The 72,089-nt window shown below is 35.8% G+C and overlaps 1 protein-coding gene across 1 annotated transcript; it reads right to left on the bottom strand.

Moving 5' to 3' along the window:
* Positions 1 to 24,407: 24,407 nt before the first annotated feature.
* On the bottom strand, positions 24,408 to 62,017 carry LOC138326565 (spindle assembly abnormal protein 6 homolog). Its single transcript, XM_069272662.1, has 15 exons — positions 61,656 to 62,017; positions 59,504 to 59,564; positions 58,711 to 58,790; positions 56,738 to 56,842; positions 53,803 to 53,977; positions 53,181 to 53,258; positions 52,341 to 52,460; positions 48,421 to 48,537; positions 46,231 to 46,500; positions 36,459 to 36,584; positions 34,865 to 34,946; positions 31,693 to 31,802; positions 30,913 to 31,020; positions 30,561 to 30,697; positions 24,408 to 25,831 (listed from the first exon to the last, which is right to left on the bottom strand). Exons 1-15 carry the CDS (start codon positions 61,718 to 61,720, stop codon positions 25,618 to 25,620), a joined length of 1,848 nt encoding a protein of 615 aa, XP_069128763.1. The 5' UTR covers positions 61,721 to 62,017; the 3' UTR covers positions 24,408 to 25,617.
* Between the last annotated feature and the right edge of the window lie 10,072 nt (positions 62,018 to 72,089).

Below are 72,089 nucleotides of genomic sequence, written 5' to 3'. Positions count from 1 at the left end.
CGTCACGATCAGTACGCCGATACAACGCCAATCAGAATGTTTATAAGGAGTTGCTGTGGTAGCTGTTATCTGTGGGTCCACGTGTTTATGTACGTTTACATTAAAAAAGAATTGTTTCTATTATTTTGTTATCTCTGTATCTGGTTTATGGGAGTCTACGAGTACTCTTACAAAACAAAATACGTAATATGCATTATCTAGAGGGTGCTATTGGGTACCGTTATACGGCTATCCCCTTTCTCTCTCATAAATCAACAGTTTTGCTGGGGACTATCAGTGCAAGACAAGCCCCAGTTAGTGACCTATAGAAATCAAACATGTTGTATAACTGTATATTGAGACAAAACGAATAGTGCACCAACGACAATAACAATATATAAGTTGTATAGTATAGCTTGCGCCCAATTTGTTGGCTCCTAATGGCAATAATACAGGTTTAAATCCAAGTCAACGACGATTGTTTTAACGTACAACACAACCCAGATCCCCATCCCCAAGCATAAGTATACGTTATGGAGATGTATTCATCATGACATGTGTCATACTAGTGTGCAACATTGCTGGGCATAAGTCACGTGAGCGATACATGACCTCCAGTACTTGTCATGCCATCAGCTCTTTATGTTACCCGCAAACATCATTCATTCAATTATGTTTTTCGTTCATTCATTCATTCATTCATTCATTCAATTAATCATTCATTCATTCATTCATTTGAGCAAAGTGAGTTCAAAACCATAAATTGATGAACGGATATACCATTCCGTTTGTAAATGAAATCAGACGAAGAGATTCGACGCCGACAAATATTGTGTATAATAACTACTTAAAAAGCTATGTAAGTTTGGGGCGTCAGAACATCTGAATAATATTACGTTTTGTACACATTGTAAGTCTCCGGTAATAAATTGACAGTTTTAAAACGGAACTTGAACAGACATAAAATGCATTTCTTCCTTATTGCGGACATGACTGGCTTAGTAAAATATGTCTACCGAATAGCGATTGACTGTCGTACAATTATGTGTTATACAATAAATAGGATGGATAGGATGCTTTGAAATAGAAATCCTGGTACAAGATCAGAGTAAAATGAGATTCATTCTTTAGTTACAAAAAAAAATCCGTTGATAGATTTTGTTAACAAATAAAAAGTGTTTTTTGTGTAATTGATATTTTGTTAAAATATGTAAATGTATCCAAGACTTATATCACACAAAAATGAATTTTATAGTCAAATAGAACCACAGGAGAAGGTTTTCCATATCTTATGTCCGACGAGAGATACGACGCCGGGCAGACGATTGAGTATGTGGATCGTCTCTGGCGGTGTTTCACTCTAATCAGTCTCTTTCATCCTTCGTTAAAGAGTGTATGAGAATTCCATTTGAAGGAGATTGTCAAATAAAGATGTGTTAAATTCAGGCTCCTTTTGTTTTCAGATTTTTTATTAACGGATTTGAAAACAAAGACCTTTTCGCGACCATTTTATGTGCTTCAAACGCTTTCACCTCAAAGTTTCCAGCCAGCGCGACACCGTGTTAACATAATGCTATTTCTGCTATAACTGGTGAATGTGATGCTGCAACCTATTGATTTTTCATTTACGTTTTAGCGAAGCTAAATTTTCTGTTACTCTAAAGGAGAAATGCTGAAAAATAACAAATTGGGTCAATAGAATGTGGTGATTTTGAGTAACTGAACTATTTTTTTATTAATGATGACAATTTCCAACGTAATGTTTTAATTTGTCGTAAGCATGGTCAAAACTAAAATTGCAGTTAAGAAGCACATTAAGCCAAATAAATAACTGTCGTTGATCACAGTTCAAAATTGAGCATATCAAAATATATTTCTTTTAATCTCATATATGGCATGAACTCTCTTTGACCTGTTTTGTGATCATTTGAGCGATTCTTCAGTGTGTCCTTCTAATCTAGGCGATAAAACATACGAACATTATTTATTCATATATCCAGTATTTAATTAAAGATGCTTCAACGCCAACAGAGCATAAACGATATCCATCATTTCAATAATAACCAATGTTTAATCATGATATATGTATCTAATTGGCACAAAATACATATACAATCATTTATTTTGCTTTTGGTATATACGCAATCAGTACTTCATTCCATATAGGGCATAATGACATGGGTGGGTTTTTTTCTTGGCACAATCCAATATTTTTATATATTTTTATCTTGAAGTAAAATAAAAATGATGGTAATGGTGTAAAGTAAGTAACTTTGTAACTGTAGAAAAATACTAATCCGTCAGCTACTGTTTTTTTTTAAATACCATAAATACCATTCGTCAGTGGTGGAGCTTCTTTAACTAAGAGCAACACTTAGATTCAATGTGACTATTCCGATTATTCCCCATTTAGTTTTTAAAACGATATAACATTATTGTCAAGTTTTTAACAAAGAAACAAATTTATATCTCTTAAAATGCATATTAGAAAATAAGTGAAACAGGAAGATTTGTCTAGATTGTTTCTACTTTGTTTGGTAGGTTGAGGATAGACACTAATATAATGTTATATTTACTGTACCATACCGGATTGGTTTGGAGATGGCTAAAATATGCTTAATCCATTTGTTTTTGTAATAAAACGTGTTAAAAATGAACTCTTATTTACTAAAAAAAAATATGAAAAAAGTAACGATAGGTCTAATTTGACTTCTCAGTGGAGACGACTCCTAATAAGCAATAGAAGTTTGAAGAATAATACCATCTGTTTTATAGACACCGTAAGTCACCGGTAATAAATTGACAGTTTTAAAACGGAACTTGAAAAGACATGAGATGCATGTCTTCCTTACTGTGTACATGACTGGCTTAGTAAAATATGTCTACCGAATAGCGATTGACTGTGGTAGAATTCTGTATTATACAATATAATTGATAGGATGGATAGGATACTTTGAAATAGAAATCCTGGTACAAGATCACAGGGTAAACTAACGACGATCCACAGTTGTTTATGCAATCCATTACATCAGTGAGATCAACAGGAGGTGTCAATTTCACGTGCTCCTAATATATAATGTTCACGTTTCTGTCAATGATGCAGGTGCCCGTTACTTTAAGGTCCTGTTATCTACCAGAAATGCAGTGTCATCCAACTGTAGCATTATGGTAACCACGTCTACAACTAATCTGAAGCGTTAATTCACATAATGTTCATGTTTTATTGCGGTTTATTGTTCGTTAAAAAATAGAACGCATTAAATAGAACTCTCCATGCGCTATGTACCCATAGCTGTGGTTTACGTGTCACCTGATACTCGCCATAGGTATGTGGTTTATATTTCTCTGTGAACTCTGGGTTTTCTACAGCACAAATTCCGTTAATTACTAAGCGACAGAGATATCATTCAGAAGTTGCACTCGATATAACGGAATGAATGGTGGACCAACACACTCGATAATTTGGTACATTGCAATCATATTTTCCGAGGAATAGTTGGTTTAGTTTGGTACTTTAAAACAAGCTAAAACAACCATTAAGGATATATAATTATGTAACTTTTTTATATTTCAATTGACCGATCGCCAGGTGAAATATAGCCACGCCTCGTGTTCACAAACACACGTGTTTCTAATCAATGTCGGAGCAAACATCGTAGCACAAAATACAAAGTCACGTGCTGTTTGATTGACAGCTGGCGATCCGTCAATGACGAGACTTCGCATTGGAAAAACATTGAATAAATTGTGAATGTTTTACCCAAATCCCTGTAGCTCTCTGAAGGCAATACCATCTTAATTATTAAAACAGAATTAAGATTTCAATTAAAACATTTTAATGAAACAACGCTTTGTATATCGACCCTAACATTTATTAGCATATTTCATTCGTGTGTCGACTAGTATTCGGTATATCGGGACTTCATGGTAAACAAGCTTAGGGGAATAAGACTTTTAACGCGACATGAATATGAATATTAAATATGGCTAACAGGATTAAAACTTGATAATTATATCTAAAGTCAAAAAGTCTGACAATCTCTTTTAACATAAATCGAAAACAGGATGCAAGCTGATTCAACGACAATTTATCTGCGTTTTCATTAATGTGAGCCATAAAATGTTGACAAATTCTTCAAGTATGTAGTCCACGTGTTGTTTTGAAGTAAGCTAGTGCGACTGTATACAACCTGGCGTTATTGGTTAGGGTAGGGTTAGATGTAACGGGTCATTCCGTAATGTTAGGTCGGTAGGCGGTTAGGCCTGTCAATCAAACATACGACGGGTTAATATATGTATAAATACACGCGTCTCACCTGTCCCGTCCATATAGGTAGGTCAGCTTATCGACCGCTGATAATGTTAACTTCACAACCTGAAATTTGATGTTAAATTCACACTGAAATAGAGGAATACTTGTGAGGACGAAAAACTTTGCTACTGACTTGCCATTCACAAAAGAAAAGGAACCTGTCGTTTGCTCATGTGGAACAGTTTGCATATAAAAATGAATTCATGGAAGGACTTGTTGTGTAGACTTACAAAAAACGGGAAGGTAGAGAAGGCTGCAATATTAAGCCACGATGGACATATTATATTAGCGTGTAGTCGAGACTTCAAATTAAACGAAAAGGATGCGAGGTCACTAGCGAACGCAGTCTCAGCCAAATATTATTCGCTCATGACCATGAAATTCTGTGACAATTACTACACGTGCTTCCGTCACAATGACGACAAAGACACTTTGGTAGGAAAAGCTGACGATGAGGTTTTGGTTGTACACAAGATTCACGATATTACCATTGTAGCTATCTCCCACCCAGAAACGCCTGGATCGTCCATATACGAGGTGACAAAATTCGGCAGTAAGCTCCGACATCGTATGCAACGTGAGAAGATAGGCTGATGGACTACCATCTTTTAAGAATTTGGTAAAGTTGCGCTTTCCTTAGCCCAAAACACGAGGATAGACTTAATGTTGACGCAATAACACAGTTAGTGCCCAATGATGAGTAAGCATGTACCAGAACACTACAGCAGCCGCCCCACAGTAGGATGCATCTCCATGACAACTGTTCTCAGAACAAATCATCATACAGTGTAATCGTGTTTTTTTATCCGGAATAATGGACTTTCGCGAAAGAACTGGAACAAACTACTACTGGACGTCAATGTCGTCTTTACAAAACATTTCATCTACGATTTACAGTATGGCTTTTCCATGGCAATTTGTTCTATTAATAACAATTTATAACTGCTGTTATGTAAAGTGCTGTTTTACATTATTACGATAAACATTTTAATTATATACACATTTCTTCTCTTTGATAATGTATATCATAGTGTAATATTGAATATAGAATATGTATCCAAAGTACTTTAAAAACTCTTATCCATGTTGGTCGGTCACGCAGTACACTTTAAACTCTTCTGGTGTCATTTGTTCACCTAAATCCACCTGGATATTCCGGAATTCCTCTATTGATTGGCAGCGTTCGTGTTCCAATTTGATAATTCCGTTGACCTTGATGACGACAACTGATCTCACGTACAAGGCTAGAGGAGTCGGTGACCAGTTATCATATGTAGGTTTCTAGTTCCAAAGACAGAAGTGTTCAAATACTTAAATATTACAACACTAATACAATGGTTATGTAGAGTTAACTTGTTATATCTGTTAATACTGGCAATGTAACGAACACTATCAAACCATACATTATATCTATGTTAAATGTTATGTAGACAGAGTTAACTTGTTATATCTGTTAATACTGGCAATGTAACGAACACTATCAAACCATACATTATATCTATGTTAAATGTTATGTAGACAGAGTTAACTTGTTATATCTGTTAATACTGGCAATGTAACGAACACTATCAAACCATACATTATATCTATGTTAAATGTTATGTAGACAGAGTTAACTTGTTATATCTGTTAATACTGGCAATGTAACGAACACTATCAGACCATACATTATATCTATGTTAAATGTTACGTTATAGTACGTCGTCCTATATACTACAGCTAAGAGATATATGATTGTTTAAACGTAAATGAAGAAAACAATGACATTTCTTTAGAATATTGGCTCAGTCTAAGATTTCGATTTCCCCCGTTTCTTGTAAAGTAAGCGTTCTAAAAATGGTGACAATGTTCAGTTATATATCTTTATAAAAGATCAGGATAAAATTACGCAAATGAAGGCAAGGTAAGAGAGAAAATTATTTGATTTCCCTATATGAAGTATAAGGATATATCTTTCTCCTTTGTTAACAAATGTTACAAGACTTTGGTTTTCACATTTTATAGTCCAAGGTATATTTGATTATAGATTGATAGAATAGTTTATTCTATGTGAATTCACCGCTGAAAAGATTGTGAACAAATCCTATTGCCTGGACTGAATTTTTTGCATACTGTATATCCAATGCAAATGATGCTACGGATAAGCCAATTTATCAGTATGCTGAAATAAGAAAAAAAAACAATTCGTTATATTTATTCGTTGCCAAATTAGGTTTAAGTATGTGACGTCACCAAAGAGAAACATCCTGTTGAATCAGTGAAACACCATGGCCCTTTTCTCTTTTTTACGGAAAAAATCATTGTTAGTTAAAAAATTGCATTTCACTTCCAAAATTGTCAGATTTAGACCAATCAATAAAAGTTTAAAGATGTGTTCCAGCATATCTGTGGTATAAGTTGTGGACTTTATTAGAATTATTTCAAACCGATAATAATAATGAAATAACCAGTCAACGGTAACTTTTACTGCAAGTTAAACGCAAATACGCTGGGATCCACCATTAAATAAATCTCTTGCATGAAATGCAAAATCCCTGATTGAATGTTGGAATACAGTTTTTTATACAGTACATACGTAATGTTCTGTCAGTAGGAATATTTATCTTTCATTACATTGATATACCAATTGTTTTTACACTTTGTTATGAGTTACATGTTATTTGTTACTGAATTAAATATACAATAACAAATGATACTGTTTTATTGTCACTGATCTTTCCTTATTAATCTACTGCTACAGTTAGTAATTAATCGATTTTAATTTTTGGGTTATTTATGTTTTACCCTTCAAGCTGTAGAGCAACTACAGTGAAAGCGTTATCGTGTTTATACGGGAGTTCAAAATATAGGTTCGTCTATACTTTGTCTGGATAACTCCTCAAACTTGTGTATAATTGTGAGGTATATATACAAGCGTTAGGTAGGTATCTCCTAAAGGACAACACGAAAGGCGATAACCACGCCATTCCATTATAACACCGAGGCTAGATCTCTCCACCACTACCATCCTAGCATTATTTAGATGGCATTGGCTTATACTGGGCGCAATGAATTTGAACCAAATCGACAAATGTAAGCGATTTCCACTGGGAACAAACACTCTTTTACAATTCCCTACAATTGTATGAGAGAGGTTATGCTTACATCATCCATAACTCACCATATGTGTGGACTAGTTGTCATTATCTGACCGCCATGCGATGATTTTCTCCAAATATTCTGACTTCTCGCAAAAACAACCAAGCTTTTAAATGGAAATTTTAAAATGCCTGGTTACAAAGCGCTATAAAACAAAAACAAATTCAACAAAGCTATGCAATATAAAACCTAAGTAGATTTTTTTTATTTTGGCAGCAAAATTTAATTTAACAATAGGGTTTTCGGCAATTCTTAGTAGGAATAAATTGTTATTTAAATTAACCATATGTTATCAACATCTACACGAGGGTGAGTTGTCATTATCTGTCATTCGTTGTTTTTCTCGATCACTAAAAACACACTATTTAGTGAGTCTGTTCTGTAATAATAACGAACAAACCAAAACCCTCTCAGTGTATAGAAAGTGCAACTTTGGCTTCACAGAGGCAGCGCTTTTGAACACTCGATAACATTATCAGCGATTTGTTACATAAATAGAACAGACTTATTCTTAGCCTCAAAGTGATTGACTTATCTTTATCCTCTAAAATAAACATACATGTATGTGTTACCCAAACACGAGGTCAAGTACGAGAGTGCTCGTGATCGTTACATAACCCACCTGTTAATTGTTTTATCTTTTGGGACAAACTGACTTTGACCTCGATTCTATAACTCGGATAAAGTGTTGACGATGATGTATTTATAGGTGTTCTATAAATAGAATGTTTCTATTCATTATACTCCTCAGTCTGATTATCTACAAACTTTATCAGTTGTGGGAGAAATGCAGTACAACTTTTTACCAAAAACGAATGTTGTTCAAATATATCAAACGCAAAGAAATGGTATCGCATTTGTCGCCATTTCAAAACGAACTCTTTGACTTTTACAAATTGTCGGCCTGCCATCAGCTTTGAAAACCACCGATATATATGATGACATTAATCCAAGCAACTTTTAACGTTCACCAAAGACGTTTATGAATGGAACTTCGGAAGTGGTTACAGACTCGCTGCCTAAAGGTACGCAGCGTAACCGACGATGGTCACATCCGGTACAAAGTGTGACCCGATTGCTGGAGGGTGTATAGTCGGTCAGAGTAGATGATTTTAATCCACTGATGGTAGGGTATAGATTATGGTCATAGAAGGCTACATCAAGGGTTTTTTGGAGGGGGGCCGATAGCTTCAGTATTGCAATCAAATCGTTAGTTTTGCAGAGAGAAGACGGCTTGAAGACCATGGTGGTTTTGTCAGGAGTGATACCTCTTAGTTATGGTGCTTTCCTATGTTACTGGCTCATGTATCTAGAGAAATTATTAGCGTTATATAACAGTAAGATTAATACCTATTTGGTAATTATTTCAGAATTTCACCAATTTCCAAGAAACCTTATTTGGTCTATACTTTTCGTTTTCAAATTGACGAAATACATAATCGTCACTTTTAAGCAAATACCATATCCTTTTCCTCAATTCGCCAACTAAAAAAGCGTTTGCACGACTTCCAATACGTAGTTCTGATATTTTGTTTGATTTTTTTTCCAATTTGACATCTCAATATCAAATAAATATGAAATATGAAAATCATAATAATCATAAATGAACATCTTTTGCACAACATTCTGCAATTAATAAGCAAGGTGGCAAGGACAAATGATATGGATTCATAAGTTGTAAGAACCCGCAATTCCTTTCTTTAGATACTGTCATACATGCCTGTATGTTTCAATTCAACATACCTGAAAATTTGGACTTACATTTATCAACCAATAAAAGAGAAAAGATTTGTTGCAAATCACCATATTATATTTATTATGTAATAATACATCCTTCACACGATTATCACCAGACAAATTATATATAACTGCTCTCCTATTCATTATGTCGTTACAACTTTTTCCAGTGTTGATTTTTTTTTTTTTTTTTTTTTTTTTAAGGTTTCAAAATTGATTTTATTCCCCAGCAAATTAGAAGGATGCGAGGGTTGGGACCCTTTCATTTCATCCCTCTTACAACATATAGCCTCTCACAGGAGGTCTCTTTCAAGGATGCGAGGGTTGGGACCCTTTCATTTCATCACTTTTGATTTGCTCCATTCATTCTCCAAACTCATTCATACAATTCCAAATATAGATATATAACTTTAAATTAAGTGAAAGGGTTTCTCTTGTATTCATACATGTAATTATTTATATTTTTGATGTTATGTTACATATTTGTTAAGTATGACATCATATTTTTTTTACATTCTTGTGGCATAAATTTGAGCACAAATATAGATCTACAAATTTTAAGTAGGTGAGAGGTTTTATTCATACATGTAATCATTTATATATATGCTATGTCACATATTCCTTGATTTTGATATCACCATTTTTTAAATTTAAGTGATATAGAAATGAGCACTGAAAAAGAAGCAGATAAATTTGTAACATTGGTGGATAGGATCAATTGATATAAAGTATAACTTCTGACATGTGTATACATGTAAGTTGCTTACATGTATGTGTACAAGAGACGCAAGGTACAGTATCAATCATCAATGGAGAACCTCAAAAATAAATATATGTATGGCACACTTACATTACGAACTACAAGACTTTAGACGTTACGTCACTCGACATATGTGCAACTAAAAAAATTGTTCCATTTCTCATTTTCCTATACCAGCACACACATATTACATGTATTTATACATATACTTGTTCGCACTGTTGTGTCATAATACAGACTTAACACATACATGTATACATTTTTCACAATAGCAGTAATACATTATTTATCTTCAGCAGCAACATGACCCATAAAAGTCAATTGTGTTTCCACAAAGGTCAGTTGAAACTGGTTAATAAAAATTAAGAAGTTAACAATTCTGCATATGCAATCTAGGGAAATTAAATTAACTCATATACCTATTTACACATACCATATATACATACATGCATTGTATATGTGTAATTTTAATAAAAGCCAATGAATTAATCCTTATATGATTTCATACATCAGAAGGTTCATATATGTCATAAGCACATTTTCTTAAGATATTTTTTTACAATGTATTGGCTAGTGTAGTGATATTGATCTTCTTGAAGAGCTAATTTTACAATAACTATAATTGGTACATAGATAGTTCCATGTATGTCACATGTATAGGAGACAAACAAAACAACCACATAATAACACAAACATAAACAACACCTTTTTTAGCACAAGAAAAATATCTAGTTGCACATAATATAAAAAAAAACAAATGTTTGTTTTTCAGATATTTTTTTATTTAAAAAACAAATAATAATAAAAAATAAAGTAGTTAAATATTTAAGGGGAACCATTTTTGAATAAATTCATTAACAGTGTTATTTTCAGTAGCCACTATTTTTTCAATTTGTTTTAATTTACAAAAACTGTTTCTTATAGCTCTCAAAATTGGGTTGGGTCCTCCTGAAGCGACAGTTATAAATATGGTATTTGATTATTAATATCAAATGATTAATAACAGGTGGTCCGTTTTCACAAATAAATAGTATATCTCTTATTCCTAAATCTTCACCTGTTTCTTATAGCTCTCAAAATTTGGTTTTTGAATTCTTTCCATATTTTATCTACTTTGCCACAATAAAACAGTAAATGTTCAATAGTCTCTGGAGAGTTCTTACAAAAGGTACATGAATCATCATCAATTACATCAATTTGGTGTAAAAAAGTATTTGTAGTTAGAATTCTATGGAGAATTTCATATTGTAGATTATGAATTCTTGTATCCATAGTCATCTTAAAACTAAGTGTATAAATTTTTCTCCAGTCTAATTCCTCATTTGGGTCTATATAAAGTTTTCCAATCCATTTGTGTTGCTTTTCTATAGGGAAGTGTTGATAACTTCTCAGAAGAGATTTATATACATATTTCAAATTTGTCAATTTTAAAATATTCTGAAATAAGTTTATAATTACATTGTCACCTGTTGCATTTCCACTTCTTACCTTATCTAATTTATCTTTAGGTATCTTACCCACTAATGAGAAATACTGCAAAAAAAAATAGCTGATTATATTTTATTTTAATATCATTAAAAGATAGGAATTCTAAGTTGTTATTTAAAATATCTTTCACTGTTGTAATCACCTTCTCTTTCATATAAAATAAATTGTCTAAAGAGTGGCACAGGAACATAATTAAGAAGATCAGTTTCAAGAATAAGGGATAAATCATTACCTTTGTATTCTGCCCATGCTAGTGTAACATCTTTCCAAAACTTATTTGTAATATTCTTTGCTATTTCTTCAAGTTTCTCTTTCCCTAAGTTCCACATCCTTTCACCTCCAAACTTATTAAAAGTTCTCTTGGCTAGAGATTGCCAATCCCCATCTTCATTATAAATTCTTTTAATCCACTTAATTTTTAAATATTTCATAAAACTTTCAATGTGAATCATCCTTAATCCACCCTTCTCATAATCCAGTATCAGAGTGTTACGATTTATTTTATCAGGTTTATATCCTTATATGAATCTATAGAACACTGCATTGATTTCATTTAACCATTTTCTATCGGGATTCGGCAGAGTATAGAGAAGATGGGTTATAAGAGGTAGTGCAAATGTTTTGATGATGGTGATTTTCTCCAACAGAGTAAGGTTTCTTTTAGACCACTTTCCAAGAAGTCTTTTGATTTTGGAAAGCTTTTCTGTATAGTTAATTTCAATGATATCTTACAGATTGAGTGAAAACTGGACCCTTAACACTTTAAAATTTTCAGAAGACCAATTAAACTGATGCTCAGGACACAGGATCTCATCAGAATATTTTGTATTTCCTATCCATATGAGCTGACATTTATGTATATTTAAATTTAGACTATTTCCAGTTTTGCTAAAAAATGTAATGCTATAAATGTAATGAGGAAAAGTAACTGTGTGGTAAATTAAAATGCGATAGATGTAATATGATGGGTCAATAAGAATATTACAAATTAATAATTTACTCAGTCAATCTGAAATTGTAGGACAAAGATAAAACACCGTTTATTGTTCCTTCTAACAGAGGCAATCGATAGGCATTTCTGAGTAGAATACTTTATACTAAAGAACTATCCTCATGGTAATTACATAACTAAAAATGAATTAGTGATATATCAAATAATTAGTATATATTTAGCCTTGTTTTATGCTGTAATTAGCTTTTCATATGTTATTCATCACCACAATTTACAAATATTTTGAGAATTACAATACATATAGTACATAAGTGTTAATTTAACAGAGACAAATACGAACTAAAAAAAACTGCCAAAAAATAATTTTATTTACTTATACAATGCAGTGAAAAGAGTAAATATGATCAAATCATTAGGATTTTCACAACTTAATTAATGAAACCTTACGGTTTGCAATGGATTACCGAAGAAATAATTACATGTCAAAATATTCGCATAATTAGTTCAAAAAATAGTTTACTCATTGCAAGTGAGTATAATTGCAATACAAGTACACTAGTTTAGTGAAATAGCTTATGCAAAATCATTTCCGAAATGATCGTTTGGTACATTAAGTTACTTTTCGAGGACTGATTGCGATTATTGCGATGCCTTGCACAGTTATGACATATATAACTTAAATCAATATTATGATTTTACGTAATAAAAAGTCAATAATGGCGTATTGTACTGTATGGTGATGGATATCGGCTGAACCAACACAGCCTGATACAGATGATTCATATACTTAAGGATTCTCAGAATTTCATTCATATTAAGCGTAAGAATGATATATCGCCTAAAGCCACATTCAAATAAGGTATCAATTCACGTTTAAAAGTACATCCGGAGTAATGAGAAAAACACCATCGTTGTGCTAGTACAATGTCAGTTTAAAGATGATGTTTAGAGAAACCAAGAAAATTATATATTAATAGTTTTTGAGAAAGCTGATTGATGGGCTATGTAAATGTGAGTATAACGGCAGAGTGTGTAGTAGGTGGGACGTGTCCGCGAGACACATTTATAAGGTAATGACCTCTCTGATCAATCGGACGACGTAATGTAATGGATTCTCACCAGTACTACCGGGATTTATGAATGAAATACTAATACCCTGTACAATCCGGTAGTTCAATTCCTGTACAATCCGGAAGTACAATTCGCGGTAGAGCAAAAGTTAATTGAACTTTCTATCTACCTTTTCAATATCATCCAGTCAAGTCAAGATACAGTTACGTTCGGCCAATAGACACTCCCATGTGTTTTTGGTTATAGCGAAACTCAGATTGATGTTCAATAGAAATCAAGCTCCCAAAATCTATAAATCACTGGTCTTTTGCGCCTATTCATTTATGCAACTGACAGTTTGTTTGATCCAAACGAAGATTCATGTTTTGCCGCCTCCTCTTAACCATACATTTTATCCATTACCGGCAAATCGTATCATGACAAATTAAAGCAGCCTACGCTAAAGTCTCAATTTAACGGTGGTTAAACATCTCGTGTTTGTTAGATATTTTTCCTAATATTATTGCATTAATTGTAATCATTGATTAACATATTTTTATAAATAATTACCTGGCTTGAATGATCTACTGTATTCGTTTAAAGAAATATTCGCTGTTGGCATATAATCGACACAATAAGCAAAAACTGAAGGTATTAATTTGAGAAATAACAAAGTGATATGTATTTGCGGATTTAAAGATTTACAAAAAGAATTATCTTTATATGTAACATTGTGTTTACTGGCAGAGTGGTACATGTGTATTACATGAAGTTTGAAGTGCGAATTAATAGAAGTAATGATATTATGTTTAAAACAATGTGGTTTATCTCACTTTTACAATGTAAATGATGAATTTATTTTTGATATATTGACTGTGTATATAAGGATATGTTCCAAATCAATATAATTGGTTTGAGAGCCTTACTGCGATTTGAGTTTTGTAAAACTCTAGTCCGATACTCTAGACACAAACCGCCCATGAGGTTAAAATCATGATAAACAGATGACTAGAGATGTATGATATAATTTGAATATGTAGCCTGTCACTTCATATCATAATGAACTGCATATAATTTCAGTTTTCTCTCAGAGGTACATTTACACGTGTTTAAATCGTTCTAGCGAGTTTATTACATTACTTTACTCTGTGGCTGTGAAAGTGTCACGTTCCCACAAATCTATGCTGTCAATTAGGATGCTCTTTTCGTTATTATCTATTTATGTCACTATTCTAAAATATTTCTTTTTTATTATTGATATAAATATGTTATTTAGTAATTAGCATATATAGTTACAGTGTAATACATTCTAAGCTGTAAGAGTGTTCGTGAATTCATATACACACAATGTTGAATACAGAACACTTACTACATTGTAGATGATTCACTATGTGTGGCCATTTTAGTGAACATTACGCGCTTGCGTAAAACCATTAACATGTGTTACGTTATTATGGAATATGGGAGAATTACGTGCTCATATGAAATACAAATAGGTCATAGACTTTAATAGCTCCATGATATTTCGGTGTGATGCGCGCATCTCCGTTGTTTACGTTTATCCATTTTATCAATGACTTTATCTTATCACTGGATGTAAATATACATTAGATAGTGTATGCGTCATAATATTATGAACACTGTATCAAAGCAAACGGTATATTTGTGTTATGAAAATGAGATAATTCTGATCCCATCCTCTGGTCCATGTTACACCTGAACACGTATATAGCAATGATCCAGCAGGAACACACACGTTCAAAGCCTTCTTGACCGGATTTTACACCACAATGAGACAGAAGTTTGTCAACACAATAGAACTTTAGAATCCGGGGGAGCGGTTTACTATCAACAATCAATTATTACGCTATCAAGTCCCGCACGACATATAGGATCCACCGACTCCGGTCAAAGTCGGTCCATCATATCCGAGTACTGAATTCAGTTTAGAATTCCGGTTTCGTCGCTAATCTTCGTATTTAACCTATTCTATAAGGGCGTGGACAATAGTTCAATTGACCGATTCCACACAAGTAATACTAGTATCACGTATCAAACCATAGACGTATATATATATATAGTAGATATATTGATATAAAAACATTGATGACATATAACAGAAGCAAAGTTTCACTTAAATGATAGAACAAAGAGCCGCATAATGTGGCATTATCCCCCGCGCCCCACAGATGGAATAAAACCCAAATACATCAAGGTCACAGTAACAATTATTCAAGTACATGTATAACTTTAAATGTGAATATTGTAAAACTATTGTAAAACTGAAAAAAGAGCAGGTAACAAAAAGAAAAATTAACTTGGTATTTTTGACTGAGTTTCCATGGTAACAGAAAAATACCAAGGTCCGCAACAGCAAAAGGCACAACTAGGGCACTTGTCTGATATATACAGAAAGTTTCATAGAGCTGCGTTGAATTGTTTTGGAGTTATAGCCCGGAAACAAAAAGAAACAGAAATTTGGTGTTTTTGAATAAGTGTTTCCATGGTATCGGAAAATATTCCAAAAATGGAAGGTCCACAATAGCAAAAGGCACAACTAGAGCACTTGTCTGATGTATTCTGAAAGTTTCATGGAGCTGCGTGGAACGGTTTTGGAGTTATAATCCGGAAATAAAAAAGGAAACAGTAATTTGTTATTTTGACAAAGTTTCCATGGTAATAAAAAAAAATCCCAAAATGGAAGGTCCGCAAAAGCAAAAGGCACAACTAGGGCACTTGTCTGATGTATATAGAAAGTTTTTCAATGAGCTGCGTTTGTTTTTGAATTATAGCCCGGAAAAGGATCTCGGACGGACGGACGAACGGAGCCCAAAACAATATCCCCGCAAACGCGTTTCGCGGGGGATAAAATAAAACCCTTTTTACATATCAACTTGGGCATGTGCAGTTAATACCGTATTTCGGATATTATTTTGAAAATAAGTTAATAATGTAATACCGAAAAAATATTTTAACGCAATTGAGCGATTTCATTGTTTTCCGCATTCCTACATCTAGGAAACATTGGAAACGGCAGGACTTACCCTATCTGTACTCACTCGCCATATGATTGACGAATATAGAAGGAGTTTCCCATGGTTTGTGTGAGGTTCACCGGTGTCACCTGTCCACTGGTAATATGGTCAATGCATGTACAAAGGGTCACCTAAAGGGGTCACCTGTCCACTGGTAATATGGTCAATGCATGTACAAAGGGTCACCTAAAGGGGTCACCTGTCCACTGGTAATATGGTCAATGCATGTACAAAGGGTCACCTAAAGGGGTCACCTGTCCACTGGTAATATGGTCAATGCATGTACAAAGGGTCACCTGTCCACTGGTAATATGGTCAATGCATGTACAAAGGGTCACCTAAAGGGGTCACCTGTCCACTGGTAATATGGTCAATGCATGTACAAAGGGTCACCTAAAGGGGTCACCTGTCCACTGGTAATATGGTCAATGCATGTACAAAGGGTCACCTAAAGGGGTCATTGGAGATATGTTACCTTGTTGTTGTATCAATTACTACGGAATACAATTAGGTTTGAACTCTATAACAAAAATGAATGTGATAAGTTTGGTTTATGGTGCCATAACGGCATTTAAAATATTGATAAATTCATTATTGTGATATGCAGTTTTGTGTGCTGTCATCTAGGTTGATGACTTGTATAATATCACGTCCATTATTGGTATACTAAGTATATTGAAATAATAATTTCCATATAATTAAAACTGTTAGTACTGATTTTAGCCATTAGTTTATGGTATGTATGCATCAAAATCACTCATGACATCGATATCAATAGGATTTTTAATGAAATAGTGAACGTTCGTTTGACTACAACATATATCGTCAGATGGTGGATATTGTCAGTGCGTGTTGGATGGTGGTAAACATAGATAGTGGAAGCCATGGAGAACACTGGACAGATTAGGTCGACTCTGGACAGATAAGCTTTACGTACTATTGGATCTTCGGTGTTATCTCTTTAAACTGTACAACGATTTTTTTTATTATAGCAACCACTACAATCAAAGATTAGCCCTGTTATTGCTGAAACTTACTTGTAAATAAAGGCCAATGGTTATTAAAGATGGGTCCCCTTGTGTCTACGCTCAACTGTGGTTTTTATGCTAACACAGTCCCTATTTCTTTATTGTATTAGTAGCAGTCAAAGGCTTTATGTTGATAGTTAATTAAGTAATTTTACTGATTAGATATTTTGTATTTATTTGTAACTTTCTGATTGGCCATTTTTTCATACTCTTGTGGGAAAAAATCCGAGAATGGTGCAAATACCTGACATTATCATCAACATTATAAAACAAACAAAGAAAAAACATATTCCCCGCTGACATTAAAAAACACAGCGAAATCAATGTTAAAAACTTCACTATGCTAACTCAGAATGAACATTGAGCAGCAGTTTCAAATGTAAGACCAGTAACAAGAGTGTTTCAAAGATAAAAATTCAATAGCTCCAAAATTGTAACATATGAATGCATCCCACAATACTTTTGATATGAAATCATCTCTCGCGAGAGAACGAGGACAGTTTATAGTAAAAGGAAACGTACAATGCAAAAGAAAGAAAGTTTTCCTAGAAATCACCCATTTAGCAGTTGAACTGTGATTTATCAACAGAGAAAGCTAGTTTCATTCCGATTCGATTACCGACTTTTCTAACAATAATGGAATCCTTTTCTGTAGAACACAGTGATGTCGATTCACGTTAGCAGCACTGTCACTGTATGTTTGTATAATGGTTTGTGCTTGTCTAAAGGAGCTAGACCGACCAATGGCCATTTTCTCTATGGAAAACAAGAGCAGATAGCTATCATATATTGTAAGACTCTTACATATGTGGATATAAAGAATAGGGATACCCGAGGATCACAAAATGTTGTAAAACCCGAGGCTTGCCGAGCGTTTTACATTTTGTGATCCCGAGAGTAGAACATATCCACGTGTGAAAGAGTATTTTCTCTTATACTCAGACGTTTTATTCCAATTTTACTACATGTACTATTTTCCATTTTGAAATAATTCGAGAAAAAAAAACAGATACATGATACTTGCGTGATATTTTCAACATAAAATCATGTTGCTTGTATCTTTTAAAGTAAATACAACGTATTTTCTAAAAAAAAAAAAAAAAAAAAAATGTACCGAGAAAATCGTCACAAGGCTCCATTGCATGGGTAGCCATGAAATATAGCCTCATGCGACATAAGTGTATTGCCCTGGACAAGCTAGTATTACAAGCTTGGGTACGAGAGAAATTAGTTTACACTATTACCACCATCGAAAAGTTCTTTTTTTACTTCAGGATAAACACGGTAAAATAATTACATGTAATATTGCGGCCCAACTAAATATCTGCATGGCACTTTGCATGTCCCATATGAAATGCAGTACCGATTGTACATGCATCAAACGCAAAACAAAATATATAATTTATAGATTTTTTTAAAAATTATACATACATTAACAAGAGTTATGATTTGTCGGCGGTGGAGAATATTCAGCAGCTTATATAAGACGGTATTTTATACGAACCTATGTAAAGGGAATACATATAATACAATAGCATTATTTGTTTTTGTCTGTATTTATGAGCTTTCAATACAAGAATGAACAATTCTGCTCAGATAGACGTACAGGGGCTGAACAAGTCCAGAACACTTCCTAGTTCCCACAACAAAACGACAACAGGCCTATTGTCATATTGTCCTTTATGTTAACGTCAATGGTCGTCACGTATAAAATGGCAGGATTACTTAGTTTAAGTAAACTATAAAAAAAAGTTATAAACCTGATTTATTTTCGATAAGGATAGTCACAAACGACAAATAAACAGATTTTTGTGTGACCATGGAAATACATAAATAATGACAAAAAATGTGTCCATAAATATGTTAAAGGGACCTGTACTGGTTAAACTCCGACAACGGTAACGACGAATTGTGTTAAAGTGAAAACGGAATGTTCTTGTAACAAATTATTGGTACGTATCCGTACGTTAAACCGTAAAAAATAGTAAAAGTTAAGTACAGACGCGCATGGGTATGTTTTGTAAAATCTCATAATAATTATTTCAAAACATCATAAAGCAGCAAAATAGCTTAAATTGTTTAGTTTCAATCTTCTTATTTTTCAAATAAAAAGAATTCACTAAAGAAACAAACACCTCAATTCAGAAACAATTAGTTTCCTATGTAATATTTATTTTTAAGTCATATCTTTTGTTTTAAACCTTCTATCGTCTTTTTGTATAGACATTTGAATCAATAAAGCATTTTTCAATTGATTCTTTCATTATTCTTTGATTTCTAATGAAAACTCCGCCTACGATTTCCTGGTCTGGTAAACACACTATTACAGATAGTATATAAAGCGACAAGCCAGTTTGTCATTTATTATTTTGGTAATGCTGATCCATAAATAACCAAATCATGTGAGATAAAACAATAGATAACAAAACAGAGAGCATATTTTATTTGGGATATTGGATATCTCAAAACTTCTAAGAAAACAATCCTTCTTGTTCATGCATTTGGTATGTCCAACAAGATCAATAATTAAGCCAAATAAAATATATTTTTGATAATAAAATGAAATTGTTTTTAAAACTCAAATGCCACATTGGCTTGCCATAGATATATTCCATCGAGATCCTGATGACTTCCACTACCAGACACCTATAGTATGTATCGTTTCTGCTACTACTACTACTACTGTGCAGAATGAAGAAAGAACAGTACATATTATCTATTTCAGTTGAAGAAAATGTAAGTAATTTATACGCATTATAAGAAAAAGCCCTACCTATAACTGTGGTTACCCCAAAAGATCTTGCTCTCATTTCTTTCTCAACTTTCTTCTTTATGATAACAAATGACAGTGTATTTTTAATTTCTGTTCCTTATGTCCAGATACTCATGAATGTTCAAAATCTTCTAATGGCTCCTTGGTGTTAGTGTAATAAACCCATCAACGAATAGATTAGAGATTCATTATTGAAACCAGAAAACAAACAAATGATACGTTTGTTTGTATTTAGTAATGTTAGTTTTCTACATGTAATTATCATACAAATCATTTGTATGTGCAGCTGTATCAAATCTAGTTATATTTGTAATTGACAGGTTGCCATAACAGCAGATATTAAAATATTCTGAAACGAAGAATTATATTTTGGATAATTTCATAGCACCACACATCTGTAAACTAAACGGGTGTCTACACCAATAAATAGTTTATCATTTATAATTGATTTTTTTATTCTAAAGATATCGGTGAAAGTATGGTATGTTTATTGCATTCGGTTTCTTCATATAAAACCTAAAATTTACCCCAAAATTGGCATTGTTGACATCATCCCAGGTCAGGATAAATAAGTTTTCCTTTAACACCAATCTCATTAAAACCATCTGTTCTCTACTTGTCCGTCGCAAGGAGACGAGGAAGAAAACCAGTGATAAACTGAGATGGTTTCAACACTTGATATGCATGATGGTTTAATTTTACGACACAATTATTTTTATTATTTTTTCGCATCCCCATTTTTAGTTGTCAATCCAAGGCCCAAATATCCGTCACAAGTGAATATTTAGTTGGATAAATGCATACTGCGTGATTTCGACCTGGCGTTGTGTAAATATACGGGTACGTCAGGTCTCTACTATCTATCCCAGCTGGAGGTGACGATCAGATAGCAGCTGGCCATCGGCCGTTATATAAATATAGCTCCTCTGACTCTAGTTACCAGAATATTTGGGTCAATGTTATGTAATCATTTTAATGTATCGCTATATCGAGATTATATATCATATTGAATAAACATTGATGTTGTTCCTATGATAAAAACACCTACAAATTTCACAAAAGAATGAGCGGTAATCAACTTTGTTATACCCCTATAAAATATTTTTATACGTCCTTGATAAACTCTATTTGCAAACATGCCGATAAATAAACTTCCGCCGAGCGGTGCAAAGATCTGTTAAAATCGACTTAAAATGTGCTGTTGGACCGGAATGAGATCTAACGAAACAGTTATAGACTGGGTTTACGGGCATCAGATGATTAAATTTTGTTGGATCCGAAGACAAACTGTTGCCCGAGCAATCTGTTGCTCTCAACCCAAGTCAACAACTGTATACTGTCACACTCCTTAACACGCTGTCAATTCGGTAATGCAAGTTTAGGCTTTTCCACGTACAATGTACGTTCTTGACGATACAAGCATCTATATAGTAGTAACGTTTTTAGCAGAAATAATATGTTCTAAATAAGACAGCTACATAATTAGGGATTATGTACTTCTTGAGTGTTGACATTTTTGTAGACTTAAGTTCCACTGAAGTAACTTGTATTTATCTTCAAAAAATTGCGGCACAAACATTGCAAAATCACGCTTGTTGATGCGGATCCTGCCTGGTCGTGAGAGCCGTCTGGGGAATGTACATACGAACCATGAGAATGAGAAATTAACTCAATAAACTATCTGGGTAAAATCTATCTGTTTACGCGTGTGACCTTAAGCTTCTGATCCGGAAATCGAACCGCGATCGTGTGATCATTGCGTCCTTCACCAAATCATGAAATGCCTCTAGTACAAAGTAGACTTGGTATTACAGACTTGTAGATGGTAGGTTGCTAACATCATTGTGACCTTGGTGTCGACCCTGACCATGAATTTACCTTTAACTTATCCACTTATCTCCCGGCATATTTATATATATCTGATGTAAGGAGCATGCTCACATTATTCGTAGCTATTAACTTCCCTTGAACAATTAAAAGTTTTTGTTTACACCTCGTACACCTCATTGTATAAAGTAAACGTTTGTATGTTGTTGTTTTTTTATGATAGACTGATTGTTCAGAGTATCTCTGAGGTCATGGAATACATTATCAGGTCATCACAATACCAGGCAACACCAATCCCCGTCACAGTCTCGTCGGAGTCTCGTTCATCTGTTCCTCCAGGGATAGAAGAATTACCAAAATTTCCCCTATTGGGCCCGCCTCTCCTGCCCAGAGGGGTCAGAGTCACCTGACCATTTATACAAAATCTGCTCCCCTTCCCCTAAGGATGTTTCTGGCCAAATTTGGTCAAAATCCAATGAGAGCTTTGAAGGAACTTTCCTTTATTTCCCCTTATCTGTTCCCCTTCCCATAAAGATATTTTAGACCAAATCTGGTTGAAATTCTTTCGAAACTTTATGACTAGTAGCATTTTGAAGGAATTTTCCTTTATTTCCCCTATTGGGCCCGCCCCTCCTGCCTCAGGGGGATCAGAGCCATCATTTATACAAAATCTTTTCACATTCTCCCAAAGATGTTTCTGACCAAATTTGGTCAAAATCCAATGAGTAACTTTATGACTAGTAGCGTTTTGAAGGAATTTTCCTTTATTTCCCCTATTTTGCCCCACCCCTCAGGCCCCAGTGGGGTCAGAGTCACCATTTATACAAAATCTGTTCCCCTTCCCGTAAGAATGTTTCTGGCCAAATTTGGTCAAAATCCAATAAGAACCTTATGACTAGTAGTGTCTTGAAGGAATTTTCCTCTATTTCCCCTATTGGACCCTGCCCCTCAGGCCCCAGGGGGGTCAGAGTCACCATTTATACAAAATCTTTTCCACATCCCCTAAGGAAGGTTCTGGCCAAATTTGGTTAAAATCCGTTGAAAACTTTTTGACTAGTAGGGTTTGAAAGAATTACCGAAATTTCCCCTATTGGGCCTCGCCATCAGGTCCCAGGAGGGTCAGAGTCACCTTTTAGACCATTTATACAAAATATTTTCCACATCCCCCTAAGGAAGGTTCTGGCCAAATTTGGTTAAAATCCGTTGAAAACCTTTTGACTAGTAGGGTTTGAAAGAATTACCAAAATTTCCCCTATTGGGCCCCGCCCCTCAGGCCCCAGGAGGGTCAGAGTCACCATTTATAAAAAAAAATCTGTTCCCCTTCCTCTAAGGATGTTTCTTGCCAAATTTGGTCAAAATCAAATAAGAAGTTTATGACTAGTAGCGTTTTGAAAGAATTTTCCTCTATTTCCCTTATTGGGCCCTGCCCCTCAGGCCCCAGGGCGATCAGAGTCACCATTTATACAAAATATTTTCCACATCTCCCTGAGGATGTTGCTGGCCAAATTTGTTTAAAATCTGTTGAAAACTTTTTGACAAGTAGCGTTTTAAAGAATTACCAAAATTTCCCCTATTGGGCCCCGCCCCTCAGGCCCCAGGGGGGTCAGAGTCACCATTTATAAAAAATCCGTTCCCCTTCCCCTAGAATGTTTCTGGCCTAAAATCCATCAAAAACTTTTTGACAAGTAGCGATTTAAAGGAAAAGTTTACGCACGGCGCACGTTGGAGCCACAACCCCTTGTTGCTGGGGATCAGAGCAGTATCATTTATCTTAAAGATGCTCCATCGCTGACAAAAAGTATTTTTTCACTATTAAAAAATGGAGCAGACGATTTCGTATTTTTCTTCAGTTACAAAAGTTACTTAGTTTACATCATTACCACAATTGAAAAGTTTGAGCTTCTAGTTTTACTTCAAGTTAAAAATATAAAATATAATTAATTGCATCCCGAAAAAAAATATGTGGTACTCTATCCTATATGAAATGAAATACTGATTGCACATGCACCAAAGGCAAAATAAATCATTTTATGTAATTTTTTTGTGATAATTAGACATATGTATACACGATTAAAGACCAATTATTGTTCAAAAGATGATTATCATTTATGCTCTGTCGGCGGTGGAGCATCTTTAATTATAATTGTTCTTTCTCAATGACGCCAATAAGTTTTGGTATATTTCTGAAAATTTGACACCAATAAGTTTTGGTATATTTATGAAAATTTGAGAAACTGAAAGTCATTTGTGAATGAAGAAATATCAAGTAAAATGTACCAACACTTTATCAGAGAGCTGTCAGATAATTATGAAGACAAAACTCAGAAGAACATTCCCATTATTTAATAAATGACACATATTGTATAGATATATAGCGTTATTTACACAGTGTATAATATAGTATTGCGAGTGGACAAGTACTGTCCCAGTATTGCTGCAGTGTAGCTTGTTTTACTCAACAGCACAAACACAAAACTCATAAATAAAACATTATCAGGTACTGACATTAACAAAAAAAGCGTGCATTGGAATGATCAGTTATATGTGTCACAAAAGACATCTCATATTGATATTTCTGTTATCAAAAGTCAGAGCAAGACACATCGTGATCAACTGTGACATCACTTTTGCCAGATCTAATCAGGTTTAACAATTGTCCGTCAAACATCATATAACAATTCTAATCTATCAATTACCTCCCTTTGTTTAACTTCGTCATATGATTTAAGGCTAACAGAGTTGTCTCCCCTGATAAACCTTCACGAAATCAATGGGAAGTAACTCTGATACCAGAATGTGTCCATGAATACCATGACCAGCTATAGAAAACTGATGTATTTTAATATAAAGGATTCATCTATGAAAAAACCAAAGCCATGAGAAAAGAGTGGTTAAAATGTTTTGGTGTTGGATAAATATTACCTTAAGTTAATAGAGCTAAATGGTAGAGGTCCATCACTGATGCCACAGATCTCTTATATACTTAGATATAGGAATAAAGTGAATCATATTCTCATCTTGTATTTGCGAAATAATCTACTCATGAGAAAGCATATATTGCGTGTTAGAGAAGTATTTATCAGTCATATCAAACGTGCTCTAATACTGTCTTTATATGTGAACACTCCCTTTATGTGGGTGCACTGAAGTCAGAAAGCATTCAGTGATCTGATACATAATAATTAAGTGAACGGCTTAATTCTTTGTGTCAATAACTTTTTTGTGATTCATTGTAGCCTTATCATCCTCAGCTAAAATAAAATTGATGTCCGTCCATACTAACATGTGGCATGTTTGCAAGCTACCAGCACTCCTACTCCTGATGGCAGCTCCAACACTGGTATCAACCATTCGACATCCCTACCCTTGATGGAAGCACCAACATTGGTATCAACCACTGCCTAGTTCCACTACACAGGTATGTAGGAAATGAAAGACATTTGACTTCAGTCATTCTTCTGTATCAGCACCAATGCTGAAGAGCTGATTCAGAGTCATCCATAGCTACTATTAAACCAATGTTACAGAAATTCATGTGTCAAGACATTTTTTGTCCTGGGAAGTAGGCTGAGGCTAAGGGTGGTTGAGTGGTGGTTCTGGGTACGATTCCATGCTGGCTGAGTCGGACCGTGTTGGTGGGAGGTAAAACACTAGCATGTATGGGAGGAGGAGAAGCAGAATGCTGAATCAGGCCACGTAGAGGGATAGCATCGTCACGCTTCTGGAGATATTTAGGATCTAGAGGAGGGTCACTGTCAAACAAAAACAAAATGAATGGATAACTACAGTAAGACGTGTTTATAACAAAAACGCTAATAACAAATTCACAGTCATTCCCTGTCAAATATTCAATAAGATATCTGTGACATGCGTATAACCAGCTAGGCTTATAATGAACTGATTTACTGTGGATGAACAATTCAAGTAGTAACATAGCAATGGCTATCTAGGACTTGTAACATAACAATGGCTATCTAGGACCTGTAACATAACAATGGCTATCTAGGACCTGTAACATAACGGCTATCTAGGACATGTAAAGTAACAATGGCTATTTAGGACCTGTAACATAACAATGGCTATCTAGGACCTGTAACATAACAATGGCTATCTAGGACATGTAACATAACAATGGCTATCTAGGACATGTAACATAACAATGGCTATCTAGGACCTGTAACATAACAATGGCTATATGGGACCTGTAACATAACAATGGCTATCTGGGACCTGAAACATAACAATGGCTATCTGGGACCTGTAACGTAACAATGGCTATCTAGGACCTGTAACATAACAATGGCTATCTGGGACCTGTAACATAACAATGGTTATCTAGGACCTGTAACATAACAATGGCTATCTGGGACCTGTAACATAACAATGGCTATCTGGGACCTGTAACATAACAATGGCTATCTAGGACCTGTAACATAACATTGGCTATCTAGCACCTGTAACATAACAATGGCTATCTAGGACCTGTAACATTACAATGGCTATCTAGGACCTGTAACATAACAATGGCTATCTAGCACCTGTAACATAACAATGGCTATCTAGCACCTGTAACATAACAATGGCTATCTAGGACCTGTAACATAACAATGGCTATCTAGGACCTGTAACATAACAATGGCTATCTGGGACCTGTAACATAACAATGGCTATCTAGGACCTGTAACATAACAATGGCTATCTAGGACCTGTAACATAACAATGGCTATCTGGGACCTGTAACATAATAATGGCTATCTAGGACCTGTAACATAACAATGACTATCTAGGACCTGTAACATTACAATGGCTATCTAGGACCTGTAACATAACAATGGCTATCTGGGACCTGTAACATAACAATGGCTATCTAGGACCTGTAACATAACAATGGCTATCTAGGACCTGTAACATAACAATGGCTATCTGGGACCTGTAACATAACAATGGCTATCTAGGACCTATAACATAACAATGGCTATCTGGGACCTGTAACATAACATTGGCTATCTAGGACCTGTAACATAACAATGGCTATCTAACCTGTAACATAACAATGGCTATCTAGGACCTGTAACATAACAATGGCTATCTAGGACCTGTAACATTACAATGGCTATCTAGGACCTGTAACATAACAATGGCTATCTGGGACCTGTAACATAACAATGGCTATCTAGGACCTGTAACATAACAATGGCTATCTAGGACCTGTAACATAACAATGGCTATCTAGGACCTGTAACATAACAATGGCTATCTAGGACCTGTAACATAACAATGGCTATCTAGGACCTGTAACATAACAATGGCTATCTGGGACCTGTAACATAACAATGGCTATCTAGCACCTGTAACATAACAATGGCTATCTAGGACCTGTAACATTACAATGGCTATCTAGGACCTGTAACATAACAATGGCTATCTAGGACCTGTAACATAACAATGGCTATCTGGGACCTGTAACATAACAATGGCTATCTAGGACCTGTAACATAACAATGGCTATCTGGGACCTGTAACATAACAATGGCTATCTAGGACCTGTAACATAACAATGGCTATCTGGGACCTGTAACATAACAATGGCTATCTAGGACCTGTAACATAACAATGGCTATCTAGGACCTGTAACATAACAATGGCTATCTGGGACCTGTAACATAACAATGGCTATCTGGGACCTGTAACATAACAATGGCTATCTGGGACCTGTAACATAACAATGGCTATCTAGGACCTGTAACATAACAATGGCTATCTGGGACCTGTAACATAACAATGGCTATCTAGGACCTGTAACATAACAATGGCTATCTGGGACCTGTAACATAACAATGGCTATCTGGGACCTGTAACATAACAATGGCTATCTAGGACCTGTAACATAACAATGGCTATCTAGGACCTGTAACATAACAATGGCTATCTAGGACCTGTAACATAACAATGGCTATCTAGGACCTGTAACATAACAATGGCTATCTAGGACCTGTAACATAACAATGGCTATCTAGGACCTGTAACATAACAATGGCTATCTGGGACCTGTAACATAACAATGGCTATCTAGGACCTGTAACATAACAATGGCTATCTAGGACCTGTAACATAACAATGGCTATCTGGGACCTGTAACATAACAATGGCTATCTAGGACCTGTAACATAACAATGGCTATCTGGGACCTGTAACATAACATTGGCTATCTAGGACCTGTAACATAACAATGGCTATCTAGGACCTGTAACATAACAATGGCTATCTGGGACCTGTAACATAACAATGGCTATCTAGGACCTGTAACATAACAATGGCTATCTAGGACCTGTAACATAACAATGGCTATCTGGGACCTGTAACATAACAATGGCTATCTAGGACCTGTAACATAACAATGGCTATCTAGGACCTGTAACATAACAATGACTATCTAGGACCTGTAACATTACAATGGCTATCTAGGACCTGTAACATAACAATGGCTATCTGGGACCTGTAACATAACAATGGCATCTGGCTATCTAGGACCTGTAACATAACAATGGCTATCTAGGACCTGTAACATAACAATGGCTATCTGGGACCTGTAACATAACAATGGCTATCTAGGACCTGTAACATAACAATGGCTATCTGGGACCTGTAACATAACATTGGCTATCTGGGACCTGTAACATAACAATGGCTATCTGGGACCTGTAACATAACAATGGCTATCTAGGACCTGTAACATAACAATGGCTATCTGGGACCTGTAACATAACAATGGCTATCTGGGACCTGTAACATAACAATGGCTATCTAGGACCTGTAACATAACAATGGCTATCTAGGACCTGTAACATAACAATGGCTATCTAGGACCTGTAACATAACAATGGCTATCTGGGACCTGTAACATAACAATGGCTATCTAGGACCTATAACATAACAATGGCTATCTGGGACCTGTAACATAACATTGGCTATCTAGGACCTGTAACATAACAATGGCTATCTGGGACCTGTAACATAACAATGGCTATCTAGGACCTGTAACATAACAATGGCTATCTGGGACCTGTAACATAACAATGGCTATCTGGGACCTGTAACATAACAATGGTTATCTAGGACCTGTAACATAACAATGGCTATCTAGGACCTGTTACATAACAATGGCTATCTAGGACCTGTAACATAACAATGGCTATCTAGGACCTGTAACATAACAATGGCTATCTAGGACCTGTAACATAACAATGGCTATCTAGGACCTGTAACATAACAATGGCTATCTAGGACCTGTAACATAACATTGGCTATCTAGGACCTGTAACATAACAATGGCTATCTGGGACCTGTAACATAACAATGGCTATCTAGGACCTGTAACATAACAATGGCTATCTGGGACCTGTAACATAACAATGGCTATCTAGGACCTGTAACATAACAATGGCTATCTGGGACCTGTAACATAACAATGGTTATCTAGGACCTGTAACATAACAATGGCTATCTAGGACCTGTAACATAACAATGGCTATCTAGGACCTGTAACATAATAATGGCTATCTAGGACCTGTAACATAACAATGGCTATCTGGGACCTGTAACATAACAATGGCTATCTAGGACCTGTAACATAACAATGGCTATCTGGGACCTGTAACATAACAATGGCTATCTGGGACCTGTAACATAACAATGGCTATCTAGGACCTGTAACATAACAATGGCTATCTAGGACCTGTAACATAACAATGACTATCTAGGACCTGTAACATAACAATGGTTATCTAGGACCTGTAACATAACAATGGCTATCTAGGACCTGTAACATTACAATGGCTATCTAGGACCTGAAACATAACATTGGCTATCTGGGACCTGTAACATAACAATGGCTATCTGGGACCTGTAACATAACAATGGCTATCTGGGACCTGTAACATAACAATGGTTATCTAGGACCTGTAACATAACAATGGCTATCTAGGACCTGTAACATAACAATGGCTATCTAGGACCTGTAACATAACAATGGCTATCTAGGACCTGTAACATAACAATGGCTATCTGGGACCTGTAACATAACAATGGCTATCTGGGACCTGTAACATAACAATGGCTATCTAGGACCTGTAACATAACAATGGTTATCTAGGACCTGTAACATAACAATGGTTATCTAGGACCTGTAACATAACAATGGCTATCTAGGACCTGTAACATAACAATGGTTATCTAGGACTAGGACTGTAACATAACAATGGCTATCTAGGACCTGTAACATAACAATGGCTATCTAGCACCTGTAACATAACAATGACTATCTAGGACCTGGATACGGCATTCAACGGAACAGTCTACGGTGCCTTGTTAAATACAGATAACTCTATCAACCTTAAGTACTTTTGAATTAAGTAATAGTAATAGGACCAGATTGAATGAAGTAATATTAGTAGGACCAGATTGATGGTATTTGCCACCTACTTTTCTTTATCTCCCCCTGACCCAGCTGAATGGTTCGGTCTGATCTCCTCGGGGATGGGTACAGGCGGTGTCTTCCCTTTACCAGGCATAGGTTGGGGTAGTCCACTTTTCCTGGGGTTGCCCGGGTTATATTGTACCTGTGAAAAAAGGAACATTCTTCACATACATTTGGACATAGATGGTTTCTTTAGGCCCTATTGGCTATGCCATATGGCCAAGTAATAAAAACGATGTTATACGTTGTGATGTCAGAGATAAATACTGTATTACATTATTTAGGGTAATCCAATAAAATGGTTTGTCAATCTATACCAGGTAATTAGACAAAGATTTACTGATATACATTGCGTACCTGTTGATGTCGGTGTGGATTTGGGTATGACCGCGGCATGGCCACTCCAGTACTGTAGCTCTCGGGGTGTGAGCCTTGGGATCCATAACTAGAGGTACTGTAATTATGCTGCAAAACAATCAGTATTATTAAATAGAAATGCATGATAATACATTTGATCAAAGACATCAGATGGAATCTGAAATGAGAATACACAGTGATACATATCTACAAACTACGTACACCTGTCTACTGACTAGAAACCTAACGTCCTTCAGAAAGAGCCCAACCTCTGCTAAGTTTACCCTTAGCAACAATAAATTTGATGCTCTGACTTAAAGCTTTTACCTTACATGTACTTTATTTTCAAATTATATTTTAGAGGTCATTGCAGCCATATTTAGCTCCCGGACTCCTTTGAAACTATTTCAATTACATTCAGTGACCCATAGCACTCCTACACTTTCTTTACCATTCAAGATATTTAAGGATTAGTGCAGTTTTGTAACAAAGGGGCATAAACCTTAAAAATAAGGAGGTATCTTGTTCCAATATGGTTTATTGTCACCAAGTTTCATTGAAATCTCTCCAGAAGTTTAGGAGAAGTAGTGTGTTGATCGTTGTGTCTACAGACAAGTGAACAGACGGACAGATGGACAGACAGACAACCTGAATCCAGTATACATGTACTTCCCCTAACATCACTGGAGGGTAGGGGTGAGGGTATAACAAACATGATTTTTCAGGTTTTTAAGTTTGGAATAATGTTTTAAAGACAGAATAATGTTTATTACTACTTACCATAGCTGAGGAAGGTCTGAAATTTGTAGTAGCTCCAGGCATCTCAAACATCCCCGTTCTCTGGTGATTTACTTGAGTCTCGTTGATCTGTTTATTCAACCACTGTATCACTAAAATACATCAAATATACATCAACCAATGTATCATTTAAATACATTAAATATACATATTATCAACCACTGTATCACTAAAATACATCAAATATACATATTATCAACCACTGTATCACTAAAATACATTAAATATACATATTATCAACCACTGTATCACTAAATTACATCAAATATACATATTATCAACCACTGTATCACTAAAATACATTAAATATACATATTATCAACAACTGTATCACTAAAATACATTAAATATACATATTATCAACAACTGTATCACTAAAATACATCAAATATACATATTATCAACAACTGTATCACTAAAATACATCAAATATACATATTATCAACCACTGTATCACTAAATTACATCAAATATACATATTATCAACCACTGTATCACTAAAATACATTAAATATGTAACATATTATCAACTACTGTATCACTAAAATACATCAAATATACATATTATCAACTACTGTATCACTAAAATACATCAAATATACATATTATCAACCAATGTATCACTAAACTACATTAAATATGTAACATATTATCAACCACTGTATCACTAAATTACATTAAATATACATATTATCAACAACTGTATCACTAAAATACATCAAATATACATATTATCAACCACTGTATCACTAAAATACATTAAATATGTAACATATTATCAACTACTGTATCACTAAAATACATTAAATATGTAACATATTATCAACAACTTTATCACTAAAATACATCAAATATACATATTATCAACAACTGTATCACTAAAATACATTAAATATACATATTATCAACAACTGTATCACTAAAATACATCAAATATACATATTATCAACCACTGTATCACTAAAATACATTAAATATGTAACATATTATCAACTACTGTATCACTAAAATACATTAAATATGTAACATATTATCAACCACTGTATCACTAAATTACATTAAATATGTAACATATTATCAACTACTGTATCACTAAAATACATCAAATATACATATTATCAACCACTGTATCACTAAAATACATTAAATATATGTATTATCAACTACTGTATCACTAAATTACATTAAATATACATATTATCAACCACTGTATCACTAAATTACATTAAATATATGTATTATCAACCACTGTATCACTAAATTACATTAAATATGTAACATATTATCAACCACTGTATCACTAAAATACATTAAATATGTAACATATTATCAACCACTGTATCACTAAAATACATTAAATATGTAACATATTATCAACTACTGTATCACTAAAATACATTAAATATACGTATTATCAACTACTGTATCACTAAATTACATTAAATATACGTATTATCAACTACTGTATCACTAAATTACATTAAATATACATATTATCAACCACTGTATCCCTAAAATACATTAAATATACGTATTATTAACTACTGTATCACTAAAATACATTAAATATACGTATTATCAACTACTGTATCACTAAAATACATTAAATATGTAACATATTATCAACCACTGTATCACTAAAATACATTAAATATGTAACATATTATCAACCACTGTATCACTAAAATACATTAAATATACATATACATATTATCAACTACTGTATCACTAAAATACATCAAATATACATATTATCAACCACTGTATCACTAAAATACATTAAATATGTAACATATTATCAACCACTGTATCACTAAAATACATTAAATATACATATTATCAACAACTGTATCACTAAAATACATCAAATATACATATTATCAACCACTGTATCACTAAAATACATTAAATATGTAACATATTATCAACCACTGTATCACTAAAATACATTAAATATACATATTATCAACAACTGTATCACTAAAATACATCAAATATACATATTATCAACCACTGTATCACTAAAATACATTAAATATGTAACATATTATCAACTACTGTATCACTAAAATACATTAAATATGTAACATATTATCAACAACTTTATCACTAAAATACATCAAATATACATATTATCAACAACTGTATCACTAAAATACATTAAATATACATATTATCAACAACTGTATCACTAAAATACATCAAATATACATATTATCAACCACTGTATCACTAAAATACATTAAATATGTAACATATTATCAACCACTGTATCACTAAAATACATTAAATATACATATTATCAACTACTGTATCACTAAAATACATCAAATATACATATTATCAACCACTGTATCACTAAAATACATTAAATATGTAACATATTATCAACCACTGTATCACTAAAATACATTAAATATACATATTATCAACAACTGTATCACTAAAATACATTAAATATACATATTATCAACCACTGTATCACTAAAATACATTAAATATGTAACATATTATCAACTACTGTATCACTAAAATACATTGAAGTGAATATTCGGGAAAAGAAAACCAGTCTAAATGCGTTCTTTGGCCTTTCAAAAGTCCTTACATATCAAAACGGCAACCCAGTTTTACTTACGTTGTCCAGTTTTGACCATTGAATTTATGGAAAATCCCCGTGTAAATTTAGCATATTTTTAAAAATAACTCTTTGAAAGCGAGGCTGCGTGGAAATGTTAACACAGACATAGCCAGCCGGGAGGACATGTTAGGATTCCCATAAAATAAATTAACTTCTTTGCATGCAGAGCAATTTTTACAGGAACTTTTATTTTTCTATTTCATAAGAACTTATACCAGATATATTATCACCATTTTTACCGACTTCAGCCTTCCTTTGCCCAACTATTCACTTTAAATATATATTATCAACTACTGTATCACTAAACTACACTAAATATATATTAAATACATATACATGTTTTATCAACCACTGTATCACTAAAATACATAAAAGATGCTCCACCACTGACAGATGGTATAATTGTTTCTCTATCAAAAAATAGTAAGACTATAAAAAGATATTTTTCAGAAATAAAGTTTCACTTCAATAAAGGAAATTAAATTCCCTGTTAATGTATAATCTAGAATTACAAACCATTTTCATTTGTTTTCAGTAATTGGCGACTTTCTTCCAACTTTTCCATCGTCCCCTTAAGATTCTCACTTAGTTTTTCATTCTGGAAAAGTTGGATTAAAAGTTAATATGATGTCCTATTTATATAGCATATAAGGAAACATTCACTTAATTATAAAAAAATCTTTACCCGCGTGCATATACAAGAGATCCCAGAGGGATCTTGGCGCCCACCAAAGAATGATCTATGTCTGACAATGGAAAGAGGGATCTTTTCCCTGCTTTTCAAACTTTTTCAAACACACTACATATAAAATTTGAGACAGATCGCTATAGTACTTTCTAAGAAATAGTGGTAACAAACTTTAACAATGAAATCTAAGATGGCGGCCGGTTTGCCATCTTGTTTACCGATCATTCCTGAAAAGCATTATGGATCAGTCCTTAAATATACTATGCACAACTAGGGTACAAGGGGAAACTATGCATGGAATTTGAGAAAGATCCCTTTAGTCCTTTCTGAGAAATAGCGATAACAAACTTTAACTATCAAAATCCAAGATGGCTGTCAGTCGGTCATCTTGTTTACCGATCGGTCCCAAAATGCAATATGCACAACTAGGGTCCTAGGGGAACCTATATATGAAATTTGAGAAAGATCCCTTTAGCACTTTTTGAGAAATAGTGGTAACAAACTTTAACCATTAAAATCCAAGATGGTCGCCTGTCGGCAATCTTGTTGACCAGTCGATCCCAAAATGCAATATGCACAACTAGGGTCCTAGAGGAACCGACATATGAAATTTGAGAAAGATCCCTTCAGTACCTTTTGAGAAATAGCGGTAACAAACTTTAACTATCAAAATCCAAGATGGCCGCCTGTCGGCCATCTTGTTCACCGATCGGTACCAAAATGCCACATGCACAACTTGGGCCCTAGGGGAACCTATATATGAAATTTGAGAATGATCCCTTAAGTACTTTTTGAGAAATAGCGGTAACAAACTTTAACTATCAAAATCCAAGATGGCCGCCTGTCAGCCATCTTGTTCACTGATCGGTCCCAAATTGTAATATGCACAACTAGGGTCCTAGGGGAACCTGTATATGAAATTTGAGAAAGATCCCTTGAGCAATTTTTGAGAAATAGTGGTAACAAACTTTAACTATTCAAAATCCAAGATGGCCGCCTGTCGGCCATCTTGTTGACCGATCTGTCCCAAAATGCAATATGCACAACTAGGATCCTAGGGGAACCGATATAGGAAATTTGAGAAAGATCCCTTCAGTACTTTCTGAGAAATGGCGGTAACAAGAATTGTTAACAGACGGACGGACGGACGGACGGAAGGATGGACGGACCACGGACGAAAGGCGATTTGAATAGCCCACCATCTGATGATGGTGGGCTAAAAATATAAAGAATGTATAAAGGTATTTTCCTTCTTTTTCCCCTTCACTGTTTTCATAGGCATAATGCTTTTGATATTAAATTTTTATTTTCAAAGCCAAGATAATTTTTATCATCATTTAATATTGTTTCATTTTATTCAAGATTGATGTTTCCATTTACTGAAATGTTTACATTAATATGAAACTACTGTAATTATAATACCTCTTCTGTTTTTTGTTTAAGACTGTCCTTTGTTGTGGCCAGATCTTGTCGAAGTCGTTCCAGTTCCTGATCCTTCTCTCCCAGAAGTTTTTCCTGCTCTGTGGCTATCTGATTCCTCAGCTTTATCTATAACAATCAGTATACATTCTGTGGCTATCTATAACAATCAGTATACATTCTGTGGCTATCTATAACAATCAGTATACATTCTGTGGCTATCTATAACAATCAGTATACATTCTGTGGCTATCTATAACAAACAGTATACATTCTGTGGCTATCTATAACAATCAGTATACATTCTGTGGCTATATATAACAAACAGTATACATTCTGTGGCTAACTATAACAATCAGTATACATTCTGTGGCTATCTATAATAATCAGTATACATTCTGTGGCTATCTATACAATTCTGTGGCTATCTATAACAATCAGTATACATTCTGTGGCTATCTATAACAAATCAGTATACATTCCTGTGGCTATCTATAATCAACACAGTATACATTCTGTGGCTATCTATAACAATCAGTATACATTCTGTGGCTATCTATACACAACAGTATACATTCTGTGGCTATCTATAACAATCAGTATACATTCTGTGGCTATCTATAACAATCAGTATACATTCTGTGGCTATCTATAACAATCAGTATACATTCTGGAGCTGGCTATCTATAACAATCAGTATACCCTCTATTTCCCCTATTCAGGTGCCCGCCCCACGTACCTGCCCCCTGGGGACCCAGAGTCAAAATTTATCTACAAGTTCTGCTGTTTCACCCTTCCCTCGACCAAGGAAGTTTCATTGTGGCAAAGAAACTATGGTTACAATTCCATGAACGACACTCTATGACTAGTAGCGACTTCTAAAAAGGATTTACCTCCTATTTCGCCCTATTGGGTCCCCGCCCCTGACTCCTGCCCCCCCCCGTGGGGTCGAGAGCCAAAATTTATACAATTTCAGTTTCCCCATTCACCCCAAGGATGTATTGTGGGTCCAAATATTAGTTACATTCCATTTCAAAAAACTCTAGGACAAGTGATTCGCATTTAAAGGATTTCATACCTCTATCACCCTTACTGGCGCCCCGCACGCCATCCTAGCCCCTGGGAGGACCCAAGAGCAAAATTTTTACAAAGTGCTGTACCACAGGACCACCCCCAAGGCGACAATGTTTGTGAGGTCAACATTTTGACGCGTTACAATCCAGGCTGACAACTCTAAGGACAAGTAGACGATTACTATCAGAGAATACCTCTAATCTATACCGACGCTAATGGGCCCCGCCCGATTTTCTCTAATGGGCGGGGGGGGGGAGGACTTTTTCTCAGCCAAAATTTCCTGCCCGGGGGGGACAGAGCCAAAATTTATACAAGTCCTGTTCATCCTTGCTCTCCTCCCCCAAGGAATGTTTGTGGCCAAATTTGGTCTCCAATAATCCATACAGAGACTCTAGGAACTATTAGCGATTTTTAAAAGGAATTGTTTGACTGGACGGACGGACGAACGGACGCGCGTCCATGACATAAGAGCTCACGATCGCGCCCTTCGGGCCAGGTTGAGCTAATAATCATATAATATTCTGTGGCTATCATACAAAACAGTATACAATTCTGCTGTGCTATCTATAACAATCCAGTATACATTCTGTGTCTATCATATAGATACGATCAATAAACACCATTCGCTGGCTATCTATAACCAAACAGTATTACGTTCTTGTGGCTATACCTATAACAAACAGGATACAGTCCTGTGGCTATATAAAAACTAACAGTATACATTTCTGACACGGACTAACTATAACACTCATGTATACATTACTGTGAGCTCACTATACGAGAACAAATCAGTAATACAATCAGTGGGCTTACTATAACAATCAGTATACATATCTGTGGCTATCTATAGAACAATCCGTAGATACATTCTTTGGCTATCTATAACAATCATATACATTCTGTGGCTATCTATATCAATCATTACATTCTGTGGCTATCTATAACAATCAGTATACATTCTGTGGGCTATCTATAACTATCAGTAATACATTACTGTTGCTATCTATAACAAGCAGTATCAGCATTCTTTGGCTACTATCTCATAACAATCAGTATCCATTCTGAGGCTACACTATAACAATCAGTATACATTCTGAGGCTATATATAAACAACCAGTATACATTCTGTGGAGCTATCTATAAACTATCAGTATGGCCATTCGTGTGGCTATCTAAAACAATCAGATATACATTACTATGGATTATGAGCATATAGAAACATGTTTATTCTGAACTATTGAAACACTAGTCTTTTTGTTGTTGTCTAGTCTTTGGTTTCGAGACATTTTTGTCTTTATTTGCGCCACAAAGCAAAAAAAGAAACAGATTTTAACCATTTTCATAATAATAGACAAACAACCTTGTAAACAACATGCTTAAAAATGTGTATTTATTATTTTATGGAATGCAAGTAAGAATTTCAATATTATGAGATAATGTACCTTTGGCAATGGTAGTATTTTCTATGTCATTTTTTACTACTGAACACATCAGTGAAGTGAAAACAAGGACATCAATGTCATTTTTTAACTACTGAACACATCAGTGAAGTAAAACAAGGGACATCAATGTCATTTTTTACTACTGAACACATCAGTGAAGTGAAACAAGGACATTAATGTCATTTTTAACTACTGAACACATCAGTGAAGTGAAACAAGGACATCAATGTCATTTTTTACTACTGAACACATCAGTGAAGTAAAACAAGGACATCAATGTCATTTTTAACTACTGAAACACATCAGTGAAGTAAAACAAGGACATACAATGTCATTTTTTTACTACTGAACACATCAGTGAAGTGAAACAAGTACATCAATGACATTTTTTACTACTGAACACATCAGTGAAGTAAAACAAGGACATCAATGTCATTTTTTACTACTGAACACATCAGTGAAGTGAAACAAGGACATAAATGTCATTTTTAACTACTGAACACATCAGTGTAAGTAAAACAAGGACATCAATGTCAATTTTTTACTACTGAACACATCAGTGAAGTGAAACAAGGACATCATAATGTCATTTTTTAACTACTGAACACATCAGTGAAGTAAAACAAGTAGACATCAATGTCATTTTTTTACTACTGAACACATCAGTGAAGTGAAACAAGGACATCAATGCCATTTTTTACTACTGAACACATCAGTGTAGTGAAACAAGGACATACTGAACACATCAGTGTAGTGAAACAAGGACATCAATGTCATTTTTTACTACTGAACACATCAGTGAAGTGAAACAAGGACATCAATGACATTTTTTACTACTGAACACATCAGTGTAGTGAAACAAGGACATCAATGTCATTTTTTTACTACTACTGAACACATCAGTGAAGTAAAACAAGGACATCAATGTCATTTTTTACTACTGAACACATCAGTGAAGTGAAAACAAGGACATCAATGTCATTTTTAACTACTGAACACATCAGTGAAGTGAAACAAGGACATCAATGTCATTTTTTAACTACTGAACACATCAGTGAAGTGAAACAAGGACATCAATGTCATTTTTTACTACTGAAACACATCAGTGTAGTGAAACAAGGACATACTGAACACATCAGTGTAGTGAAACAAGGACATCAATGTCATTTTTTACTACTGAACACATCAGTGTAGTGAAACAAGGACATACTGAACACATCAGTGTAGTGAAACAAGGACATCAATGTCATTTTTTACTACTGAACACATCAGTGAAGTGAAACAAGGACATCAATGTCATTTTTTACTACTGAACACATCAGTGAAGTAAAACAAGGACATCAATGTCATTTTTTACTACTGAACACATCAGTGAAGTGAAACAAGGACATCAATGTCATTTTTTACTACTGAACACATTCAGTGAAGTAAAACAAGGACATTCAATGTCATCAAGCATTTTTTACTACTGAACACATCAGTGAAGTGAAACAAGGACATCAATGTCATTTTTATTTTTAAAACTACTGAACACATCAGTGAAGTGAAACAAGTACATCAATGTCATTTTTTACTACTGAACACATCAGTGAAGTGAAACAAGGACATCAATGTCATTTTTTACTACTGAACACATCAGTGAAGTAAAACAAGTACATCAATGTCATTTTTTACTACTGAACACATCAGTGAAGTGAAACAAGTACATCAATGTCATTTTTTACTACTGAACACATCAGTGAAGTGAAACAAGGACATCAATGTCATTTTTTACTACTGAACACATCAGTGAAGTAAAACAAGGACATCAATGTCATTTTTTAACTACTGAACACATCAGTGAAGTGAAACAAGGACATCAATGTCATTTTTTACTACTGAACACATCAGTGAAGTGAAACAAGGACATTAATGTCATTTTTTACTACTGAACACATCAGTGAAGTGAAACAAGGACATTAATGTCATTTTTTACTACTGAACACATCAGTGAAGTAAAACAAGTACATCAATGTCATTTTTTACTACTGAACACATCAGTGAAGTGAAACAAGGACATCAATGTCATTTTTAACTACTGAACACATCAGTGAAGTGAAACAAGTACATCAATGTCATTTTTTACTACTGAACACATCAGTGAAGTGAAACAAGGACATCAATGTCATTTTTTACTACTGAACACATCAGTGTAGTAAAACAAGGACATCAATGTCATTTTTTACTACTGAACACATCAGTGAAGTAAAACAAGGACATCAATGTCATTTTTTACTAACACATGAACACATCAGTGAAGTAAAACAAGGACATCAATGTCATTTTTTACTACTGAACACATCAGTGAAGTAAAACAAGTACATCAATGTCATTTTTTACTACTGAACACATCAGTGAAGTGAAACAAGGACATTAATGTCATTTTTTACTACTGAACACATCAGTGAAGTGAAACAAGTACATCAATGTCATTTTTTACTACTGAACACATCAGTGAAGTAAAACAAGGACATCAATGTCATTTTTTACTACTGAACACATCAGTGAAGTGAAACAAGGACATCAATGTCATTTTTTACTACTGAACACATCAGTGAAGTAAAACAAGGACATCAATGTCATTTTTTACTACTGAACACATCAGTGAAGTAAAACAAGTACATCAATGTCATTTTTTACTACTGAACACATCAGTGAAGTAAAACAAGGACATCAATGTCATTTTTTACTACTGAACACATCAGTGAAGTAAAACAAGGACATCAATGTCATTTTTTACTACTGAACACATCAGTGAAGTGAAACAAGGACATCAATGTCATTTTTTACTACTGAACACATCAGTGTAGTAAAACAAAGACATTAATGTCATTTTTTACTACTGAACACATCAGTGAAGTGAAACAAGGACATTAATGTCATTTTTTTTCTACTGAACACATCAGTGTAGTGAAACAAGGACATTAATGTCATTTTTTACTACTGAACACATCAGTGAAGTAAAACAAGGACATCAATGACATTTTTTACTACTGAACACATCAGTGAAGTGAAACAAGGACATCAATGTCATTTTTAACTACTGAACACATCAGTGAAGTAAAACAAGGACATCAATGTCATTTTTTACTACTGAACACATCAGTGAAGTAAAACAAGGACATCAATGTCATTTTTTACTACTGAACACATCAGTGAAGTAAAACAAGGACATCAATGTCATTTTTTCTACTGAACACATCAGTGAAGTGAAACAAGGACATCAATGTCATTTTTTACTACTGAACACATCAGTGAAGTGAAACAAGGACATCAATGTCATTTTTTACTACTGAACACATCAGTGAAGTGAAACAAGGACATCAATGTCATTTTTTACTACTGAACACATCAATGTCATTTTTTTACTACTGAACACATCAGTGAAGTAAAACAAGGACATCAATGTCATTTTTTACTACTGAACACATCAGTGAAGTGAAACAAGGACATCAATGTCATTTTTTACTACTGAACACATCAGTGAAGTAAAACAAGGACATTAATGTCATTTTTTACTACTGAACACATCAGTGAAGTAAAACAAGGACATCAATGTCATTTTTTACTACTGAACACATCAGTGAAGTAAAACAAGGACATCAATGTCATTTTTTACTACTGAACACATCAGTGAAGTGAAACAAGGACATCAATGTCATTTTTTACTACTGAACACATCAGTGAAGTAAAACAAAGACATCAATGTCATTTTTTACTACTGAACACATCAGTGAAGTAAAACAAGGACATCAATGTCATTTTTTACTACTGAACACATCAGTGAAGTGAAACAAGGACATCAATGTCATTTTTTACTACTGAACACATCAGTGAAGTGAAACAAGGACATCAATGTCATTTTTTACTACTGAACACATCAGTGAAGTAAAAACAAGGACATCAATGTCATTTTTTACTACTGAAACACATCAGTGAAGTGAAACAAGGACATCAATGTCATTTTTTACTACTGAACACATCAGTGTAGTGAAACAAGGACATTCAATGTCATTTTTTACTACTGAACACATCAGTGAAGTAAACAAGGACATATGTCATTTTTTACTTCTGAACACATCAGTGAAGTAAAACAAGACATCAATGTCATTTTTTACTACTGAACACAGTGAGTAAACAAGACAGTGTATTGAACACATCAGTGAGTGAAAAAGGACATCAATGTCATTTTTTACTACTGAACACATCAGTGAGTAAACAAGACATCAATGTCATTTTTCTACTGAAGTAAAAGTAAACAAGGACATCAATGTCATTTTTTAACTACTGAACACATCAGTGAAGTGAAACAAGGACATTAATGTCATTTTTTACTACTGAACACATCATCAGTGTAGTGAAAATGTCATTTTTTAACATCAGTACATCAATGTCATTTTTTTTTACTGAACACATCAGTGAAGTGAAAACAAGGACATCAATGTCATTTTTTACTACTGAACACATCAGTGAAGTGAAAACAAGGACATCAATGTCATTTTTTACTACTGAACACATCAGTGAAGTGAAAACAAGGACATCAATGTCATTTTTTTCTACTGAACACATCAGTGAAGTGAAACAAGGACATCAATGTCATTTTTTACTACTGAACACATCAGTGAAGTAAAACAAGGACATCAATGTCATTTTTTACTACTGAACACATCAGTGAAGTGAAACAAGGACATCAATGTCATTTTTTACTACTGAACACATCAGTGAAGTAAAACAAGGACATCAATGTCATTTTTTCTACTGAACACATCAGTGAAGTAAAACAAGGACATTAATGTCATTTTTTACTACTGAACACATCAGTGAAAAACAAGCATCAGTGAAGTGAACATCAGTGAGTGAAACAAGACATCAATGTCATTTTTTACTACTGAACACATCAGTGAAGTAAAACAAGGACATCAATGTCATTTTTTACTACTGAACACATCAGTGAAGTGAAAACAAGGACATCAATGTCATTTTTTACTACTGAACACATCAGTGAAGTAAAACAAAGACATCAATGTCATTTTTTACTACTGAACACATCAGTGAAGTGAAACAAGGACATCAATGTCATTTTTTACTACTGAACACATCAGTGAAGTGAAACAAGGACATTAATGTCATTTTTTACTACTGAACACATCAGTGAAGTGAAAACAAGGACATCAATGTCATTTTTTACTACTGAACACATCAGTGAAGTGAAACAAGGACATCAATGTCATTTTTTTCTACTGAACACATCAGTGAAGTGAAACAAGGACATCAATGTCATTTTTTACTACTGAACACATCAGTGAAGTGAAAACAAGGACATCAATGTCATTTTTTACTACTGAACACATCAGTGAAAACAAGGACATCAGTCATTTTTTACTACTGAACACATCAGTGTAGTGAAACAAGGACATCAATGTCATTTTTTACTACTGAACACATCAGTGAAGTAAAACAAGGACATCAATGTCATTTTTTACTACTGAACACATCAGTGTAGTGAAACAAGGACATTAATGTCATTTTTTACTACTGAACACATCAGTGTAGTAAAACAAGGACATCAATGTCATTTTTTACTACTGAACACATCAGTGTAGTAAAACAAGGACATCAATGTCATTTTTTACTACTGAACACATCAGTGTAGTGAAACAAGGACATCAATGTCATTTTTTACTACTGAACACATCAGTGTAGTAAAACAAGGACATCAATGTCATTTTTTACTACTGAACACATCAGTGTAGTGAAAACAAGGACATCAATGTCATTTTTTTACTACTGAACACATCAGTGTAGTAAAACAAGGACATCAATGTCATTTTTTACTACTGAACACATCAGTGTAGTGAAACAAGGACATTAATGTCATTTTTTACTACTGAACACATCAGTGAAGTAAAAACAAGGACATCAATGTCATTTTTTACTACTGAACACATCAGTGAAGTGAAACAAGGACATCAATGTCATTTTTTACTACTGAACACATCAGTGAAGTGAAACAAGGACATCAATGTCATTTTTTACTACTGAACACATCAGTGAAGTAAAACAAGGACATCAATGTCATTTTTAACTACTGAACACACATCAGTGAAGTGAAACAAGTACATTCATGTTAATTTTTACTACTGAACACATCAGTGAAGTGAAACAAGTACATTAATGTCATTTTTTTACTACTGAACACATCAGTGTAGTGAAACAAGGACATTAATGTCATTTTTTACTACTGAACACATCAGTGAAGTAAAACAAGGACATCAATGCCATTTTTTACTACTGAACACATCAGTGAAGTGAAACAAGGACATCAATGTCATTTTTAACTACTGAACACATCAGTGAAGTGAAACAAGGACATCAATGTCATTTTTTACTACTGAACGCATCAGTGAAGTAAAACAAGGACATCAATGTCATTTTTTACTACTGAACACATCAGTGAAGTGAAACAAGGACATCAATGACATTTTTTACTACTGAACGCATCAGTGAAGTGAAACAAGGACATTAATGTCATTTTTTACTACTGAACGCATCAGTGAAGTGAAACAAGGACATCAATGTCATTTTTTCTACTGAACGCATCAGTGAAGTGAAACAAGTACATCAATGTCATTTTTTCTACTGAACGCATCAGTGAAGTGAAACAAGGACATCAATGTCATTTTTAACTGAACGCATCAGTGAAGTGAAACAAGTACATCAATGTCATTTTTTCTACTGAACGCATCAGTGAAGTGAAACAAGTACATCAATGTCATTTTTTCTACTGAACGCATCAGTGAAGTGAAACAAGGACATTAATGTCATTTTTTTCTACTGAATGCATCAGTGAAGTGAAACAAGGACATTAATGTCATTTTTTACTACTGAACGCATCAGTGAAGTGAAACAAGTACATCAATGTCATTTTTAACTACTGAACGCATCAGTGAAGTGAAACAAGGACATCAAATGTCATTTTTTACTACTGAACACATCAGTGAAGTGAAACAAGGACATCAATGTAATTTTTTTCTACTGAATGCATCAGTGAAGTGAGACTTTAAGAATATTGAAGTATGAATCAACTAACAACTTTTATTGTACACTCTTAACTGAAACCATCTACAACCTACAATAATATTTACTTCAATTTTGATATACAATAGATGACTTAAAGATTATTTTGATCTGAAGAGATGCATTAATTTTTTTCAACTCACCTTTTGGTCCTGTTCCGACCCTAAGAGATCGGTTGACCTTGCAATGACCTGTTCTTTGTCCTTGACCTCCTGTTCTAGGACCGCCACACGAGTACTGAGTTGGTTGATGACCTTTTCCTGTTCGTGATAATCTCCATCTAAGGATGTGTTCTGTTTCCTTAAGCTTTGTAGTTCTTGTTTGGCACGCATATGCTCTTCCTCTAATGCTGACAATTTGGACTTCATTTCCCGAATACTAGACTCGGATTTATACTTACGGTCTATTAAATCCTAAAAGAAAAATAACAAAATAAGCAATTTAAATAACCATCAATTCTTAGTATAAGTTGAGGAAGAAACTTATCCTAATGGAATTTTTGTATCAGATCTATAGATTTGTATAGATTCAATATGTCAGTCATCAGAAGGGACTTATCCTACCACATGATTTTTGTAACAGATATCAGTCATCAGAAGGGACTAATCCTACAACATGATTTTTGTAACAGAAATCAGTCATCAGAAGGGACTAATCCTACAACATGATTTTTGTAACAGATGTCAGTCATCAGAAGGGACTAATCCTACAACATGATTTTTGTAACAGATGTCAGTCATCAGAAGGGACTAATCCTACAACATGATTTTTGTAACAGAAATCAGTCATCAGAAGGGACTAATCCTACCACATGATTTTTGTAACAGATGTCAGTCATCAGAAGGGACTAATCCTACAACATGATTTTTGTATCAATATGTCAGTCATCAGAAGGGACTAATCCTACTCCATGATTTTTGTATCAATATGTCAGTCATCAGAAGGGACTAATCCTACTACATGATTTTTGTAACAGATGTCAGTCATCAGAAGGGACTAATCCTACTACATGATTTTTATATCAGATATCAGTCATCAGAAGGGACTAATCCTACTCCATGATTTTTATATCAGATATCAGTCATCAGAAGGGACTAATCCTACTCCATGATTTTTGTATGAATATGTCAGTCATCAGAAGGGACTAATCCTACTCCATGATTTTTATATCAGATATCAGTCATCAGAAGGGACTAATCCTACAACATGATTTTTGTAACATATGTCAGTCATCAGAAGGGACTAATCCTACTCAATGATTTTTGTATCAGATGTCAGTCATCAGAAGGGACTTATCTTACTCCATGATTTTTATATCAGATATCAATCATCAGAAGGGACTAATCCTACAACATGATTTTTGTAACAGATGTCAGTCATCAGAAGGGACTAATCCTACAACATGATTTTTGTAACAGATATCAGTCATCAGAAGGGACTAATCCTACAACATGATTTTTGTATGAATATGTCAGTCATCAGAAGGGACTAATCCTACTCCATGATTTTTGTATCAATATGTCAGTCATCAGAAGGGACTAATCCTACAACATGATTTTTGTATCAATATGTCAGTCATCAGAAGGGACTAATCCTACTCCATGATTTTTGTAACAGATGTCAGTCATCAGAAGGGACTAATCCTACAACATGATTATTGTATGAATATGTCAGTCATCAGAAGGGACTAATCCTACTGCATGATTTTTGTATCATATGTCAGTCATCAGAAGGGTATTATTCTATCCTACAACAACATGATTTTTGTATCAATATGTCAGTCATCAGAAGGGACTTATCTTACTCCATGATTTTTATATCAGATATCAGTCATCAGAAGGGATTAATCCTACAACATGATTTTTGTATCAATATGTCAGTCATCAGAAGGGACTAATCCTACAACATGATTTTTGTAACATATGTCAGTCATCAGAAGGGACTAATCCTACCTCCATGATTTTTGTATCATATGTCAGTCATCAGAAGGGATTAATCCTACAACATGATTTTTGTATCAATATGTCAGTCATCAGAAGGGACTAATCCTACCACATGATTTTTGTATCAATATGTCAGTCATCAGAAGGGACTAATCCTACTGCATGATTTTTGTATCATATGTCAGTCATCAGAAGGGATTAATCCTACAACATGATTTTTGTATCAATATGTCAGTCATCAGAAGGGACTAATCCTACCACATGATTTTTGTATCAATATGTCAGTCATCAGAAGGGACTAATCCTACTCCATGATTTTTATATCAGATGTCAGTCATCAGAAGGGACTAATCCGACTACATGCTTTCAGTGGTTTCTCTAGGCTGTTACCTTATTAGAACCTTCTAAGTCATACAACTTGGATTCCATCTGTTTCATGATTTTCATGTGAGCCTGTTCCATGTCTTTCCGATCCCGCTCCTGTTTCTGTTGGTAACTACTTTGCATCTGAAAATAAAAGAAATATATCATCTAATATTTTTCTTATTGATGAAACATAAAAATGTTAAATATATTTAATTCAGAATTTTCAAAAACTTATTTTTCATTATGCTAATGGCATTGTCTAAACCCTCTGAAGCTTGGTTTAATCTCATAAATTCCTAATGAACAAACACTCTTTACTATTATTTAGTGTCCTTTGAATGAGAATGTGTGAAAACCAAAATAATTCAAAATTGTGAATATAACTACATGTAACACCCCAAGGCTTTTTATGGCTGAATTGGACCTTTTTATCTTATTGTGGGGAAAAAATTGATGAATTGGAATTCCCTGGGTTAACCTAAAAAGTTTGGGAATTTGACTAGTTTATTTAATCTATTTCCATTGGGAACAGGACCCATTATTGATCCAATAAGCCTTCAGAAAAAGGCCTTCATCCTCTAGTTCTACTACATCTACAACTAGATACATGGTATGATCCTATAGCCTTCAGAAAAAGGCCTTCATCCTCTAGTTCTACTACATCTACAACTAGATACATGGTATGATCCTATAGCCTTCAGAAAAAGGCCTTCATCCTCTAGTTCTACTACATCTACAACTAGATACATGGTATGATCCTATAGCCTTCAGAAAAAGGCCTTCATCCTCTAGTTCTACTACATCTACAACTAGATACATGGTATGATCCTATAGCCTTCAGAAAAAGGCCTTCATCCTCTAGTTCTACTACATCTACAACTAGATACATGGTATGATCCTATAGCCTTCAGAAAAAGGCCTTCATCCTCTAGTTCTACTACATCTACAACTAGATACATGGTATGATCCTATAGCCTTCAGAAAAAGGCCTTCATCCTCTAGTTCTACTACATCTACAACTAGATACATGGTATGATCCTATAGCCTTCAGAAAAAGGCCTTCATCCTCTACTTCTACTACATCTACAACTAGATACATGGTATGATCCTATAGCCTTCAGAAAAAGGCCTTCATCCTCTAGTTCTACTACATCTACAACTAGATACATGGTATGATCCTATAGCCTTCAGAAAAAGGTCTTCATCCTCTAGTTCTACTACATCTACAACTAGATACATGGTATGATCCTATAGCCTTCAGAAAAAGGCCTTCATCCTCTAGTTCTACTACATCTACAACTAGATACATGGTATGATCCTATAGCCTTCAGAAAAAGGCCTTCATCCTCTAGTTCTACTACATCTACAACTAGATACATGGTATGATCCTATAGCCTTCAGAAAAAGGCCTTCATCCTCTAGTTCTACTACATCTACAACTAGATACATGGTATGATCCTATAGCCTTCAGAAAAAGGCCTTCATCCTCTAGTTCTACTACATCTACAACTAGATACATGGTATGATCCTATAGCCTTCAGAAAAAGGCCTTCATCCTCTAGTTCTACTACATCTACAACTAGATACATGGTATGATCCTATAGCCTTCAGAAAAAGGCCTTCATCCTCTACTTCTACTACATCTACAACTAGATACATGGTATGATCCTATAGCCTTCAGAAAAAGGCCTTCATCCTCTAGTTCTACTACATCTACAACTAGATACATGGTATGATCCTATAGCCTTCAGAAAAAGGCCTTCATCCTCTAGTTCTACTACATCTACAACTAGATACATGGTATGATCCTATAGCCTTCAGAAAAAGGCCTTCATCCTCTAGTTCTACTACATCTACAACTAGATACATGGTATGATCCTATAGCCTTCAGAAAAAGGTCTTCATCCTCTAGTTCTACTACATCTACAACTAGATACATGGTATGATCCTATAGCCTTCAGAAAAAGGTCTTCATCCTCTAGTTCTACTACATCTACAACTAGATACATGGTATGATCCTATAGCCTTCAGAAAAAGGCCTTCATCCTCTAGTTCTACTACATCTACAACTAGATACATGGTATGATCCTATAGCCTTCAGAAAAAGGTCTTCATCCTCTAGTTCTACTACATCTACAACTAGATACATGGTATGATCCTATAGCCTTCAGAAAAAGGTTTTCATCCTCTAGTTCTACTACATCTACAACTAGATACATGGTATGATCCTATAGCCTTCAGAAAAAGGTCTTCATCCTCTAGTTCTACTACATCTACAACTAGATACATGGTATGATCCTATAGCCTTCAGAAAAAGGCCTTCATCCTCTAGTTCTACTACATCTACAACTAGATACATGGTATGATCCTATAGCCTTCAGAAAAAGGCCTTCATCCTCTAGTTCTACTACATCTACAACTAGATACATGGTATGATCCTATAGCCTTCAGAAAAAGGCCTTCATCCTCTAGTTCTACTACATCTACAACTAGATACATGGTATGATCCTATAGCCTTCAGAAAAAGGCCTTCATCCTCTAGTTCTACTACATCTACAACTAGATACATGGTATGATCCTATAGCCTTCAGAAAAAGGTCTTCATCCTCTAGTTCTACTACATCTACAACTAGATACATGGTATGATCCTATAGCCTTCAGAAAAAGGCCTTCATCCTCTAGTTCTACTACATCTACAACTAGATACATGGTATGATCCTATAGCCTTCAGAAAAAGGCCTTCATCCTCTAGTTCTACTACATCTACAACTAGATACATGGTATGATCCTATAGCCTTCAGAAAAAGGTCTTCATCCTCTAGTTCTACTACATCTACAACTAGATACATGGTATGATCCTATAGCCTTCAGAAAAAGGTTTTCATCCTCTAGTTCTACTACATCTACAACTAGATACATGGTATGATCCTATAGCCTTCAGAAAAAGGTCTTCATCCTCTAGTTCTACTACATCTACAACTAGATACATGGTATGATCCTATAGCCTTCAGAAAAAGGCCTTCATCCTCTAGTTCTACTACATCTACAACTAGATACATGGTATGATCCTATAGCCTTCAGAAAAAGGTCTTCATCCTCTAGTTCTACTACATCTACAACTAGATACATGGTATGATCCTATAGCCTTCAGAAAAAGGCCTTCATCCTCTAGTTCTACTACATCTACAACTAGATACATGGTATGATCCTATAGCCTTCAGAAAAAGGCCTTCATCCTCTAGTTCTACTACATCTACAACTAGATACATGGTATGATCCTATAGCCTTCAGAAAAAGGTTTTCATCCTCTAGTTCTACTACATCTACACAACTAGATACATGGTATGATCCTATAGCCTTCAGAAAAAGGCCTTCATCCTCTAGTTCTACTACATCTACAACTAGATACATGGTATGATCCTATAGCCTTCAGAAAAAGGTCTTCATCCTCTAGTTCTACTACATCTACAACTAGATACATGGTATGATCCTATAGCCTTCAGAAAAAGGTCTTCATCCTCTAGTTCTACTACATCTACAACTAGATACATGGTATGATCCTATAGCCTTCAGAAAAAGGCCTTCATCCTCTAGTTCTACTACATCTACAACTAGATACATGGTATGATCCTATAGCCTTCAGAAAAAGGCCTTCATCCTCTAGTTCTACTACATCTACAACTAGATACATGGTATGATCCTATAGCCTTCAGAAAAAGGCCTTCATCCTCTAGTTCTACTACATCTACAACTAGATACATGGTATGATCCTATAGCCTTCAGAAAAAGACCTTCATCCTCTAGTTCTACTACATTTACAACTAGATACATGGTATGATCCTGTAATATGTAGTAAGATGGCAGATTAGTTATATTGCATGTGTATTATTTAATTCCTTTTTCTGAGTTATAGGACCATGATATGAAGTAACTGTGTGATTTACCTGTAAAGCCTTTTCCTTCTCTGTAGCCATCTCATGTTTATGTCTAGCGGCTAAGTCAGTCAGCTTGGCCGTCCATTCAGCCTTCAAGTGCTCCAGCTCTATCGACTTAGACGACAACGTCTTTGGAATCATGAAAAGTTGAAGATTTATTAAATGGATTGTTAGTTATCACTGAAAGCTACTTTTATAATTACTTTAAGTTTCCTTTGATTGATATTTGAAGGTGTATGGATATTTAACTGAAGATTGTGTTACATTTCATGGCCTCCGAGTGTTCAATCAAGCTACCATATAACTTGTGTTGACTTTCTGCACAAACCTGAACTTCAACTCCAAAAGAATTTACAGGTCATTATCTACATTCGGATTTATGAGAAACTATAGCAGCAAATATACTCAGGTATTACATCTTAAAAGGGGTAAAACTTTGTAAGTGATTGTTAAAAGAAACAGGAAACAGGAGAGTCACCATGTTTAGCCACAAACTATCGGTCAATATCGGCATTGTTAGTAATAATTATTGTGATCGTCTTTAATATGTTATTTTGTTTGTTCTTTTGTGTCTTTATAAAGGGGCAGACCGCCTAGAAAATCTGACAATAATTTTGACAACATTGTTGGAGTTACTTTTTGCTCTATAATTACTCTATAAGTAATTAATTCCTACAAAATACGATTACATGTTACTGAACAGTGATAGAGAAGGCTGGGTTTATAACCAGGCCCCTCAAAAAAGTCACTTGGGTCAATAAAGCTCATGTAAGTACATATAAGGAGATATGACTCAAGTTTTTACTAAACTTGGCAATTTTTCTAGGGGTACATGGGTACTTGACTGACCTCCTGTGTGTGCTGTAACTTGTGGTTGAGATCAGCATCTGTGTGTTCCAGTCTCTGCTGTAATAGTGCATTGGTATCCTGTTGGGGAAACAAAAAACACTTAAAACAAATATAGCATGAAGATGTACTTGCTACACAACAGCTAGGTCATCACCTTCTAATAAATCCACACTATGGACGATCACATACATACCACTAGCTATATATAGTTGTACATCTGGACTGATTCACTCTATGGTTTACTTGGAACAGCCTTTAATGTATTCTAACATAAGTTATTTAAAACAAGCTGAGAAGTTGATGTATATCAATGTAGCCAATTATATATTTTGGCACCAGAAAATCAGCCAGACAATTTCCAACCCAGTTAGAGACACCTGGACTTCATCATTTCTATGCATGGCTTCATAGTCGTTTATACCATTATAGCTTGTCCACTAGGGTTTCATACATCACTGGTACAATTTTGAGAACAAATTAATCCAAACCCCATATTGACTTAATCTACAAAATATGAGCCATATATAAGATCTGTTTGCCATAACCTTAGAGGTAATTGTAAAATAAATGAATAGGTTCAAAACATAACACAATTAGCTAGCCAAGCCATCAGGATAATTACCCTCAGCTGCTTCAGACAATCGGCAAGGTATTTCTTCACGTCAGAATCTGTACCGGGGAAGAACTTGAGACTAAGGTGTGTAAGATGCTTAAAAGGATTTGTCTCAATCACATTCAGCATAGACATAGTTCTGTCCCCACCAACAGAACTCTGAGATACAAAGTGTAATACAAATCTGAAATGAATTTAACATATAAAAATTGTAGTACCAATCTGAAACAAATTGAACATACAAAATGTCTGGCAGACCTCTGGTTGTGGTTACACATCTGTACTAACAACGATTGAATGAAATCAAAAATACAGAATGTTATCTGATCAGTCACTTATGTTGCTAATCAAATGCAACAGATCATTTATTAGTATGTTTAACTAAATTCTGTTCCATAACAAAGTCAAGTTAGGGTCTTTGTGGGGCTTTATTTCTTCCTAATAGGAAAACGAAGATATCCAAGTCCACTTGACAAACCCATGTAAGATTCTATCAGTCTCTTTGATTAATCATTCTATTTTCTCAGAGACAAAAAATTACTTTTGGTCTTACAAGCATTAAAATTTGCATTTGGGTCATGAATTATCATTTAAAGGAACAATATACTTAAGTTTTCAGGTTTTTTTTTTTTTGTAATCACAAACATTTACAAGAAAATTATCACATTCTCTCTGCATAACATGTTGACTCAAGCCAGATAAGATTTAACGCGACCAACTGTGACGTTTTGAGAAACAAGAGGCCCAGAGGGCCTGTATCGCTCACCTGGTTTGTAATGCCAAGTAATGTTCTAAATACAGGTTCATTGTTTCTTTTCTGAAGGAATTCAAATATTTACCTCTAATTCACCTACTGGGCCCTACCCATCCTGCCCACGGGGGGTCAGAGCCAACATTTATAGAAGTTCTGTTCCCCTTCCCCCATGGATGTTTGTGGCCAAATTTGGTCACAATCCATGCAGAATTCTAGGACAAGTAGCGATTTATAGGATTTACCTCTATTTCCCCTATTGGGCCCCGCCCCTCCTGCCCCCGGGGGGTCAGAGCCAAACTTTATACAAGTTCTGTTCCCCTTCCCCCAAGGATGTTTGTGGCCAAATTTGGTTACAATCCATGCAGAACTCTAGGACAAGTAGCGATTTATAGGATTTACCTCTATTTCCCCTATTGGGCCCCGCCCCTCCTGCCCTCGGGGGGTCAGAGCCAAACTTTATACAAGTTCTGTTCCCCTTCCCCCAAGGATGTTTGTGGCCAAATTTGGTTACAATCCATGCAGAACTCTAGGACAAGTAGCGATTTATAGGATTTACCTCTATTTCCCCTATTGGGCCCCGCCCCTCCTGCCCTCAGGGGGTCAGAGCCAAACTTTATACAATTTCTGTTCCCCTTCCCCCAAGGATGTTTGTGGCCAAATTTGGTTACAATCCATGCAGAACTCTAGGACAAGTAGCGATTTATAGGATTTACCTCTATTTCCCCTATTGGGCCCCGCCCCTCCTGCCCCCGGGGGGTCAGAGCCAAACTTTATACAAGTTCTGTTCCCCTTCCCCCAAGGATGTTTGTGGCCAAATTTGGTTACAATCCATGCAGAACTCTAGGACAAGTAGCGATTTATAGGATTTACCTCTATTTCCCCTATTGGGCCCCGCCCCTCATGCCCCCGGGGGGTCAGAGCCTAACTTTATACAAGTTCTGTTCCCCTACCCCCAAGGATGTTTGTGGCCAAATTTGGTTACAATCCATGCAGAACTCTAGGACAAGTAGCGATTTATAGGATTTACCTCTATTTTCCCTATTGGGCCCCGCCCCTCCTGCCCCTGGGGGGTCAGAACCAAACTTTATACAAGTTCTGTTCCCCTTCCCCCAAGGATGTTTGTGGCCAAATTTGGTTACAATCCATGCAGAACTCTATGACTAGTAGCGATTTAAAGGAAATGTTGACGGACGGACGACGGATGGACGGACGACGGACGACGGACGACGGACGCCGCGCCATGACATAAGCTCACCGGCCCTTCGGGCCAGGTGAGCTAAAAAATATAAATATCAAAAATAACTAATGTGGTCCACAATAGATTTTAAATACAAACCGGAACAATACGAAAAGGTTCACGGAAACTCATGGTTTTTCGGAAAATATCATGTTATGCAATCGATATAGGCTGTAGGCCTATATACGAAACCCTTCAGTAATGCATTGTCGTGACCCAGCCAACTTTGCACAGGAAAAACAGAAACAAACATGTTACCGACTGTAAAAAATGTGTAGGACTACACACAGGGACTCGCACAAATTTCTAACCAACAGTATATGTATTATATTGTCAATTATTTCCCTTTAAGGTAAGATATACGTCTCTGATATGTAGAGCCTGTTTATTAAAAAACAATTTTGATTAAAGATTTTCTCTGAGTTCATATACTTTAACTGATACTACTGTTGGTTTGATATTTGTGTCAGGCCCCTGTGGGCCTATGTACGAAACGCTAGTTAGGGATATTTGTGTCAGGCCCCTGTGGGCCTATGTACGAAACGCTAGTTAGGGATATTTGTGTCAGGCCCCTGTGGGCCTATGTACGAAACGCTAGTTAGGGATATTTGTCAGTTTTGCAACTGCAACTATTTCAAGATGGCAGCTATGTTTACAAGATGATTTTTGACTGTACAATATCATAGGTTTATCTGCACGGAATAATGTCATAATACACGTCTTTATTCTTTATTCTAGGTCAGTGGTACAATGTTCGATCCTTGTATATGTTTGTGATTACAAAAATAATGAAAAGTTACGTATATTGGGCCTTTAAATATTGAATTCTCTCACAATTCTTATTTGGATGACGGATCTGTGTATAGCATTAGCCTGCTATTCAATCTATTGACTTACATTGTCAATAAAATTTGATGAAATTAAAATGACTGAAAATCCTTGATTTTACATACTTTGGCATTTCTTTGTGTTCTTCCCGTAGACACATATCCAATAAATCTATAAATTTCTGTGGGAATGCTGCAAAGTCCACTAATAGACCCTGTTGTGTCTTTAAACTGTAAAAACAGAAATGTTCCAAGATCTGAGTATTACTTGAAATTCCAATTTTTATATGATATTGATAAACATTGTTATGATAACAATGTTAATCAATACGCATGCACGTTAAAACATTACATAGATTCATGTTGACTTTTTAATCATTATATTTCACATAGGTCAGGGTTATTGGAGAGCAGGTGATAGATTATTTCACACAATAGGTCAGGGTTATTGGAGAGCAGGATAGATCATTTCACACAATAGGTCAGGGTTATTGGAAAGCTGGTGATAGATTATTTCACATAATAGGTCAGGGTTATTGGAGAGCCGGTGATAGATTATTTCACATAATAGGTCAGGGTTATTGGAGAGCCAGTGAAAGATTATTTCACACAATAGGTCAGGGTTATTGGAGAGCCGGTGATAGATTATTTCACACAATAGGTCAGGGTTATTGGAGAGCTGGTGATAGATTATTTCACATAATAGGTCAGGGTTATTGGAGAGCCGGTGATAGATTATTTCACATAATAGGTCAGGGTTATTGGAGAGCCGGTGATAGATTATTTCACACAATAGGTCAAGGTTATTGGAGAGCGGGATAGATTATTTCACACAATAGGTCAGGGTTATTGGAGAGCCGGTGAAAGATTATTTCACATAATAGGTCAGGGTTATTGGAGAGCTGGTGATAGATTATTTCACATAATAGGTCAGGGTTATTGGAGAGCCGGTGATAGATTATTTCACATAATAGGTCAGGGTTATTGGAGAGCTGGTGATAGATTATTTCACACAATAGGTCAGGGTTATTGGAGAGCCGGTGATAGATTATTTCACACAATAAGTCAGGGTTATTGGAGAGCCGGTGAAAGATTATTTCACATAATAGGTCAAGGTTATTGGAGAGTGGGATAGATTATTTCACACAATAGGTCAGGGTTATTGGAGAGCCGGTGATAGATTATTTCACATACTAGGTCAGGGTTATTGGAGAGCCGGTGATAGATTATTTCACATAATAGGTCAGGGTTATTGGAGAGCCGGTGATAGATTATTTCACATAATAGGTCAGGGTTATTGGAGAGCCGGTGATAGATTATTTCACACAATAGGTCAGGGTTATTGGAGAGCCGGTGAAAGATTATTCCTGTGAGATTGATACTTTTTCTTATTTTGCAGTAGACAAAATATTGGAAGCAGTCGAGATGTTGGTCCTTTGTCAATGTGAACAGCTTCAACCAGTTTTGATCAATATTAATATATAAAACTTCCATGCCAAGGTACTTGTTTATTCTTCAAAGAGCATCATAGTTAGAACAGATATGTTTTTGATATATCAGAAATGATAAGGAAATAGGGAGCGCAATTACATACCAGGTATTTAGATACCACTCTAGTAATTATCATAATTAATTCCAGTTTAACAATCCAGGAGTTACCACCACTGGAATATTTCATCGCAAACCTGATAAGGCATTTTCATGAGAAAAACAAATATCCAAAGAGAAACAGACTCTAGGCCTGTAGAGAATCAGACTTTGGAAATTACAGAAACCTTGATCCCCAACTTCAAAGCCACACAGTCAACCAGCTTATAGTTATTCAATCCTTTTGATGTGCACCAAAGGACCAAATTACCTACTCCTCTGTTTTCACACACAGAGCCTTCAGTTTTGTTATGAAATATTCCAGGGGGTAGATATTCTGAGTGATAGACACTCCTGGAATAACGAGGATGCAGTTTAACAGCATGATACAGTGTTTATGATAGGGTGGATTAGGCGGTTATTAAATGTTGACTAGTCCCAGATTTAGTCAGTTTACATACTTTGGTTAATTCTAAACATAAATGGTGAATGTATCCCATCATTTAGATTACCTTTGGAAATCTTCTTCTCCTATTCGCAAAGTGTATAAAAAAAACAAGTCCTTTTCATCTGTCATTTTAACAACAAGCTCCTGTCAAAGAAATCAATGCATTTATAAATACCTTAAAAAAAAACATGTTTGTACAATGTATATCAAAAGGTATAAAGTTAAGAAACTTCATATACAAAATTACACACAGGTGCAAATTTATTATTTCATAAAATAAAAGGATTGTATAGTGATGAATTTTAAAATTAAAGCACTTATTTAGTAGGGCTGGATCAATATATCGATATACCGATACGTATCGGTTTTCAGAAGCGTATCGATTATCGATACGCAAACATGCTGTATATCGCTGTATCGTTTTAACAACTCAACCTACTGTTTTTATTATAGAAAGTTAACAAAAGTTATTCTTAAACATCGTTCAAGTAAGAGCATTTCAATCAAAAGGAAGTGTTTAAAGCATCTGTGTCACCTAGATGGATTAGAAATGTCTTTAGATGACTAAGAATACAAATTGACATAAATTAATTAACACAGATAATAAACCGAATCAAATGTTTGGTAGATTTTTCCTGGTTATAAAATGTTTTATCAAAATTGTCTTTTATTGTCACAATATTCAAAACACATTGGTCAACTGAGTTTGAAAAAGAGGTCCACTGTATCGTCAATACGTATCATGTATTGTTTCAGTGTATTGTCAATACGTATTGTATCGTTTTAGACCTTCCAATACCCAGCCCTATTATTTAGTATAATGAATGGTACCTGTGGTGATGGACAAATTCACTTACTTTTTTATGTAGAGGGGATGACACTGTTTGCAGCTCCATTTTTAACTGCACATACATGCGTCTGGAAAACATATAATAACCTAATAGTAGTTACATACAGGTACCTGCTACTCTTATTGATTTTGAAATTATCACTGAGATTATAAATCAGTAGAATATTTTTATCCCAGCCCTACACATCCTGAATTTGCAAATAAGCCAATTTAAACAAAATTTACATTGAAATATTATTGCTATTAATGTATATATAGGAGATTATAAATTGCATGGCCAGACTAGGGTTTGAACCTGGAATTCTCCGATTGACCATTAGTCGGATGCTCTACCCTGGCATATGAAGTTTGGTTTGGTTTTTCATTAATCTAACATCTTATAACAGCCAGGGTCATAAAAAGTCGTGCCAGGTTTGTTGGTGGAGGAAAGTCAAAGTACCTAGAGAAAAACCACCGAACAGCAGTCAGTACCTGACAACTGGCCCACATGGGATTCAAACTCGAAACCCAGAGATGGTGGACTTGTGGTAATATGTTGGGACATCTTAACCACTTAGCCACTGTGGCCCCTAAGAAGAAAAAAAACTTTTTAAGTTATGCCGGCCGGAGCTGCTCCTGTTATATGTGTACACTACGTATACTCCCCCTGTTTTTCTTGATATTTAAAATATGAACAGAGACTGTCAATCAAACCTAAAGACCACCTTTAATTTCATGGCTTATCTAGTTGGGTGCCAATGTTGAAGATATACATACTCGATTGGCATGACAAAGAATCAAACCTGAGTCTCCAGCATGTCCACGGTTCTATATATATACTGACTGAGTCAGAAAAGTAGAAAGTGGAAATACATATTTGTAGCGGTTGATCATTGGTGACCAGGTAGCTCAGCGGTAGAGCATTTGGCTAGTGTTCGGAGGTCCCGGGTTCAAATCCTGGTCTAGCTGCTACATTTTAGTATTGTGAACACAATTATGGGCAACACACAATTGTAGCTTGAATGACTTACTAGATCATATCACAAGTCTATTTAGCACTCCCACAATTGTGCACAGTTATAATAAAATTAATCTCTGTTTCCTCTTACCCCAACACCAGAATTTGACATTTTGACAGATTGTTATCACATAGCCCGAGATACTCTGGCCCTGACACCAGACTTAGACATTATGATAGACTGATGTCTGGTGTAGGACCAGAGCACACAGCTATATGAAAAGCTGGAACTATTCGACACCAAATGGAATCTGGCCAGGTCTTCTCCGATTTAGACTGCATGACCACAGAGAAGCGTCACTTACCTTGGTCTTTTCAACAAATGAATAAATTTATCTGTAGCCCAAAAATACCAATCCGTAAAGATTAGAAACAATTTGTATACTTTGAGAAAGTGGCGACAATGAGGAGGTTAATTTAGAGTTGGGGAAAAGAAACTAAGTTGTATTGACAAAATATAACGTGCACGCATGATAAAATAGATTTTTATGAGTCAAGGATTTATAAATGAGAAGGATTTGTCACTCGGGGTTTTGGACGTATAAGTCGCAAGCTCTTTTGTGTTTGTGTATGGACCGTGACGTTGGATGACAAATGATTACCTTTGATATCTGACGGCACAACCTTTGATGTTAGCTTGTGGGTGCCAGACTTAGACATAGTGGAATTTATAAGCTTTACATTAGTGCTTCTTTTGACTTGATAAGACAAGTTTTGGTGAGAAAAATGTTTTTATTCTCGGTTCATTGACGTCTCGCATCGTGTTTAGTAGTGTAAAGAGATAGTGACAAATCCTTCTCGCTTATAAATCTTTGCTATGAGTAGACAAATTATTTATTTGTTGAAAAGATCAGAGTAAGTGATGCTTCTCGGTGGTATGTGTTTTGTAAACAGTCTAAATCGGAGATGACTTGGCCCTATACCAAACGGTGTTGGAGACTTCCACCTTTTGATACAGCAGTGCGCTCAGGCCCTACACCATACATAGTAATAGTATCTGTCATAGTGTCAGGGCCAGAGTATCTCGGGCTAGTTATAACATACTGGCATATATCTATAACAGACATCTTACAGAAGCAAGCACGACATAAACAATAAATGTGATTATTCAACACAGACCTTGACAAATGTGAACAAGGCCAAAAAGTGTCAGAGTGCTTACCTGTCCTCGCGGTCCGGACATTTGAATATGACCGGCAATTTTTTGGTAAACAGTTCGTCTGCCATTATAAATGTCCGTGTATTATATCAAAACAATAAATTAAACCATAACATTCAAATAAAAGAGGATATATAAATCCCTGCAGAAACGTCAAATATATTTCCCATTGACAATTGATTATTCTACGTCTGAATCCGTTCTTTGGATCAGATTCAAATGTACGTTACACATATCGATGGCCATGTCACATAAATCTGTATACAACAGTCTTCAGATATGTAGGGACATGCGCTGTGATAATAGTCGGATATCTTCCAATGTGGTTGTTCCTCTGTGGAACTGTTCAGACATGTTCAAGTCGCCCGCTCGGTAACGTGTATATTTCGAATTTAAAGCAACAACATTTACCGAAACGAAACTATTGGAATTTACATTTTAAAGTGCTTTTCAGTTGTTATGTTCTTGAAAATAATTTTTATCCGCCAAATGAATTATTTTTCTATCAATTTATATTCAATATATATCAAATTATCGCAATGATAAAGCATTCTGACGTTGGTTACAGCAAAATAAAAAATGGCGGGATTTTGTACTGTACTGTATATCTTATTAAGACTTTCAAAAGACATAATATTTCTGGACTGATCTAGAAATAATTAAGAATAAAAATGTTTGAAAAAATAATCTATTTTCATTTTTTCATATTTTAACTTTAATATGGTCTTATTCACTGTAAACAGAGATTACTGTACTACTACTGTCAGTATAATACCTGTTTCTGAGCAGTAAATATCTGACAAAATTAATAACGAATTTTATTATCGAAGTATTATGTGTATCATGTTTCTGATTTAGCTCCAGTTACGTTTCTTATTCTGTTAGCCTACTTAGTACTAGGGCAAATAGTACTTGTCGGAAATAAGGATTTTCCGAGTTGTACCTTGGTATCGCCTTGATCGTGGTTAATATTATGTTTGCTTACTGAGAGATACCGTAGTAAGTTTTCTAGAGATACAGATCAGGAAGCACGTTAAATTCAATCCGCCTAAATCTTCAACTTGTTTATCGATTATATTAACCTGAAGCAGTGCAGTGTCGTTTTCTCTTATTCTGAACGATTCCATAAAAATAGTAGCAGACGAATTAGTATTTTCTTCGGTTACAAAAGTTACTTACTTTACACATTACCACAATTGAAAAGTTTGAGCTTCTCATTTTACTTCAATAATATAATTTTAGGCAAAGCCTATCTGAGAGCGCAGCAGTTAATCCATTCTTTCGTTTTTTTAATGTTTAACTAAATAGAAATATGCCAGGTAGATCTAAATAAAGGATTTCCAACGGCGAAAGAGTACTCTCCCCTGACCCATCAGTCTTATCGATATTATGTGTTTTGTTTTTATAGCTTATTGGGTGCGCTGAATAACTGTACTGCTAGAAACCATTTATAGAATTATTAATTATTAGAATAATAGCTTTGCTGAATTACTGGCATTGAGTTTATCACAAGAAAAACAATATTGAACATAGGATACTTCTACTTTCACTTTCTGCAAAAATACGTGACTGCGGCTACAAATTATATCTCAACGTCATTCTCCGTTGCCAGGCGGAAAATTCCGAAGCAACTGCTCACGTAAAACGGCTTTTAAGTTAAGATTCAGGACAAAATGTAATTGTTAGATTCAGGTAAGAATAAATTGGAAGGTTTATCTTTCACCAATGTTTTCATTTTGTATTTTTCCAAGCGTTACTTGTTTGTAATCACGCGAGAGTGTGATTTTGTAATCACGCGAGAGTGTGACTTTAGATACTGTCTTGCGCGATGCTGGATCTTGTGTTGACTTCCTGTTTCCGGTTTGTGAGAAAGTTTTCCAACTCTACATATATTGGATGATTTACATAGAATAACGTTAGGGAGACACCTCTATCACAAGAGTTCGCTTCGCGAACGGGCCTTCGGCCCGTTCGCTGCGCTCTCTATAAAATTATCAAAAATAATTAATTGCATCCCGAAAATATTCCGTGGCACTTTTTCGTTCTTCATGGAATGAAGTAATGATTTCGTATGCATACAAAGCAAATAAATCATCTTATATTATTATTATTATTACTTTTTTTGCGTTAATTAGACATATATACACACGATTAAACACCAATTATGCTCTGTCGGCCGTGGAGCATCTTTACAAAGTCATTATTTAAAGTATAAACCCTGACGAATCCACAATATTTAATACGGGCATGTGAGGGCTTTTTTAAAGCACGCCTGAAAATGATATAAAATCGCCAGATTCTTCTCTAATTCATAAACTAACAACTTGGTTCAACCAGTCAAACCGTGCCGCTAAACCTGTCCTATATTATTAGTTTTTTTCTTATTATTTTTACTTTAATTTCCCCCCTGTATATTTGGCTAAAAAAATAACAATATTTTTTTTTTTAATCCTTATTATATAGACAGGTTTAGCGAACTACATTAGGTTGACATAGGAAATTATTTGTTTCAGGATAACGAACATGTATTTTATTAGGTGACCTTTTTACCACTAGATAGAGTATTTAACAGCCTCCATAATATATCTTTGTAGCGACTGCCAAATTGTAATAATAGTTAATATGACTAAAGGCAATGTCTTAAACGGAAAATGGAGAAATCGCGTTACGGCCTTGATCAAAACGGTAAAAAGGGAGGTTTACAAGAATGTTCTTGATATTCTTGTTTTAATGTAGGCTATATTAGCGTATAATCTGTCAATTTTTTTCCCCATATTGTATAAACGACACATATATGTGTCTAAAATTTCATTATCGAATTTGAATTCAAACATTTTTATTGTTGAATAACAAAAGGACTGGACACGAGTTATATCAACTCATTCAGTCCTTTCCTTAATAATACTCTGCAAAATAATATAATATAAATCATCACGCGATGACAACAAAATACGACAAAACAATATTTTAGGAGAGGGAGAGCGAGAGAGAGAGAGGAGGAGGGGAGGAGAGAGAAATAGAGAGGAGGAGGAGAGAGAGGGAGAGAGAGAGAGAAAAAGAGAGTGGGAGGGAGAGGAGAGAGAGAGAAAAAGAGGAGGAAGAGGAGGAGGAGGAGGAATGAAGGAGTGTGTTATGGTCTACAGAGATCAGAGGCCCGAGTATAGTCTGACTGCAGGTGTATTAACGGGCTGCAGTATATATTATAGATGTGGGCTTCCTAATCAACGCCTGGTTTATTACAGAATGGGCTGCAGTATACATTACAGATGTGGGCTTCCAAATCAACGCCTGGTTTATATTTACATATCTTGGCGCTATCTGTGACGGCCACTGAGGTAAAGTCACTCAGTTTTCAGTTTTTATAGCCCAGGACGTGTGCTAGATGTAGAAAGTGTCCGTATCAAATATTATACACAGATGATATAGATCTGAGGACTTTAAAGATAGAATATATTACTTTTTAGAACTAGTTCGTCATGCTACGGATAATCAATGATGGTTACTGAGGGTGATCGCTTCCGAATACACTTTGTACTATAATTAGTATTAGATAAAAACAATACTGGAAACAAAAGTTCATATTACCTATGATTAAGCAGCTGTTGTCGTTTTTGGTTGGTTCAATATTTTTTCAACTTTTGCAATTCTCAATCTATTATATATACATATGTGATTTATTACTGGAATTTATAGAAAAAAGTCTAAAATAATATTATGAATTCGTTTTATCTCAGAAATTCTTGGAGGAGGAGCAGGGAGGAAGAGGAGGAAGAGGAGAAAGATGGGGGAGAGAGCGTTGTGAAAAGAGAGATGTAGAGAAAATTTAGTTTCCAAAAAATCAAAATCTGTTACCAGACCTTATCAATCTATGTACTTGTACATGGTTGATGTGACACTCCATTGTCTAACCTGATGTGACAGGTGTTGTTTATGTAGTTCTGACGCCCGACACTCCATTGCCTAACCGGATGTGACAGGTGTTGTTTAATGTACTTCTGACGACCGACACTCTGTTACCTAACCTGATGTGACATGTGTTGTTTAATGTACTTCTGACGCCTGACACTCTGTTACCTAACCTGATGTGACAGGTGTTGTTTAATGTACTTCTGACGCCTAACACTCTGTTTCCTAACCTGATGTGACAGGTGTTGTTTAATGTACTTCTGACGCCTGACACTCTGTTACCTAACCTGATGTGACAGGTGTTGTTTAATGTACTTCTGACGCCCGACACTCTATTGCCTAACCTGATGTGACATGTGTTGTTTAATGTACTTCTGACGCCCGACACTCCATTGTCTAACCTGATGTAACAGGTGTTGTTTAATGTAATGGTTGATGTGACACTCCATTGTCTAACCTGATGTGACAGGTGTTGTTTATGTAGTTCTGACGCCCGACACTCCATTGCCTAACCGGATGTGACAGGTGTTGTTTAATGTACTTCTGACGACCGACACTCTGTTACCTAACCTGATGTGACAGGTGTTGTTTAATGTACTTCTGACGCCTGACACTCTATTACCTAACCTGATGTGACAGGTGTTGTTTAATGTACTTCTGACGCCTGACACTCTGTTACCTAACCTGATGTGACAGGTGTTGTTTAATGTACTTCTGACGCCTGACACTCTGTTACCTAACCTGATGTGACATGTGTTGTTTAATGTACTTCTGACGCCCGACACTCCATTGTCTAACCTGATGTAACAGGTGTTGTTTAATGTAATTCTGACACCCGACACTTTATTGCCTAACCTGATGTGACAGGTGTTGTTTTATTTACTTCTGATGCCCGACACTTTATTGCCTAACCTGATGTGACAGGTGTTGTTTAATGTACTTCTGACGCCTAACACTCTGTTACCTAACCTGATGCGACAGGTGTTCTTTAATGTACTTCTGACGACCGACACTATGTTACCTAACCTGATATGACAGGTGTTGTTTAATGTACTTCTGACGCCTGACACTCCATTGTCTAACCTGATGTGACAGGTGTAGTTTAACGTACTTTTGACGCCTGACACTCTATTGCCTAACATGATGTGACAGGTGTTGTTTAATGTACTTCTGACGCCTGACACTCCATTGCCTAATCTGATGTGACAGGTGTTGTTTAATGTACTTCTGACGCCCGACACTCTGTTACCTAACCTGATGTGACAGGTGTTGTTTTATTTACTTCTGATGCCCGACACTTTATTGCCTAACCTGATGTGACAGGTGTTGTTTAATGTACTTCTGACGCCTGACACTCTATTACCTAACCTGATGTGACAGGTGTTGTTTTATTTACTTCTGACGCCCGACACTCCATTGCCTAACCTGATGTGACAGGTGTTGTTTTATGTACATCTGACGCCCGACAATCCATTGCCTACCCTGATGTGACAGGTGTTGTTTATGCACTTCTGACGCCTAACACTCTGTTACCTAACCTGATGTGACAGGTGTTGTTTTATTTACTTCTGACGCCCGACACTCCATTGCCTAACCTGATGTGACAGGTGTTGTTTTATGTACATCTGACGCCCGACAATTCATTGCCTACCCTGATGTGACAGGTGTTGTTTATGCACTTCTGACGCCTAACACTCTGTTTCCTAACCTGATGTGACAGGTGTTGTTTAATGTACTTCTGACGCCTAACACTCTGTTTCCTAACCTGATGTGACAGGTGTTGTTTAATGTACTTCTGACGCCTGACACTCTATTACCTAACCTGATGTGACAGGTGTTGTTTATGCACTTCTGACGCCTAACACTCTGTTACCTAACCTGATGTGACAGGTGTTGTTTAATGTACTTCTGACGCCTGACACTGTTTCCTTATAAGGATACAGGTACATGTAATGTTGTCCACAGTATGGCATGCAGCAGATACGACAATATTTAGAGGGGTTTAAAGTCGGCGATAATTTCAGTATCACCAGAAGGATCGTGACCCTCTGTAGTTGTCGGCTTCCATCTTTAACTCTTGTTCCTTTCATACATTTCAGGTACAGGGTCCAGTTGTATCTAAAAATAATACCAAAGCAGAATTAGGTATCCAAAGGGATTAGGTATGATATTAACATGCCCTCCATATGATTAGTGTTGTGTTGTCATACATGTACTTTAGTCCACGGAGCTTCTAGATTACCACAAGTTCCTTCTCGCATTCAGGTTTAGAGGTGCCTCAGCTCCGAGTCGGATCTCTGATCAAATGTTGCTAGGGCGCGTCAAGGCGAGTAAAGAAATTCGAATATCCTTCCTTGGGTAGTGTGGCAGTTATAGATTTGTATAAACATGTTGGTTTGATATTTAGAATAGCACCAGTCACAAATCAATTGAAGTACAACTGAGTGTCATAGGTGAGTAATGTCCATTTGTTGCAGGAAACTGAGTATATCAACACATGTATAGATACACGAACTTCTCATTGACTTTAATGTCAATATTAAAAACGAATATTACATTAAAGATCCTGCACCACCGACAGAGCATAAACGATACTTATCATTTTAACAATAATTGTGTTTAATCATGTGCATATTTGTCTAATTAACACAAAATATATATATATATATATAAATAATTCATTTTGCTTTTGATGCTTGCGCGATCAGTACTTCATTTCATACTGTATAGGACATATTGCCAAAGATTTCTTTCGGTATGCAATCAAATATTATTAATATTTTTATCTTGAAATAAAATTAGAAGCTCAAACCTTTCAATGGTGGTAAAGGTGTAAAGTCAGTAACTTTTTTTACAGAAGAAAAATACTAAATCATTTATTCCTGTTTTGGATAGAGAAAAATTACCATTTGTCAGCGGTGGAATGTCTAATACTGTTCGATATTGTCCAGATGGAATAGGCTGTTCGGTTTCTTTGGCAGTAGAACTCCACACAGGAACCTGGCACGGAATTTTTGAACCAACAATATACATATATATATATTGATAGTATTATCATGAAATGGTGAATGTACAAGAGAAAGGTCGTTGAGTTTTATTTTTTATATATTCAACTCTACATGGACACGTACTTTTTTCTTGGTTTATTATACGTAGTATCATATATCTATAAATATCTATATATATCTGTATAATGTTTAGAGGATTATATGTTATACTTGATCATGTATGTGTCCATGTATGTGTCAGTATGTCACAAGTTATCATTGTCTAGATCTAATTTACTTTGTGTGTCTTTTCAGACAGTGTTCATTGCTGAATACACACCTTATGACGTGAACGGACCTGGGTCTCATTTATGAACACGGTGAGATCTCTACAGTTCATCCTACCACATCGCGACAATGTCAGCTGTTGCCTGCCCTATCCCCGACTGCGACTTTGCCACGGAGGACCTGAACGCCACTATCGTCGCGGCACTCATCACGGCTCACTCCGCTGTACACAACTCGGGACAAGCAGCAAAAGTTGAGAAAGTCAAACGACCAACGCTCAGCGCCACTGGAACTAATGAAGAGTGGGCCTACTTTGAATCCCGCTGGTCTGATTACGTTAGTGCCACGAAAATAACGGACGCGATAAAGTAGTCCAGCTACTTGAATGTTGTGACGAACCACTCCGCAAGGATTTAACTCGATCTGCTGGTGGTAGTCTCGCGGACAAACCTGTTAAAGAGGTTTTAACCGCCATTAAAAAGCTAGCAGTGCGCGAGAAAAACACAATGGTCGCGTTACATAACAAGCGACAGGATCGCGACGGAACCATCCGAAGCTATGGTGCCCGTCTTAAAGGACAAGCCGGTGTCTGCAAGCTTGTAATGAAATGTCCTGGATGTGCAAACGACGTCAATTACACTGATGCTATCCTGCGCGATGTACTAACACACGGGACTTCTGACCCGGAAATACAGCTCGATCTGCTCGGACACAAGAATCGGGACATGAATCTCGACGAAGTATTCCGATTCGTAGAGGCAAAGGAAGCCGATAAACGTTCTGTTTCTAGACTATCCGACTCCCGACCGGTTGAGGCTGCCAACAGTTCATACAGGAGAGGCAAGTTTGACAGATCAACACCAAAGGATACATCTAACAAGACAGATCCATGTGCGTATTGTTGAAAGAAGGGTCACGGCAAATCGGACCCTGCTCGAATTCGCAAAACCGAGTGTATAGCGTATGGACACAGGTGTGAGCATTGTCATCGACAACATCATTTTGAAATTGTGTGCAGAAGTAAGGATAATCCAATCCCATCTGATCGAGGCGCGATTTCTGGAAGTGCATTATTTGACGCTCTGTGTACTGCTCAAGACTACCATTATACCGTTAGCGAGTCGGGCGTGGAACGTTCTATCCGTATTGATCATCACATCTACGATGAAATGACAAATTCCTGTGTGAAAAAACGATCACAACCACAACCATTCGTGAGTGTCAAGGCTCGTGTTACACGTGAAGACTATGCGGCTTTAGGCCTCAAGCTACAACGTGATATGCGCACCATGCCAATACAGGCTATGGCCGACACTGGATGCCTAGCTGGCCTTAGAGTCATCCGCCATCTTAGTTTACGCGAATCTAAACTCATACCAGTAACAATGGAGATGTACACTGCTACAAACAGCGGCATCAAAATTCTCGGAGCAACAATTCTTCGTTTGAGTTCCGAAGACAAGGCAGGCAATATCAAGGAGACGAGACAAATGACTAACGTTACAGACTCAAGAGACAAGTCGAGAAGCCTGCGCCGTCTTAGGTATCATTCCAGAATCCTTTCCGCATGTTGGCACTCAAGACACCTCTGCATACATCAATGCTACTTCGTCTCCCGTTAACTGCCAGGATGCACCATGCGATAGTCCTACACGTGAACAACCTCCACCGCCTCCGACGAAACTTCCTTTCCAAGCTACAACGGACAATGTCGGCCGGCTAAAGATTACCCCCTCGAGTATTTCAAGTCGAGCACATTCAATACGTGTGAACATCAGATCTTACCTCTAATGAACGGACCACCCATGAAACTCATGGTAGATCCTGACGCGAAACCGGTTGCCCATCACACACCTGTAACCGTTCCGATTCACTGACAAGATGCAGTGAAGGCTGGATTATATCAGGACGTCCGTCTTGGAGTTCTCGAACCCGTACACCTCGACGCACTGTGGATTACCAACCCCTGAACGCGCACGCCACTCGCGAGACTCACCACACTCCTTCACCATTCCAACAACGGTTATCACAGTGTACCAATTCGCGAGGAGGACAGACACTTGACTACATTCATCACACCTTGGGGAAGGTACCGCTTCAGAACTGCGCCCCATCACATCAGGCGACGGATATACTCTAGACGTTATGACGAACTTGTCTCGGATATCCCTAACAAAACCAAGTGTGTCGAAGATGTGCTCTTGTGGTCCGACACTGTTGAGGAGAGCTTCTTTCAGGCTGTACAGTGGCTTGACATATGCGGCCGTAGTGGGATAACCCTCAATCCTGAGAAGTTCCTATTCGCAGAAGACACTGTAGAATTTGCGGGATTTGAAATCACCAGCGATAGTGTTCGACCATCACAGAAATATTTACGTGCTATCTTGGACTTCCCTACACCGAAGAATATCACAGATGTGCGATCATGGTTCGCACTAATCAATCAGGTATCATACGCCTTCCGCATGGCCGAGAACATGCATCCATTTCGTGAATTGCTCAAGCCTGATCAACCATTCAAGTGGACTGAAGATATCCAAGGAATATTCCAGGAATCTAAAATCGTCATCGCAAACGAAATTGAAATAGGTGTTCGAATTTTCGATCCAAGTAAACCAACGTGCCTCGCGACGGATTTGTCGAAGTCTGGAATAGGATTTTGGTGGCTACAAAAACACTGTGCGTGTACCAATGAGAGTCACCTGTGCTGTCGCGATGGATGGAAAGTAACACTTGTCGGAAGTCGGTTCACGCACGCCGCGGAAATGCGCCACGCGCCAGTTGAGGGAGAAGATTTAGCCGTAGCGGATGCTCTAGATAAGGCTCGACACTTCGATCTCGGGTGTGACAACTTGATCACAGCGGTCAACCACAAACCGCTTTCGAAGCTATTTGGAGATAGATCTTTGGAAAATATTCCGAACAATAGACTTCGCAACCTCAAGGAAAAGACACTACGTTATCGGTTTAGGATGCTACACGTAACTGGCATACGGCATCGCGCTGCTGATTGCATCTCTAGACATCCTATTAGAGATCCCGATAAACTCGTTCTCGAAGATGACATTGCAATTATGTTCTCATCAACCACTTACTTCAGTGTACTACATGGTTTATGCACACCGTCCTCCGGATTAGCTTTTGTCGACGAACATGTCATAGCGGCAGCTTCTACAACACTGAATGCCATCAATTTACGTTTCGTAACATGGGATCGTCTCAAAACAGCCTCCACAAGCGATGACAACATGCACGC

The sequence above is a fragment of the Argopecten irradians genome, chromosome 6 (genome assembly GCF_041381155.1).
Source record: "Argopecten irradians isolate NY chromosome 6, Ai_NY, whole genome shotgun sequence".
NCBI classification, from domain to species: domain Eukaryota; kingdom Metazoa; phylum Mollusca; class Bivalvia; order Pectinida; family Pectinidae; genus Argopecten; species Argopecten irradians.
Note: the sequence above shows the minus strand (reverse complement) of the source record. Positions and strands in the feature narration are given on the sequence as shown.

What these genes read in the sequence shown, in the direction of transcription:
- LOC138326565 (XM_069272662.1), bottom strand. Translation starts at nt 61,720, where the DNA reads ATGGCAGACGAACTGTTTACCAAAAAATTGCCGGTCATATTCAAATGT. An exon ending in GGTCGGAACAGGACCAAAAG is followed by an intron (nt 36,585 to 46,230) that starts GTGAGTTGAAAA and finishes TGATTGTTATAG; the next exon opens with ATAAAGCTGAGGAATCAGAT. An exon ending in ACTGAAAACAAATGAAAATG is followed by an intron (nt 31,803 to 34,864) that starts GTTTGTAATTCT and finishes GATGTATTTTAG; the next exon opens with TGATACAGTGGTTGAATAAA.